Source organism: Cynocephalus volans, chromosome 10 (assembly GCF_027409185.1).
Source record: "Cynocephalus volans isolate mCynVol1 chromosome 10, mCynVol1.pri, whole genome shotgun sequence".
Lineage (NCBI taxonomy): Eukaryota > Metazoa > Chordata > Mammalia > Dermoptera > Cynocephalidae > Cynocephalus > Cynocephalus volans.
Genome location: NC_084469.1, coordinates 52,623,003 through 52,686,301, shown reverse-complemented (window position 1 = coordinate 52,686,301; position 63,299 = coordinate 52,623,003). Strand labels below are relative to the sequence as shown.

General features: G+C 50.3%; 5 protein-coding genes and 1 non-coding gene across 12 annotated transcripts; 3 read left to right on the top strand and 3 right to left on the bottom strand.

The window, feature by feature from the left end:
• Window positions 1-35: 35 nt before the first annotated feature.
• FOSB (FosB proto-oncogene, AP-1 transcription factor subunit) lies at window positions 36-4,997 on the top strand. 3 transcript variants are annotated; one of them, XM_063112261.1, is made up of 5 exons: window positions 36-709; window positions 2,580-2,900; window positions 3,153-3,260; window positions 4,336-4,491; window positions 4,632-4,712. In XM_063112261.1, exons 1-5 carry the CDS (start codon window positions 584-586, stop codon window positions 4,632-4,634), a joined length of 714 nt encoding a protein of 237 aa, XP_062968331.1. In that variant the 5' UTR covers window positions 36-583; the 3' UTR covers window positions 4,635-4,712. The 3 variants fall into 3 exon arrangements, with proteins under 3 accessions (XP_062968331.1, XP_062968329.1, XP_062968330.1); XM_063112259.1 differs by having other exon boundaries at window positions 4,336-4,997; XM_063112260.1 differs by lacking the exon at window positions 36-709 and adding an exon at window positions 2,357-2,423 and having other exon boundaries at window positions 4,336-4,997.
• A 4,212-nt stretch (window positions 4,998-9,209) lies between these two features.
• On the bottom strand, window positions 9,210-9,296 carry TRNASTOP-UCA (transfer RNA opal suppressor (anticodon UCA)). Its single transcript has one exon. It is a non-coding gene; the product is annotated as a tRNA-Sec (tRNA).
• Window positions 9,297-14,408: 5,112 nt separating this feature from the next.
• On the bottom strand, window positions 14,409-23,372 carry RTN2 (reticulon 2). Its single transcript, XM_063110685.1, is given in 13 exon segments — window positions 14,409-14,906; window positions 15,169-15,227; window positions 16,609-16,655; window positions 16,784-16,853; window positions 16,981-17,119; window positions 17,524-17,731; window positions 19,717-19,817; window positions 19,819-19,886; window positions 19,888-19,928; window positions 20,694-20,948; window positions 21,050-21,517; window positions 21,616-21,660; window positions 23,324-23,372. Coding segments are annotated over 13 exon segments (1,617 nt in total). The 5' UTR covers window positions 23,358-23,372; the 3' UTR covers window positions 14,409-14,824.
• Window positions 23,373-24,574: 1,202 nt separating this feature from the next.
• PPM1N (protein phosphatase, Mg2+/Mn2+ dependent 1N (putative)) lies at window positions 24,575-28,490 on the top strand. The gene is made up of 5 exons (XM_063110684.1): window positions 24,575-25,495; window positions 26,258-26,375; window positions 26,454-26,559; window positions 26,640-26,700; window positions 28,422-28,490. Exons 1-5 carry the CDS (start codon window positions 24,575-24,577, stop codon window positions 28,488-28,490), a joined length of 1,275 nt encoding a protein of 424 aa, XP_062966754.1.
• A 3,545-nt stretch (window positions 28,491-32,035) lies between these two features.
• Window positions 32,036-45,680, top strand: VASP (vasodilator stimulated phosphoprotein). Of its 5 annotated transcripts, none has more exons than XM_063110327.1 (13): window positions 32,036-32,356; window positions 39,436-39,607; window positions 39,697-39,862; window positions 41,479-41,563; window positions 42,069-42,118; window positions 42,242-42,483; window positions 42,633-42,730; window positions 43,380-43,431; window positions 43,597-43,630; window positions 43,836-43,881; window positions 44,025-44,115; window positions 44,671-44,728; window positions 44,851-45,680. In XM_063110327.1, the coding sequence occupies exons 1-13, from the start codon at window positions 32,352-32,354 to the stop codon at window positions 44,886-44,888; spliced, it is 1,137 nt and encodes a 378-aa protein (XP_062966397.1). In that variant the 5' UTR covers window positions 32,036-32,351; the 3' UTR covers window positions 44,889-45,680. The 5 variants fall into 5 exon arrangements, with proteins under 5 accessions (XP_062966397.1, XP_062966395.1, XP_062966396.1 ...); XM_063110325.1 differs by having other exon boundaries at window positions 43,594-43,630; XM_063110326.1 differs by having other exon boundaries at window positions 42,630-42,730.
• A 1,512-nt stretch (window positions 45,681-47,192) lies between these two features.
• On the bottom strand, window positions 47,193-50,082 carry LOC134387382 (optic atrophy 3 protein homolog). Its single transcript, XM_063109867.1, has 2 exons — window positions 50,076-50,082; window positions 47,193-47,884 (listed from the first exon to the last, which is right to left on the bottom strand). The coding sequence occupies exons 1-2, from the start codon at window positions 50,080-50,082 to the stop codon at window positions 47,484-47,486; spliced, it is 408 nt and encodes a 135-aa protein (XP_062965937.1). The 3' UTR covers window positions 47,193-47,483.
• Window positions 50,083-63,299: the final 13,217 nt, after the last annotated feature.

Below are 63,299 nucleotides of genomic sequence, written 5' to 3'. Positions count from 1 at the left end.
AAGACTGAGAGCTACGGCCACGGCGGGGACACGCGGAGCCAGGACTTGGGGACTTGATTGTTGTGGTTCTTCTTCTTCTTCTTGGGGGCTGTGAAATTTGTTTCTTTTCTTTTTTTTCCGGAGAGAAAGTTTTTGGAAGGATTCGTCTAGATACCTCTTCGTTTTATTTTGGGAAGACTGACTTACTTTTTTCGTCTTATTTGTTACTCCCCTCCCCAAGTGGGACCTGCCGGACGCGCGGAGGAGACATCACCCAAAGCGGATTCTGTACAGCGGAACAGCACTTTCCGCCTTTGGGGGAGCGAGGCCCCCTGCCCCGCCTCGCCGCTGGGTTCTACGGAGCCTGGACTTTCAGGAGGCACAGCGGCATCGGGTCGAGGATTGGACACCGCAGTGAGATTGCACAGAAACTTTGCTATTGTTGGAGTAGGAAGGTGCCCGCTCTCCGAGCTTCCCCGAACAGCACACTTTGGGGACGTGTTCGGCTCACCCCGGACTCGCATCTCACTTGCTCCACCCGGCCATAGCCTTGGCTTCCCGGCGACCTCAGCGTGGTCACAGGGGTCCCCCTGTGCCCAGGGAAATGTTTCAGGCTTTCCCCGGAGACTACGACTCCGGCTCCCGGTGCAGCTCCTCACCCTCCGCCGAGTCTCAGTATCTGTCTTCGGTGGACTCCTTCGGCAGTCCACCCACCGCCGCCGCCTCCCAGGTAAGTTCTAAATGGTAGGGGTGCTGCTTTGTACGTTTTACTTTTTAAGTCAAGGGTGGAGTGAGCAATCCCCAACCCCAAATACAGACGCGCCAAAACCCAGGATATGACATAGAATAGGCTTACCGCGCACTTTGCAAACTGCAAAGAGTCGGAAGATGTTTGCAATTGGTTGTGTGCGTGGAGCGTTGGTAGGGAACGCAGATAGGTAAACTTTGGGGCGGGGATGCGCTGCTCAGTGCAATGTGTGTGCGGTAGCAGGGCTGACCGAGAACTTTTAGCCGGCTCCCGGGACTGCCCCCGGCTCAGGTCCCAACCTGAAGCTAGAGCAGTTATGCAAGTAGGGAAAGTCCCGGGGAAGCTTCCAGTAGCCTCTCCCCTTTCCTCCTCCTTCAGAGCGCCGACTACGGCCCCAGGTCGCCCTCCACCTAGCGGGAATACGGGCCTCGAACCCTTGGCTGCACTGCCTCCGCCTCCTGCGCGGAGACGTAACGGGGGACCCGTGCGTAACGGCTGACGCGCCGGAATCCTCCGTCTGACGCGGGGCACGTACGGCGCCCCCTTCGTCCGCCCCGCCCCTGACGTCCCGGGAGCGTTCTATTTTGGAACGCCGGGGCCACGTTGCTAAGGGAGGGAGCAACCCGGCGTTCCGATTGGTCGCCGCGGCGCAGGCTTTGACCAATCAACTTTCCCTTCCTATTTGTAGGGTACAATTCCCTTCCTCCTCTCTGTCCCAGGAATCCGTGGTTCCTCAGATCTTGGGTCTCTTTTACGGGCCTCTAGAGGCCGAGCGAGGGGATTCCTGTTACGACAAGAGAGACTCTCTGTGACCCATTGGGTCCGCGAGTACCTTGCTGGGATCTGGTCTCTCGGCTCTCAAGAGCAAGGGGTGTCTGTTTGTATGCCGGGGTTTCTTCGGGAGACATGGTGGCAGTCACCCTCTTCTCGAGGCACACACAGATACATTTCCACTCCCTCTGCTCCGGACGCCCGCTGTGTCCGAAGACAGGACTAGAACCACTACCCGGAGGGGAAGCAGCCAGATGGTCTCCAGAAGCCCCGCCCCCTCTGGGTTCCCAGGACGCTGATTGGCCGGCGAGCCAGCCCTTCCCTCACCACGCCCCCTGGGAGAGTAGTTAAGCCTTCAGAGCAGTTCCAGCATTCCATTGGCGGGTTGGGGGAGATGAGCGCTGCCTGGGCTTGGGGGCTCAAGTCCTACACCATTCCCCCTTCGCGACAATCTGAGGGAGCCCGAGTGGTCATTTTTCTCTATCTGTCCGTTCACCCCAAGCTGTCACGTGTCAGTCTCACTCCGGGTAGAGACATTTACTTAAAATGATGTTCTAAAACTCCAAGGCCCGTCCCCCAACACTCTTTTAACTGGGACCCCCGCCCCTGCATGGGCTCGCACAGAGGGGTGTGTGTATGTGTAGAGGAAGGCTTGGCCTAAGGCCTCTCCCTCTCCCTCCCTTTGCCTCTGGGGTGGGGGTGGGGTGTTGTGGCTGTGTGTGTGGCTGTGGCTCCTTCCCGGGGGTTCTGTCACCCGGCTATGTCCAGCCTCCTCCCCACCCCCCACACCTAAGAGTCACCAACCCGGGGTGTGATTCACCACCCGCTGGAACTGTGCAACCTTTCCCCGAGGAAGAAGGAGGAGGTAGAAGCCAGTTGAGCAGAAATCCTCTCATTAACCACTGCGTCACGGTGTAGTGGAAGGGTGGGTGTTGTGGCTTTTTGCCTGTGACACACACATCCACACCCGCTCGCCCTGTGCTAACTCACAGGGTCGGTGTGTGTTATGTGTGTTGGGTGTGTGTGTGTCGGTGTCTTTGTTTGTGTGTCTACGCCTGTGTGTGTATGTGTCACCCCGTAGGAGTGCGCCGGTCTCGGGGAAATGCCCGGTTCCTTCGTGCCCACGGTCACCGCGATCACAACCAGCCAGGACCTCCAGTGGCTTGTGCAACCCACCCTCATCTCTTCCATGGCCCAGTCCCAGGGGCAGCCACTGGCCTCCCAGCCCCCAGCCATCGACCCCTACGATATGCCAGGAACCAGCTACTCCACACCAGGCATGAGTAGCTACAGCAGTGGCGGAGCTAGTGGCAGTGGCGGGCCTTCCACCAGCGGAACCACCAGTGGACCTGGGCCTGCCCGCCCAGCCAGAGCCCGGCCTAGGAGACCCCGAGAGGAGACGGTGAGTAAGGAGCATCAGAACTTGGCCTGGGGGGGTGGGGAGGAAGCAAGAGAGGTAGAACTTTCTTGCTATTGGGATGGAGGTCTAGTAAGGCCTCCATGCTGTAGCAACCCTATCATCCTTGCTACAGTCAGCAAGGACTAGAGGGTCCTTTTTTGGCTCCTGGGGGTTCTGGGGGAAGAAGAGGTTGGAGATGAATGGAGGAGGTGCACTGTATCCCCAAATCTCATGGCCTCTCTCTTTCCCATTCAGCTTACCCCAGAGGAAGAAGAGAAACGAAGGGTTCGCCGGGAACGGAACAAGCTAGCAGCAGCTAAGTGCAGGAACCGTCGGAGGGAGCTGACTGACAGACTCCAGGCGGTGAGAATGCTCCCTGGGGTGGGATGATGGTATGCCAAGAGGGGCTGTCTCCCCAGTCCCTGTCTCTCTTCCACCTGTGTCCTTATCCTGGCATGAGAACCAGAGGTTCCATATGTGGAACTAGATACAGGTATGGCCAAACAGGGTAGCCTGTGCACACATGCAGACCCCCACATAGTTATGTCCACTGCTGGTCACCCCCTTCCCTGATTTTTTTTTTTTTTACTTTTGTTTTGGTGGCTGGCTGGTACAGGGATTAAATGTGGACCTGGTGTTATCAGCACTACACTAACCAACTGAGCTAACCAGCCAGCCCCTTCCCTGATTAATGACCCCATGCACCACTCTCCTGGCCTTCACGACATCCTGTGGAGACAAGTGGGGGACTTTTGTAGAGGGGAGCCCCAGTCATTTCTCCCATTTGGTCTTGGGCAAGTGGTAACCCATTTTTGCCTCAATTTCTCCATCTTTTCAACCCCTCATCAAGTCTCCCTTCTACCTTTAATATTCTGGAGAGTGTGAAGCTAAGCTATTTTATCCTACATCACTTTCCTCCTCCTGCCCCAGCCACCCACAGTTCTCCAGAATTTGGGCTGATGGCACCCACCAAAGACCACTTCTTTTCTATGTCCTACCTCAGTCTGAGAGGTCTCTACTTTCTGCCTGCAGTGTGACCTGTTGCCTCTGGTATCAGGAAACCAGGGAAATTCTCTACTTTCCTGCTCTACTTGGTCTTTTCCCTGGGAGGTAGAGGGGGAGGAGTCACAGTGGGGAACACATTAAAAACACATAACAATTGTTACCTCTGAGTGCCTCCTGCTCACCAGAGACTTCCATGTGCACCTGGTTCCTTTGCAACCATCCATTGGACAGATGGGGAAACTGAGGGTTTTGCTTTCTAGGTATTCTGGATCTTGTCCCAAGTCCCATAGCATATCAGGACTCTACCTCCGGGGGTGTTTCCGCTCAGCTGGGAGCTGCCTTCCAGTCCTGGGCCTCGGCAGGAAGTCTAGGGGAGGCATGACCCACCTTTTATAGTCACTGATGGCTTTTTCTCCTTCCTCCCGGACCTCAGGAGACAGATCAGTTGGAGGAAGAAAAGGCAGAGCTGGAGTCGGAGATCGCCGAGCTCCAAAAGGAAAAGGAACGTCTGGAGTTTGTGCTGGTGGCCCACAAACCGGGCTGCAAGATCCCCTACGAAGAGGGGCCCGGGCCAGGCCCGTTGGCGGAGGTGAGAGATTTGCCGGGGTCAGCATCCGCTAAGGAAGATGGTTTCAGCTGGCTGCTGCCGCCCCCGCCACCACCGCCCCTGCCCTTCCAGACCAGCCAAGACGCACCCCCCAACCTGACAGCTTCTCTCTTTACACACAGTGAAGTTCAAGTCCTCGGCGACCCCTTCCCCGTTGTTAACCCTTCGTACACTTCCTCGTTTGTCCTCACCTGCCCGGAGGTCTCCGCGTTCGCCGGCGCCCAACGCACCAGCGGCAGTGACCAGCCTTCCGACCCCCTGAACTCGCCCTCCCTTCTTGCTCTGTGAACTCTTTAGACACACAAAACAAACAAACACACAAGGGAGAGAGATTTGGAAGAGGAGGAGGAGAGAGGGGAAGAAACAAAGTGGGTGTGTGGCCTCTCTGGCTCTTCTGTCTGACCCTCTGCCGCCACTGCCATCGGACAGAAGGACCTTCTTGTGTTTTGTGCAACCTCTTGTTTCTGTGCCCCGGCGAGGCCGGAGAGCTGGTGACTTTGGGGGCAGGGGTGGGAGGGGATGGACACCCCCAGCTTCCTGTTGGTCCTCTCACCTCAACCCAACCTCTGGGGGTGGGGAGGTGGGAGGTGACGCCCACCTTTGGGCAGTTCTGTGTGAGGCTAGAGGGAAAGCGTGTGGGCGGTGGGCTGTGGGGCGGGCTATGGGGTGGGCTGGAGTTCTCTGCAGAGAGGTCCAACAAGGAAATGCCACCCGTCCCCCCACTGTCCCCCACGCCCACCCTTCAGGAGTATGACTAGGCTGGTTCCCCCTGCACTCCCGACCTTAGTTTATTTATCTCACATTTCCATGGGATTAGATTCTCTGGGCAGAATTGAGCCCCCTTAGGGGGAAGCTGATGTCCCCTATGATAATCTCCTTCCCCCCGCCCAGACTTATTCTGAAATGTGAATTTCCTTCCCTGGTTGTCCAGCCACTCCCTCCCAGAAAAAGTAGCTCTGATTTGAATCTCTCACCTCCTAAGGATCCCTCCAGTTCAGCCCCCAGCCCTCCCTTCGGATTACAGTATTATTCCCAGCCTCCCCCGCCCCACCTTCCAGCCTCCCCTCCTGGCCTTCCTCGTTGGGCCTTTCTGATTTCAGGCGGCAGGGGGCGCTGTGACGCTTGTCCTGCTGGAGTGTTTTATACTGTGAAATGAGTTGGTCGGACGGTGGGGTGGAGCCGGGTGGCACAGAACCCTTCCCCAGGAATTGTGTCCCCACTCCCCAAACCCTTTCCTTGGTCTGCCCTTCCACCTCCTCACCTGCCTTCTTCCTCCCCTCAACAGTGAGTTAGACTCGAGGGAGTGACGAATCCAGAGGGGGGTGACAATTACCCATCCGCGTGGCCTCTCTCTCTCTCCTCAGGACCCCCAGCCCCAAACCTGGGCCTTTTTTCTTTAAGGCTCGTCACCCTCCCCCAGCCTAGGACGCCAACTTCTCCCTCCCCTTGTCACCCTACGTCCTCTCTAGAAAGGGAACGAGGAGGGTCGACATTTTTCTGGAGAAGATTGAAGGGCTGAGGCTTTGTCCCTCCCAACTCCCAATATTTTTGGACTGACAAACTCGAAGGGGCTGAGTTCCCACGATCCCACCTTCCCATCTCCCAACCCCAGCCCCGAATCTCCCACCCCACCTTTCCTTGTGCTTCTCCTCATGAGAATTTTATCATGAGGCAAATTTATATTTTTTAATATCAGGGGTGGGCCACGCCGCCCTCTGTGCTGCATGGAAAACATTCCACGTGCCCTGTCCTGCGTCTCCTGCCCTGAACCCAGACCCCTCCCGTAGCTATTTATCCCTTCCTGGTTTCCGAAAGGCACTTATATCTATTATGTATAAATAAATATATTATATATGGGTGTGTGTGCGCGCGTGTGAGTATGTGAGTGCTTCTGCAACCTCAGCCTAGGTCACGTTGGCTCTAAAAGCGTGCTGTTGAATTGGAAACATTGCTTCTGGAAGCTTTGAATCAGCCTCTCTCTGGCTGTCTCTGTTCTGATCGTCTCAGCCCCTCTGGTTGTTTCTGACAGTCTCTGGCTGTCTCTTTCCTGAATGTCTCTCTCCGTCTGTCTTTTCTCTGCCTGTTTTTATCTGACCTTTTCCACCTGTCCCCTTTCTGGCTGTCTCTGATCCTCCAGCTGTCTTCTGACTCTGGGCTTGTTGGGGACATGAGATTTTATTTTTGTGAGTGAGCCTGAGAGATCATAGATTTTTACAATCTGTATCTTTGAGAATTCTGGGTGTAAGTGTGAGTCCATGAGCAGGGCCTGCCCCTGCCAACCACAATTTATTGAATCCCCAACACCCCCCACCCCCCACCCTATGCTGTATTTGTGGTTCTCTTTTTGTATTTTGCACCTAACCCCGGGGGGGAAGGGGGACTGGGGTAGACTGGCACTGGGTCGCTCCCTTCCCCCCTTGGTTCTGCACTGTCGCCAATAAAAAGCCTTTTAAAATGCATCCACCAGGCTGCAGTGTCTGTTTTCTCCCAGCACCATTACCTGGCTTCCTTTCAGGAGTGAGATTAGATTGCTGGTGGAACTACACACACACACACACACACACACACACACACACACACACACACACAGGAACTCCTACTAGTGAATCAACCTACAGTAGGATGGGAAGAAGCTAGACAGTCAGGAGGACTTTCCGTACACATAGCCACTTCTTCCTAATAGAAAAAAAGTGAGGGGGCGCACCATTAGCCGTTAGGTGTACTATGGAGGATTACTGGTGATGGGGAAACTGGTGCTGGACCTTGCATACTCAGTGGATTGAGCAGAAGTTAGACCTTCATAAACGGTACTTAAGAGTGGGTTAAGAATCTGCCCAACAAACTACTAAAGACCACTTAAGTAGTAAGCACTGAGTTTACAGGGTTATATGAACTGCAGAAACTGGGATTACTTTACACTAAAGATGTGCTTCCTTTGGTTTTTCTTGTGACCATTTCTTTTGGGCTATAGACATATTGGAACTCACCCAAGACTGACCAAAAATATTGCCACTTTAATCTGTTCAAAGATCCAGCGAAGTCATCCCTGTTGTGAAATCCAAGCCCTCTCTTATTTGCATAGCAGCAGGCACTCTGGGAATTGAAGTGATGGTCCAGAGGTCACTCAGATGTCTTTAGTAAATGAATAAGCAAGAGAAGCTGTCATGGGGAAATCGATTAATTTATTAATTAATTCAAAATGTGCTAAGCATCTACCTTGTGCCCAGCTCTGCGCTGGGCAGTGTTGGGGACACTGTGGGGACTGAGCCTCAGGCACTGGACAGGGTTGGGAGAGCCCAGCAAGTGTCCCCAACCTGTACTGGGAGTCATGAAAGACTTCCTGGAGGAGAAGACAGCTTGAGACCTAGAGGAAGAATAGAGTACAGAAGGGAATAGAAGGCAGAGGATAGCAAGTGCAAGAAGATAGCAAGTGCAAAGACCCGTTGGTGGAGAAAGGGATTGATACATTTACTTTAAGAGGTAGAGGTGCATGGTGACTGGAGCAAAAGGTGTGGAGAGAAAGGTTAGCAGAGACAGATTCTGCAGGCGATTAAATTTCCTTGAGGGCACTGGAGAGCCATGGCAGGTTTGGGGCACAAGAGAGGCAGGGGTAGGTTTACGCTCTAGTAAGAACGCTCTAGCCACCAGACTGAGGTTGGTTGGGAGGGAGAGGAGCAAGACTGGGGCAGGAGATGAGGGAGGAGGCTGGGGTGAAGACTCAAGGGTGTGAAGAGGGGCCTGGAACAGGGTTAGGGCTATGGGATAGAGAAGAGGAGAAAGATTCAAGAGATATTTAGGAGGTAGAACAGAGGGGACTTGGTGAGTAGCTAGCTTGGGGAGGACGATACAAGGCAGCAGTACATAGCGTGGGCCGGGTGCTCTGAGATCCCTGGGACTGGAGGAATACCAAAGGTGGATGACGTTGGACAAGATACTTCATCTCCGTGACCCTCAGATTCCTCATCTGCAGAATCGGGTAGTTGTGAGGAGTCAGTGAGCTGAGCATGCCAGGGCTAAGTGCGGAGTGAGGATGCAGTTATTACCGTCCTCATCCGCCATTATTGGGGCCATCCTGATCCCCAACCTGGAATATCCCCCGCTTCTGCTAGCTTATCCCCTCTCATCCTTTAAGAGTCTGCTTGACTGTTACCCTGATACCCCACCGGGTCAGGTCTCCTTATTAGGTGGCCTCGTATGTTCTGTACTACTTTTGCTTCCCAGCAGTTATCACCTCCGTAGTCGTTAATTAAATGTGTAATCACATAATGGTTTAAGGTTTGTCTTCCCCACCAGGGCCAGGATTGTCATCACTGTCCAGTGAGGGGACCGGCTCCGAGCAACCATTCAGCAAATACTTGTTGAATGAGTAAATGAAAGAATGAACAAATGAGTAAATATTAAACTGATTAATAAGTGCATGCGTGATTAAAGAAATGAGTGAGCAGATGACTTTATGAGTAAGCAAATGAAGGGAAGAAGTCAAGATAATTCCCAAACTGTAAATATCCTAGAGTTGTGTAGATGAGTTTTTCTTCATCTTTCTGAGTTGTGTTTTAATATTCCCGGGGGGGAAATGTAACTACAGGCACATACCTGCATGCACGGACGAAAAATTGCGACGTAGAGGACTGCAGCGACCTCACCAGGTGCAGGCCGGAGGAGCGTCTGGTAAGGTTTTCGGATGAAAACGTAAAAGCCGCCGCCCGAAAGGTGGAATTGAACCACTCTGTCGCTAGACAGCTACAGGTTTGAAGCCTGCACCCCAGGCCACTGAGGATCATCCGGGCGAAGTCTTTCCTCCTTGAGATGCTATATAAAGCTCATAAATCCTTAACTTTTAGACTTATGGTGAGTTGCGGAGATTGTAGCTCGGAAGGCTGTGAGATAGTTAATGTCAATTGTTGTAAATTTTCCCATCTCTTTCTTACGATAGATATCTTACAAAATGTGTCTCTGCCCTATATAACATGAATCATCCTCGCTCGGGACACTGTTCATTTAAATGGCGCTGAGCATTCTGGGAAGGAGCGCCTACGGACCTGGCTACCTGTTAAAGGGCGAAGAGACCCTTTTTCCAAAGTGAAAAGTCAGTTTTTTAAGAGGAGATACTCAGAGTTCAGCATTCAGAAGTCCCTTCCTGGAAAAATACGAATTCTACTCCTGCGGAGGAGTGGGTTTCTGTCAGAGTCTGATTTATCCCGGCCCCGGAGGCTCTGGGCAGGCATCTATAAGGCTGGAGCGACACCTGCTGTTATTCTGTGGAACTGCGGGGACCTACGGAGTCCTGTGTTCATTCAATGTTTATCGAACGTCCACTGAGTCCCAGGCACTGTCCTACATGCTGGGGATGAAAAACATCCTGTCCCCATCGAGTTTAGATATTAGACACCATCAATTTCTGCAACTGCGTTTTATGATTGGGGAAACCGAAGCTCAGAAAGGGATAGTGCCATACCCCAGTTCACACAGTCCATCCAACCTGTGCCGTCGTAATTATTGTTACAAGAAGGGTAATCGTTTTATAACCTAAGTTAGGGATCTCTTGATAACAATGTTTTCCCGCATGAAACTCTTCCATGACTTCCATCTTAGAGTAAAAGTCAAAGTTCTCACCCCAGTTTGCAAATCTCTATAATAGCACCTTTCACACCTCTGACGCTGTCTCCTAGTCACTTCCCTCATATACTTGGCTTCGGGCATACGGGTGTCTTGCTGCACACATCAGCATGTTACCTCCTACACATCAGGCATGTTACCTCCTAAGGACCTTTGCATTTGGTGATCCTGCAGCCTGGATCTCCTTTCCTCCACATGTTCACATGGCTCACTGCCTCCCTTCACTCTGGCCTCTGTTCAAACATCGCCACTCAGTGAGGCCTTCCCGAATGACTCAATTTAAAATAGAAAGCCCTGTCACTGTATCCACTTACCCTGCTGGACTTTTCTCCATCATCCTCATCACCACCTGCCATATTCTACGTCTATTTGCTTATTGTCTGTCTGCTCCCACTAGAATATCAGCTCCACGAAGACCTAGACCCTGGGCTTCCCAGCACAGAGGATGTCATCTTGAAGACAGAGCGGGTCACCAAGAACATTCAGGAATTCTTACGGGTGGCCCAGGAGTTCAAGCATGACAGATTTGTGACCTGCTCAGAGAAGATCCATGTGGTTGTGACCAAGATGCCTCTCTCTTCTCAAAGAGGCCAGCCTTGGAGCTCATGCAAAGTTAACTGCAACTGCTCAACGTCCGCCCTTACCAGCTGCAGAGCAAGTGCTAGAAGACCGTGCCCTTGGAGCCCGGTACCCCCGTGTACTTCTAGCTGCTAACTCAGCAGGTGATCCAGTGCATCTATGATATTCCCAATACTGCCAAGCAGCTGGTCACCATCACTGCCTGAGAAAAGAAGCAGTGACCCCTCTCCCTATACCCTCACCCTGCACCCTGGGATCTTATAGGCCATGGGGCTGGGCCACCCCAGACACTAATCCTCACCCCAACAGAGCCACTGGCACAAGTGCCCTTAGTGCTGTCTCTCTCCCCTGGCAGCCAGGAGCCACGGTACCCACCCCCCTTGAGCCCCGAGGGATGGGGAGGTAGGGTGGCAGGAGCTTCTGTCTCCCACATTCCATGTACCTCCCCCTGTACATAGCAACCCCTCCCTTCTAGTGTGCAGGGGCCTGCAAGCCATCCCCCCCAGTTGGGCTGGCCAGTTAGCTCAGATGGATTCCTCTACCAGCCAGTGGCCAAAAAAAAAAAAAAAAAAAAAGGCATCACTCCCAGCCCCTTGCCCACTGGGGCACCTTCAGCAAAGGGTCAGTCAGGACACTCCAAGTAGGGAAACTCCCCCTACATGCGCCCCACCCCCATGAGCCAGCTCAGCCTTATGTGGGGGTGCTGAGTGGGAGCATCCCCCTCCTTTGTACTTAATCTCTGTGGATGTCCCCACCCTGTAGCCACCAGCCCTCTTGCTGCTCTTTCCTTTAATGGCAAAAGGCCCCTGCCTGGGGCACAGACCCCAACCAGTGTGCCGGGGTCCCCAGCAGCAAACACTGTTATAACTTGTTTTCTCTCTCTTCTCCCCACCTCTTAATTTTAACTTTGTGGTAACTGAGTGTCCCTGCGGGCCTGCATGTGAGTGTGCAGGCAGCAATGACGTTCCAGAGGCCTGGTCCATCTGGAGTTTTGAAGGGTGAGGGGACCAGAGCAGTGGGAACAGCGTTGGGGGTCAGCCTCCCTCCCCCACCTGGGGCCCTGGACTGCTGAGGAAACCAGCTGTCATCCTGCCTGCTGCTTCTCCTCATCGCTGCCCCACTTCTCTATGAACTTGAAACGAGAACCACTTCCCTCCATCTGTCCTCCCTTCCCTCGTGCAGGGCTAACGTGTGCCACCTGGGGTGAGGACTGAGCACCTGAGCTTGGGGGCTGGTTCCCCAGGGTCCCCAACTCAGCTGGTGGCTGTGGAGCTGAGAGTTCCCTCCCAGTAACCTCTGCAAGGCCAGCACCCCCCCCCCCCCCTCACTTCATGCACCTGCTATGGCCCCAACCTCTGAAGGCCTGGGAGCCTAGCTGCAGCCTGGGAAGGCTGGAGAGGCAGACCACAGCACCTATGTACTGGCCCTTCTCCCCGTTCCACCTCTCCCCCAGGGGGCCAGGCCCTACCTGTGTGGTGGTGTGTGGGCTGACTGACAGGTCATGTGTCAGGTACATTTGTATCAAAAATAAATAAGTGACCATGAAAAAAAAAAAAAGAGTATCAGCTCCATGAACCTGGACCCATGATCTCAACCAGTCCCTCTTCCCCAACTCTTTGATAGAGACAAATGGGTACTTGGTCTCATAAAAAGTGTGAATAAAGGCATCTACAGAAAAATTTGCTATTTTTTTTATTATATTTCCTTCTTTTTCATTCATGTGGTAAAACCTATATATTAGGATTGCCATTTTAAGCTTTTTTCTTTTCTTTTTTTTTTTGCCGCTGGCTGGTATGGGGATTGGAACCTGTGACCTTGGTGTTATTTAAGCATTTTTAAGCATACAATTGTGTGGAATGAATTACATTCACAATGCTGTGTGACCACAACCTCTATTTATTTCCAAAACTTTTTTTTTTTTTTTTTAAAGATGACCGGTAAGGGGATCTTAACCCTTGACTTGGTGTTGTCAGCACCACGCTCTCCCAAGTGAGCCACGGGCTGGTTCTATTTCCAAAACTTTTTCATCATCCTAAACATAGACTCTATACTCATTAAGGAATAACTTCTCATTTCCTCCTCCCCCACCCCACCCCCTGTCTCTGGTAACCTCTAATCTACTTCTGTCTCTGAAATTTTTTAAATTTATTTTTTCTGATTTGACCCATGACATTATATATATATTTATGAAGTACAATATGATATTCGGGTACATTTATACAGTGTGCAATGATCAAATCAGGGTATTTAGCATATCACATCACCTCGAACATTTGTCACCTCTTTGTGTTGGGAACATTCCACATCCTCTCAACTAGCTATTTGTGCCTTTTTTTTTTTTTTTTTTTTAAAGATGACCAGTAAGGGAATCTTAACCCTTGACTTGGTGTTGTCAGCACCAGGCTCTTCCAAATGAGCTAATCGGCCATCCCTATATGGGATCTGAACCCATGGCCCTGTTGTTATCAGCACCACACTCTCCCAAGTGAGCCACGGGGCTGGCCTTTTTTTTTTTTAATTTGCAAATTAAAATTATTGTTCCTGCTTGGCAAATCCATATTCAAGATAAGTCCCCTAAGCCCTCTCTGTTTTAATTAGCTGCTGCTAGGCACCCCCTGTATACAAATTCTGCAGCTGTAACTACTACTTGGAACATCATTATCTATCTCTGAAAATGTGACATGTGTCACTAGGTGCAAGTGAGATTTTAAGTGGTACACCAACAAACATTTTAAATGTTTATTTTTTATGTTTATTTTTACTGTTACCTTCTGTTTCTGGCGAGCAATACTGGCGTCCTTTCAAAGTGGTGAAGCAACATTTCTTTTTAAAAGACGTTTGCTTTGTTTTTTTTTAATAAACCAATTTAAAGAAAAATATTAGGTAAGTAGCAGAAGGGGTGATATAACGATCATGAAGGTTGCGAGGGAATGACTGAGATTTGGGAAACGTCAGAACTAACAATAGCGGCTTCTGTTTACTAAGCATTTATTATATGCCAAACTTCATGCCAAGAGCTTTACATGTGGGTATAGTTATGGTGACAGTTTTCCATTTCAGTAAACTGAGGCTTTGAGAGGTGAAGTCACTTGCTCAAGGTCCCACAGCCAAAAGGTAGTGAAGGCAGGATTTAAACACAGGCCTGTGGATCTTTGTCTCCAGTCTCCCCTCTACCTCCTCCTCCTCCTCAGTTAACAGCTTTGGAAACTGAGGCCCAGAGAGGCCGTGAGGTCCTGTACGTGGTCCCAAGGCAATTGGGGTGGATAGAAGTGGGCAGATGGGAGACATTTGGGAGGTAGTATACACATAGCTTCATGATTGATTAGATGTGGGAAGTGAGGAAGAAGGAGCCCAAGGTCATACCCGGGTGTCTGGCCTGGTGACAACGTGGGCAGTGGGGACGTCTCTGGATTGGAAATCAGATGGAATGAGGAAAAGTTTCGGATATGTTTGGCGGGGGAGGGAGTGGGGCACGGGGCAGTTTTCCAGAAGTCCCTGGATACGTGGGTCTAGGGCTCAGGTGAGATAGCTGCTCAGTGGGCAGTGTCCTCTCAGCGTCTTCCCCTCCATCATTTCATACTCTAAACACATGGTAGAGGGGTCTTCCGCAGAGATGGGGAAAGTTCTCCTGGAGTATCATTTAAGCCCTTTTCAGTGCAGGAAGGTGAAAGCTGGAGGGCGCCGGAAGCACAGGAGGCCTTGGGTTTTCCACAAGAGTCTTTATTACAGTGTAAATCCAAGCTCAGGCCTCCCCTGGGCCCCATGCAAAGCCCAGGCGTTGGGGCTAGTGGCGTCCAGGAGACACCACCCGCTCACGGCGCCTCCAGCGGCGGGGTCACGGAAGTGCAGGGCGGTGCCCTGCCTAATCAACTACAAGTCCTAGAAGGCCCTGCGGCCAAGGTGCCTCGCCTTTCCGGGACTCCTAGAGCAGTGCCTCTTGGGAAATGTAGTCCTGTCCGCTCAGGCAATTGGCGCAGATTCCCTGGTATGAGCGATCCTGACACCCACCGGGGAATGACGGGCTGAGGCGGGGAGAGGATGGGGAGAGATGGGAGATGGGAGAAGGGCCAGAGGGCTGCAAGGGGTGGGGGCAGGCGTTCCGCAGGCAGAGACACCCCTCTCATTCGGCTTTGGCTTTAGATCCAGACACTGCAGCTGCTGCGGAGGCAAGGGCTCCTGTCCCTGGGATCTTAGCTCGGATCCTGAGGGAGAAACGGGTGGGGTCACAAGGTGGGGCAAGAGACCGGGTGGGCATCTGGGAGCTACGAGGAAAGCTGGATGGGGGAACTAGCTAAGAGCCCAAGTCCCTACCCTCCACATAATGGCCTGTGTTGGTATTGTCTCTCACCCTTCTCAGAGAAGAAGAAATTCAGTCCCAGGGGATTTGGGGACAGGAAGCATAGAAAGAAAAAGTTCCCAAGCTCCTCCTCCCCCCTCCCATCCATCTCCACTTTGTGCCCTTACTTAGCTTTGATGTGGCTCAGTTGACTGTTCACCAACCCCACATACTGGTCGATCTGGGCCTGGAGAGACCAAGAAGGGGTAAAAGAGGGATCGCAGGGGGTTCTTTGCCTTGGTTGGGGGGAGAAGCTCACCACCCCACCTTCAACTCTAAACCTAATAACATACCCTTGGAAGTTAGTGGTTCAAGTTGTAGGGTCAGTCTGTTGGGTCCCCCTGTGTGTGGGGAGTGATGTCAGGTAGACAACATGAGTGAGGGCTGGCCCGTGGCTCACTTGGGAGAGTGTGGTGCTGATAACACCAAGGCCACAGGTTTGGATCCCTATATCGGGATGGCCGGTTAGCTCACTTGGGAGAGCGTGGTGCTGACAACACCAAGTCAAGGGTTAAGATCCCTTTACCGGTCATCTTTAATAAAAAAGAAAAAAAAAAAAAAAGACAACATGAGTGTATGCCAGAGTGTCTTTGTCTTGGGCACAAAGGTTAATCTTTGAGTGAGTTTGTGTGTGTGCATGTGCGTGTGTCTGAGGCAGGGTGAGAGTAGAGGGTATTGGTGTTGGTCCACAAGTCCCTGAGTGGGTTAATTTAAATACTACTTTATTCTCTCTTTTTTCTTTTTCTTTTTTTTAAATACTAGTTTAATTTATAGTGTTAGTTGACTTTGTGAGTCTCGATGATTTGGCCTGTGAGGGAGGTAATTAGGACTATATCTCTGGCAGGGAGTGTATCATTTGACTCTCAGCTGGCTGCAGAGGGAGTGTCAGTCCATCTGCCTGTCTCTGGATAGGCTGGATGTCAATCGGTCCTGGTTATGTCAGTGTTCTGGGCAACAGCCATCCCACCAATTGTCAGGCATAAAAGTCAGTCCCTGGCTGTTTCAGGGAGTAAGGGCATCAGTCAGTCTGCCTGTCTGTCTTTGGATGTTTGTCAGGCCTAGATTATGTGTAGGGGTAGATGGCATCAGTCTCTCTGTCTCCAACTGGAATATATGTCTGCCAGTCTCTGGTGGTATCACCTTGAGGTGATCCACGAGGAAAGGGGAAGAAGGCACTCATCTGTCTGCCCGTTTCTGGCTGGGCTGAGTGTTGTTCAGCCTCAACCTGTATCAGAGAGAGAAGGCATCAGTCGGGCCGTCTCTCTCCGGCTAAGACATGCCAGTCAGACCTCAGATCCATCATCAGTAGGAGTATTAGTTAGTCTACCTGCCATGGGTTGGGGCATGTCAGTCAGGTCCTGGCTTTGTCAGGGGACACCATCCAAAATGCCTGTCTCTGCCTGTTGAAACATATTAGTTAGACTCTAGATCTATGGAGGAAGGGCAGCAGCCAGAACACCTGTGTCTGGCTGGGATATCTGTCAATGGGACCCTGGTTCTAGAAGGGAGGCAGTCAGACCAGCCATGTTTGGCTAGGGTACTGGCAAGTGAGGGCTTGTCACACTCACCTGGTGCTGCCGATACAGCAGGGGGACAGTGAATAAACTGATCACTCCTGCAGGAACAGAGATGTGGGTCAGGGTTCTCCCAGGCAATTAACAGTTCCATCTGGAGCCCTGGCCCCCACCAAACACCAACAAGCCACCCCCACCGACCTTGCCCTCCACAGCCTTCCCAGCTTACCCAGAATGAGAAGAGTCAAACCATTGAAGATTGCACCCACGAAGGTCAAGATGTAGAACAGGAGGGCCAGCTGAGGATGAGGGTCAGGGTCAGCATAGCCTGCAGGCTGTGAACTCACCCAGCAATGGCCCTCCCACCCCCCAGGAACACAGGGGTGAATGTGGGAAATACAGGAGGGGGTGGGGGCTTCAGGGCACCTTGAGGGAATCCACGAGGTCTTCTACCAGGAAGAAATGCCGCAGCTGGGTGGCCGTAGAGATCACATAGGAGGCAATCTGCTGGGACAAACGTTCTGTCTGCTCGCGAGTCAGGGTCAGGTCCACATCCAGGTAGGCCCTGAAGGGAGAAAGAGGTATGGGGCTACTCAGTGGGTGGATGGAGCTCAATCCAGTGTGTGTGGGGGGGAGATGGCTGAAACAAGGGCAGGAAATGAGGGTAGAGGAAAAGACCAGAGTTAGGATTGAGCAACAATTCAAGGGAATCACATATGAGAGCTGGGATCAAGAGAAGGGATCAAGAATTAAGGGTACAGGTTCGAATCAGAGATTAGCCTTGGGGGTCAGAGGTCAGAACCTGGTTTAAAGTCAGAGTCAGGGACATGTTAGAGGATCAGGACGCAAAAGGAGCAGGATGGGCTAAGGCCAGGGTGAGTTAGTGCCTGATTTGAGGTTACAGGTTATGACTTAGGGTCAGTGCTGGGGTCTGGACAGAGGTTAGGGTCAGGGGTCAGGGGTTCTCACTGGAAGGGGTTGGCTCCATCCCCCCGGTGCACGGCCTGCAGCACTTTGCGGTAAACCCTGAGAGAGATGGTGCCACAGAGCAGCAACAGTGCCACATGGGCGGCCACAGACACGATGCTAAAGTGCAGGAGGCAGAGGAGGGAGACCATGAGGCCTGTGAAGACCACTCCTGATGTCCTTGTGTCCTTCCAGTACAGCAGGTCCGCCACTGTGGAGGAGGGGAAGGCATCAGGCTGGGGCTTGGACCTGACCTGGCTGACACCTTAACATTCCCTTTCCTCTCCCGTGGTTGAACCATGACTTCACAACACATCTGTTTGAGTCTTAACCTGATTTCCAATTCTTAGCATCTTCTTTTTCTCCATGCTTGCTTGCCTTCTTCTCCCCTGGAAAACCCAAGTTAACCATCTAGCAAGTTCCCTTACTCTTACTCCTGCCCATATAATTATGTGCGGACACACAAATATATATCCATGCTTCTTGGGTGTTATTTATGAAAAATGAAATTATAGCGCTGGCTGGTTAGCTCATTTGCTTAGAATATGGACCAAGGTCCAGGGTTCAATCCCTATACTAACCAGCTGCCAAAATATATATATATATATATAATATATATGAGAGTACTTCAAAAAGTTCATGGAAAAATAGAACTAAAAAAATAATACGAATCTTTCCATGAACTTTTTGAAGACTCCTCGTGTGTGTGTGTGTGTGTGTGTGTGTGTGTATACATATACATTATGTGTATGTATATGTATATGTATACACACACACACACTCTTCCGCATTATGCATATCTCACTCCACTTTTCCTCCTAGAATTCCCTTCTATTCTTAGTTAACTGGAATAACTCAATTCTTCCTTTTTTAAGCACCACATGATATTCAGTAGAGTGGCTGTGCCATCGTTCATTTTATTGACCCATGCACCTATTACTGGGTCATTCGTTTTGCTTCCTAACCCCTTCCTCCAAAACAGTGCTGGGAGCGACATCCTTCTACAGATGTCCTTACCTCCTGGAGGTCCTATTTCTGAGATAGAATCCCAGGGGTGGAATTGCTGGGTAGACTGGTTATGCTTTTTGGTTTTTTTTTTTAGTGTCATAAATTTGTCAGATTGCTCACTAGTAAGTCTATAACAATTCTTTATTTCCATGAGCAACACGAAAGTGATCTTTTCCGAATATCCTGCCCAGCAATGGCTGTTATGGTTCTTTTAAATTTTTGCCAACCTGACCCGTGTAGAGTGATCTCTCCAAGATAACCTTACCAACACATTGTGTAAGTCCTAACCGTATTAACAACACCATCCTCCTTCTTAAGCCCTAACTCAAATTTCTGACCCCTTTCTGAGACCCTAAACTCACCTCCCAAGCCCAACCTGAGCCCTGACCAGTGACCTCCGGACACCAGCGTTTCATCTCATCTAAACTTTAATAATCCTCTAGGGCCGGCCCGTGGCTCACTCGGGAGAGTGCGGTGCTGACAACACCAAGGCCACGGGTTCGGATCCTACGTAGGGATGGCCGGTTAGCTCCCTAGCTGAGCACGATGCTAACAACACCAAGCCAAGGGTTAAGATCCCCTTACCGCCCATCTTTAAAAAATAAATAAAATAAAATAAAAAAATAAACTTTAATAATCCTCTCCTTTGAGCCCTGAACCAGGAGCTCAGTACTCTCCTATTTCCTTTCAGACCCTCTCAAACTGATCCACCACGGTCCCCCTTAGAGTCTGACCCCCATCACTTCTATATACCCCTATACACATCCTCCCATTTGCCACTAAACAGGGCAGCCCCACCCCCTCCCCAAGGCAGGCGGCGCCAGTGGGTGGGGGAGGGGCCGGGTCGCCTGAGGCGGGGGCTAAGTTTAGGCACGCTGGGGGGAGGGGGCCTCGCCCGCAGCTGTGCTGGCTCATCCAGCCCCGGAGTGACAGTGCCGCCAGGGCCTGAGGCTGGGGGAGGGGGCCTCTCTGCTCCTGGGCCCCAGAGCTTTGGCTAGGAGGAGAAGGGACCCCATGCTTCCTCCACCCCTCCCTAAACGCCCCCTCAGTCCCCTTAGCCCCAGCCTGCAGCGCTGGGGAATGTAAGACCAATAGGAAACATCCCCCAGATTTGAGAGGCATCAAAGCGAAACTGAACTCCTTTCTGCCATCCCCCCAGCACCAGTCCAGCCCGCCCCACAAGCCCACCTTTACTCCCCATCTTGGCTCCAAGTGAGAGGCTGAGGACACCGCTGCTTCTAGGGGATTTTGTCCACTTCAGTAGAACCCGGAGAAGAGAGTACGGGGGCCGGGCCCCTTTGTACCCAGCCAATGGCTGTCCATAGAGGTGGGGACAATTCCAAAATTGGAACTCTCTTTGTAAACAGCCAAAAGCACTGATGTCTATAGCCAACTCATTCCTAGAGGCGGAGCATATTTTAAAGTAAAGCTGCGCCAATAGGTGTGGTCAGGGAAGCGAAGAGTTTTAAAAGGCGTAGAGTTTACTTGTAAATGTGCCAGGCCACATCCCGAGAGAGCCTTACGTTTTCAGGGATTTGGTCCTGTCCAGAACCACCCTCTAGGGGGAGCACTCCAGAAGAGGGAGGATTAATTTTTGGCAATCGGCAGATCCTAATGCTTGAAGGAGGGCTAACTTCTCAAGTGGGCGGGGAACTGCATATAAAGAGACGATAGTAATTTCAGATTACAGGGAAGTTTTTTATAGGGCGAGGCTTATAATGTCTAGCCAGTAGCAATACCTCCCTTCTCTAATACCTCCTCCCTTCTCTACTATCCTCTGTTCCTTTGCTAGGTCGGTCCCTTTTTTTTTTTTTAAGATGACTGGTAAGGGGATCTTAACCTTTGATTTGGTGTTATCAGCACCACGCTCTCCCAAGTGAGCCACGGGCCGGCCCGGAGGATTGGAATTTAAAGGGACCAACCTAGGGCCGGCCCGTGGCTCACTTGGGACAGTGTGGTGCTGATAACACCAAGGCCACGGGTTCGGATCCCTATGTAGGGATGGCCGGTTAGCTCATTTGGGAGAGCGTGGTGATGACACCAGCAACTGAAGTCAAGGGTTAAGATCCCCTTACCAGTTGGTTAAATGAATGTATGAATGAATGAATAAACAAATCAGTCAATCAATCAATCAATCAATTCCACTCCTCCCTTCACAAACTCACCTAAAAGGTGTGGCTCCAATGTAAGTTCTGATTGGTCCGTGCTATCGAGGCACTGTCCCGTGATTGGCACCCGCTCCAGCAGCCCCCAGGGTTCTTCTTCCTCGTCGAGCCTGGGCTGATCACGCCCAGAGTTCGAATCTTGGTATCGGGCTGGGGACGGGGTACTGGCCTGGGAGGTTCCAGAGCCCGGGCTGGGCTGGGGAGTCAAGACCTTGGGTGGCGAGGACTGAGCAAGTCGAAGTTGTAGGTCCAATTCTGGCGTGGTAGAGAGAGAAAGCCGTGAGCTTCCTCCTTGGAGGTGTCCTGAGAAGAGACCACCCACCCCTCATGGCTTTGGTCCTGGTACCACATCTCACCTTCCCCAGCCTCTCCTGCCTCTGATGCGTCGGGCTCCTCGTCTTCCAGAGGGGTGGAACTGCTGGTGGCGGAATCCTCTCCGGATCCCGCTCCCCGGGCCGCCCAGCCCAGCTGGTCCAGCCGGAGCCTCAGGTCCTCGAGGGGCCGCTCAGCCTGAGGGGCAGTGTCAGGGTCACTGCGGCGTCCCGGCTCTGGGGATTGGCTCAGGCTGGGGATGCTCTCCAAGCTGTCGCCCAGGCCGGGCTGAGGGGGTTGGTCTCGTGGTTCCGAGACTGAGCGGCCTTGGGGCCGGGGGCGGCGGGCAGCTGAATCCCTGCGCCCCCCGGAGCCCACTACACCATCGAAGGCGATGTAGGAGAAGGTCAGCTCCCGGGGGGTGCCCCAGTCCTGCGACGTGGTCTCCTCGTCGTCCTCTGAGAATTCCCGGGCTGTGTGCAGCTCCCGAAAATCTGAGTCGTCGTTCCCTCCTGCAGTGGGTAAAGGAGGGCCCTGAGCTTCTCTGAGCCTGACACCCAGCCCTGACCTCCCTTCAAGTCCCACCGTCACATCCTCCCCCACCACTTACCTTCTGTGGAATCAGGGGTAGAGGAGGCTGTAGAAGGAGCTTCTTCTGTGAGAGGGAAAGAATCGAAGACTCTTAGAAGCTTAGACTGTCCGAATCACAGAACTGTGCCAGTCCTAGAATCTTGGATGGTCCGAATTAAGGAATCTTAGAATATGTGAATCACAATACCTTTAGAACATGCTACACACAGACTGTAAAACCTTAGCATCACTGTCATCAGGAGCTCAGAGTCTTAGAAGTTCAAACCAGGAATCTTAATCTTAGAGCCTTCAAATTAGGACTCTCAGGAGGTTCCAATTCATTTATTCGTTCAACAACCATTTATTGAACAACTACTATGTGCCAGGCACTATTCTACACTCTGTGATACAGCTGTGAACAAAACAGACTAAATCCCTGCCCTTGTAGAGCTTGCACTCTATGAGAGAGATAGACAATAAGTAAGTAAATATATAATGTTGGGTGCTGATATGTGTGTGGAGAAAAATAAAGCAGATTAAGGGAAGAGAAAGTGAAGGGGTGCTGTTTCAGACAGGTTGATCAGGAAGGCTTTTCTGATAAGATGACATTTGAGCAGAAAACTGAATGAAGTGAGTAAGCCATGTGCATGTCTAGGGAAGAGTCCTCCAGGCAGAGGGGAAAGCCAGTGCAAAGGCCCTGAGGCAGGTACTATGCTTGGCATGGTTTAAGAACAGAGAGGTGTGAAGATGTGACTGGAGCAGAATGACTGAGGGGGAAAGCGGTGGGAGATGAGAAGAGAGGTAAGGTGGGCAGACCAGCAGGGCTCGCCTTGTACTTCGAAATACAAGTACAAAGGGAGATCTTAGAATATCGGGATAATACTCTAAAATGCTGAAATCACAAATTCTTAGAATTTTGGCATCTGGACACCCTAGACATTAAAGTGGCTAGATCTGAGATTGCTGAAATCCCCAGCTGTCAGAACCACCCTGTGTGGGACAGAGAATGGTAGACATGGACTGCTAGAGCTGTGAGCTCAGAAATTGTGAGGATCAGACCGGTCGTTTTCAAGTGGGAATTCAGCCCTCAGAGCTAGCTTGGGGATTTGCACACAGTAGATGCTCAATACTGCTTGGAAATTGAAATCGGACACCCCTCGCCCCCACCTGGTTTCCACGGCTTGGAGTGGAGTGGCTCTTCCCCAAGGTTATCACTAATCAGTGGTAAATCTCATTAAGGACCCAGGAGTCCCGGTCTCAACTCAGGGATGGCTGTTTTCTGGGGACAGGGGGGTGGACAATTTGGGCGAGGTCGGGGCTGCCTCTTGGGCAGAAAACGGGGATGAAACGTGAAGACGAGTGAGAGGGAGTCAGAACCCTCTTCTCTACCCTGGCTCTACCCCTCCATTCAGCCCCTTCCCTGCCAGCTGCAGCCAGCACCAGGGCCAGGGGACAGCTCCCCGCGGACATCCTCTTTCTCGGGCGGGGCCGGGCGGCACATCACAGCTCCTAGCGCGACCCCCGCCATCTCTCTCAGTGCCCCGCACCTCTACCCTGTTTCACCCGGTCCTCTGGGTCCGGATGCCCCCGTCGCCACCACAGCGCGGGGGGAGGGGAGCGCTTCCTTTGTCTCCTTCGCCTCCTCCCCCGATCCCGGCTCTCCCGCGGCCCAGCGCGGAGGGGATACCGAGGAGGACCCCACCAGGGCCTCTGGGCCCCACACCAGACTAGAGCCTCCCTCTACTCACTGCAGTGGGCGAAGACCGGCAGGACCTGCCCCATGGCCCCCCTCGGGCCTGCATCAGGACCCCCGCCCACTCCGGCCGCGCCGCCCTGGGCCCGGGGCCGCGGGAGCTCATCTCCGCCGCGCCCACGACGCTGCCGCCATCCTCGCCGCCTCCTCCTCCCGGGCTGCTCCAGCAGCAGCCGCCGCCGCCCTCTGCTCGGCTCGGCGGGGGCGGGCGGGGCCGAGCCGGGAAGGCACTGCAGCGCGGGGCCAGGGGCGGGGCCAGAGGACAGGCGGGGCGGGGCCCGAGGGAGGCGAGGGGCGGGGCATTTAACTAGGGGGCGGAGCTAGGAGGGCAGGCGACTGGCCGAGATCAGGTGGAAAGCTCTCAGGAGGGCGGGGTCTAGACGAAAAGGGGCGCAGCCTCGAGGAGAACTGGGGAGGAGCCTACAGTAGGGTGAGGGGCTCGGGAGGAAATGGTGAAGGAGCCTAGGAGAGGGTGGGGGCGGAGCTAGAGTTGGCATGGAGGAGGTGGAAGAAAGATTCTAATGCTCAGAGGTAGGGTCCGGGCCTAGATTTGCAGAGGGAGTGGGAAAGAGGGCGGGAAGAAACTTCTGAGGCAAAGTGAGAAGCCCAGACATGGGTGGGGCTTAAGCCAATACAGAATTATTCAAATAATTGGGAGGGGTCGAAGCCTACAGGCGATGCCAGGATTGCGAAAATAAGAAGGGTCTGAGGCTGTGGGCATGAGTGGCTGGGCGTGACCTGGGAGAGAAGGCAACTGAATCCGGGGGCGGGGGCCAGAGTGGTGAGTAAAGTGGTGAAAGGCTCTGAGGCGGGGGGCTGACCACTGAAGTGCGCGGAGCTTGGACTGAGCAGGGCTGGGACCTGAATCCAAGAGCGTTGTGCTGTGATGCAGTCTCTCGAGTTAATTTCTCTGTAACAACAACTACTTCTTGTGACTCCTCAGTTTCCTCTTCTGTCAGTTGGCGATGACGGTGTATAATAGTGTGCGACCCATGGCAAATGCTATGTAATAGTTTGTTACTATTGCCATTTTTCCTGACCCAGATCCCAAACTCCGCTTTGAAGGTGCGGGAGAGAAGAGAGCCCGGAGTGCCATTCCTTCTAGTGACCCGATTTGAGTGCAGGTCAAGGGACAGGGAGGAGATTTAGGTGGTTTAAAATCTCACCGCAGAGGGGATTAACGGACAGAAGGCGGGGCGGGGGAGGGGTAGGTTCAGAGGGTGGAGGCTTTCCCCAGGGCCGAAGGATGGCGGCCCTCGCTCGCCTGCTGGAGCGTCTCCTCTGGCCCGCTCGCAAGGAAGAGGAGGCGGAGGAGGAGGAAGAGGAGGCAGGACGCAGGGCTGTCGACGGGCCTCAACCTCTCCTCGCAACGCCGCGATGCGTCCAGCGGCCGCACGGGGGTGTGGCGGCGTCGCGGGGCCTGCGCTTCGGGGCTAGCGCCGCGCAGGGCTGGCGAGCGCGCATGGAGGACGCGCACTGCGCTTGGCTAGAATTACCTGGGCTGCCCGCGGGCTGGGCTTTCTTCGCCGTCCTCGACGGCCACGGCGGGGCGAGAGCGGCACGCTTCGGCGCGCGCCACCTGCCAGGCCACGTGCTCGAGGCGCTGGGCCCCGATCCTTGCGAGCCAGAGGGTGTGCGCGGGGCGCTGCGCCGAGCCTTCTTGAGCGCCGACGAGCGCCTGCGCGCACTCTGGCCCCGCGGCGAACCCGGCGGCTCCACGGCTGTGGCGTTGCTGGTTTCTCCGCACTTTCTGTACCTGGCGCACTGCGGGGACTCCCGCGCGGTGCTGAGCCGCGCCGGCGCCGTGGCCTTCAGCACCGAGGACCACCGGCCCCTCCGGCCCCGGGAACGCGAGCGCATCCAAGACGCTGGCGGCACCATCTGCCGCCGGCGCGTCGAGGGCTCCCTGGCTGTGTCCCGAGCACTGGGTGACTTTGCCTACAAGGAGGCTCCGGGGAGACCCCCCGAGCTGCAGCTCGTTTCCGCGGAGCCTGAGGTGGCCGCACTGGCACGCCGGGCTGAGGACGAGTTCATGCTCCTGGCCTCTGATGGAGTGTGGGACGCGATGTCTGGTGCTGCCCTAGTAGGCCTGGTGGCATCGCGCCTCCGCTTGGGCCTGGCCCCAGAGCTTCTCTGCGCGCAGCTGTTGGACACGTGTCTGTGCAAGGTCGTGGGGGCGGAGCGTGGAATCCTTGAGGCTTGGTGCAGTAAAGGAGAAGAACCTCAGGGTTTGGGGGAGGAAGTGTTTTGATGGAGAGGCAAGAATACAGCTAGAGAAGAAGGGGGTGGGGCTCAACCAAAGGGCATTTGCTGGAATGGGCAAGGTCAAAATACCGAGAAGGCGGAGCCTGAGGAAAGTTTTAGGCACAATGGGAAAGTAGCAGCTTTCGATAGGTTAGTGGGAAAGATTTAAGAGAAAGGGCGTGTTCTTTTGGAATGGGGCGGTTCTAGGACGCAGGGGCAGGGCCTAACGTGTGCTTAGTGCTAGAAGATGGAAGAGCAGCTAGGCAGCAGAGTGGGCGGTACTTCAGAGAATGGGCGTGGTTCTCTTTAATAGGGTGGGTTTAGAACTGGGAGGGGGCGTGGTCTAGGGATTGGTCCAAGTGGGAGAGGACTGGCAAATGGGAAGACTTGAGAGAAATGGACATAACCAGATTTAGGAGGGGGATCAATACTGGGACTGTTGAGCTCTGCCTTCAACTCCCTCCAACCGGGCTCCCTTTTCTTTTTTTTTTTTTTTTTGTTAAAAGATGACCGGTAAGGGGATCTTAACCCTTGACTTGGTGTGGTCAGCACCACGCTCACCCAGTGAGCAAACCGGCCATCCGTATATGGGATCCGAACCCGGGGCCTTGGTGTTATCAGCACCGCACTCTCCCGAGTGAGCCACGGGCCGGCCCACGGGCTCCCTTTTCTCCACCTTCTCCAGGGCAGCCTGGACAACATGACCTGCATCCTGGTCTGCTTCGCAGGGGCCCCCAGGCCTTGTGAGGAGGCGATTAGGAGGGAGCTAGCGCTGGACGCAGCCCTGGGCCGCAAAGTCGCTGGTGAGAAGGCACCCCAAGGCCAGCGGGAGGGCTGATCGCCAAGCCGGGGATCTCCCATAACTTTTGCCTCCTTTTCAGAACTGTGTGCCTCCGCTCAGGAGCCCCCCAGCCTAAATACAGTTTTCAGGACTCTGGCCTCAGAGGACATCCCGCATTTACCTCCTGGGGGAGGGCTGGACTGCAAGTGAGTTGGGGTGGGACGGGGGGTGCGGGAGGGGTGGTAGGAAGAGGGTTCCCTCCTGAGGGCATTCCTCCGCTTTCCAGGGCCACTGTCATCGCTGAAGCTTATTCTCACCTCTGCCAGGCCTCAGAAGTGTGTTGGGAGGTAAGGACCCTGTGTTCTTGAATGATTCTTTTAGGAGCACATATTAGTCCGTTTTGTGTTGCTATAACAGAACAACCTGAAAAACTGGGTAATTTATAAAGAAGAGAGGTTTATTTGGCTTACGATTCTGGGACAGCTGCATCTGGGACGGGCCTCAGGCTGCTTCTACTCATGGCGGAAAGTGGCAGGCAGCCGGTGGGTACAAGCAGATCACATGGCAGATCACATGGCGAGAGGAAGCAAGGGAGAGAAGCAAGAGAGAGAGAGAAAGTGCCAGGGTATTTTTAAGCAACGTGCTCTCGCGGGAACTGAGAGAGCGAGAACTCACTCATTAATCCCCCCACCCCCAGGAGAGCATTAATCAATTCATGAGGGATCCGCCCCCATGACTCAATCAGTTTCCCACACTGCCATATTAAAGATCAAATTTCCACATGAGTTTTGGAGGGGACAACACATCCAAACTCCATCAGAGCATGTAGCCCAGTGCCCCTACCCCGCTTAGTGGTGGGGAAGTTGAAGGCAGTGAGTATAAGGGACTTGCCCAATATGTTAATACATTCTCACTCCTGGCCCTAAAGCATTGTACTAGGCATGATAGGGGGATGAGATGCAGAAGAGAAGAGATTGTGCTTCCCTTCCAAGAAATGTAGCCCCTGCAATGCTCTTTAAACTCATCATCACAAATACCCAATCCTCCATCCAGGAAGAAGGTGGAAATTTTCAGAGAACGTTAATGACCAAATCGAAGGCCTGAATGCACAGTAGAGACCATCAGGACATCTCTGAGATGATGAGAGGCTGTAATTGAGCCCAGATATCAGAGGAGAATTTGGAGATGTCCAAAGAGGAAGTGGGTGGACTAAGGCATTGGGTAGGAGTGAGGAAGGAAATGTGATGGAGGAAGTTAATGCCAGAGCCCCAGGGCCTTTGCATGGCAGAAAAGGGAGTTTGGTTATTATCATGTGGATGAGAGACGATTGTTGATAATTTCTCAGCAACTGAAGGAGGTATTTGTCAGGATTCTTTTGAGTTGTGAGTCACAGCAACCCAGTTCAACCTGGCAAAGCAAAAGAGGGATTTACTGGGCCATGTAATTGAAGAGTTCAGGATCTTAAGACATGGCTGCATCCAGTTGTCAGATGATGTCATCAGGAACTGTCTCAGTTTTATCAGGGTACTTCAAAAAGTTCATGGAAAGATTTGTATGATCTTTCAATTCTATTTTCTCTGAGTTGGTTTTATTCCCCTGCAGGGTTTCCTCACGAAGCAGCAGAGAGTTGCTGCTTCACGCTCATATCCCACCAGCCTACCATCCCCAGGGGAGAGAGCTTGCCAATTTCCCAGTAGTTACAATAGTGGTCCCAGGGCCAGTTCTCCATGGAGACACTGGGTCACATGCCTGGCCAGGCTGGGGTCACATGCCCAACCTTAGTGCTTGGGGTTGGGATCCACTCCACCCAAAACTGATGGATTGAGAGGTGGGATATGGTAGTCCCCCAGAGGAAAAGATGGGATGGGGCTGGCTGGTTAGTTCATTTGGTTAGAACGTGGTGCTAAGACCAAGGTCCAGGGTTTTTGATCCCTGTACTGGCCAGCAACCGGGAAAAAAAAAAAATAAAAAATAATTAAATAGGAGTGCTGCTTCCAGAAGACTGGGGAGTAGGTGCTGAGAGGCAAGAAGGGATTCCTATCACCCTCTCCCATGTTATGTGTTACAGAAGGGGCAGGACGTGGCTGGGAAGCCCAGCAGCACCCATTTGAACTCTGCCTTGGACTTGGAGGCCTGACAGCTGTCATCCTTTGGGGACCCTCTGCTCAACTGGGGTCCTAAGGGAACTAAAGAACTAAAGAAGGAAACTGTCCTCTTCCCCAGCTATGTGGAACAGTGGAAGGAAGACAAGCTGATGGAGGAACCCCAGAGTGCTTATTTCTCCTTCTCCTACTTCCCCTTCACAGAAAAGTCTTATGAGAGGGGAAATTCCACTACCATCCAGACCAAAAAAAACCCCAACGAAATGTTTTTGAAATATTTAGAGCTAAACAGATCCTGACAGGTCACAAGTTCAATAATCTTTTTTCTTATTTTTTATCTGTTTTCCAGGGGACATAGGGGAGTTATTATTAAATTTTAATTACATAAGTGATTCCAAATACATTTTCTTGTAAAAAACAAACAAACATTATTTGCCTAGCCATTTGGCAAATGTGTATTGGGCACCTGCTATGTGTCAGGTCCTGCCCACAGCCATGAACCAGACCAATCCACCCAGATTCTTGCCCCTGTGGGGCCAACCTTCTAAAGTTGGGGAGACAGCAAACAAGGGAACCAATAAATAAGGTCACCTCAGACATTGAACAGTGTTACCAGAAAAGTAAAACAGAAGGACATGATAAGAAAATGACTAGGGGAGCTACTTTTTTTATTTTAATTTTTAAGTTTTTAAAATATTAATTAAATTAGCATTTGAATGGTTAATAAGTTCATTTGGTCTGAAAGTCAAAGGGTACAACATGATCTACAGTGAAAAAGTCTTTCTCTATCCCCTGCCCTCCAGCCACTCCATTTTCCATCTGGGGGTAGCTGCTTTATTTTTTTAATTTTAATTTAATTTAATTTTATTTTTTTATAAGATGACTGGTAAGGGGATCTTAACCCTTGACTTGGTGTTGTCAGCACCACACTCATCCAGTGAGCTAACCAGCCATCCCTATATGGGATCTGAACCTGTGGCCTTGGTGTTATCAGCACCATACTCTCCCGAGTGAGTCACGGGCCAGCCCATGGGGGTAGCTGCTTTAAATGGGGGATCAGGGAAGGTCTCTGAGGAGGGGTCATTTGAGGAAAGACCAGCCATGCAAATACCCTGGAGAAGAGTGTCCCAAGGCAGAGGGAACAGCCAGTGCAAAGGCCTAGTAGCAGGACTGAATTTGCATTTTCAAGAGGAGGCCTGAGATCTCTGTGACCACCGAATTCCCTAAAATCCCACTAGCCATTCCACTGGTAATCACTGCAATGAGCTTGAAGTGGATTTTTCTAAACGTTTTACTCTGAATGTACACACATATAATGCTTCTTCGGTGTTTCTTTGATTTTTGCATACCCTATGTATCATTTAGCAACTTTTTTTTTTTTTCACTCAATAGTACATTGAAGACTTCTTCCATGTTATCTACACAACTTATTCTTTTTAATTGCTGCCTAGTGCTTCAGCCAAGGGATGTGCAAGGTTTCACTATGCTCCCCTCTCTTGACTTTTTTTTAACCTTTTACTCCTTTTCTTTTCTTTTTCTTTCTTTCTTTTTTAAAAAGATGACCGGTAAGGGGATCTTAACCCTTGGCTTGGTGCTGTCTGCACCATGCTCAGCCAGTGAGCTAACCTGCCATCCCTATATGGGGATCTGAACCCGTGGCCTTGGTGTTATCACTACCGCACTCTCCCGAGTGAGCCACTGGGCCAGCCCTTTACTCCTTTTCTTGATGGACATTTAAGCTATGTTCAGTTTCTTGGTCAGGCTCCTCATGTACATATACAAGAGTTCTCTAGTGGAGGGATCTTTCTACCTTGCTACTTGAGCTAAGAATAGTTTTTACATTTTTAAAGAGTTGCTGGTTAGCTCAGTTGGTTAGAGCATGGTGCTGATAACATGAAGTTCCAGGGTTCAATCCCTGTACCAGCCAGCCACCCCCTACCCTCAAATAAAACACTGTAAACAAAAAAACAAAAAAACCCATATATGTATATGAGAACCAAACCCTTTGTCTAATACGTCTTAAATATTTACTATTTACACCTTTATAGAAAACGTTTGCTGACTCTTGCTGTAGTTAGTGCGGGTGGCACCCAGAAATGCTTCCCCTACCATTTCACAGATGGGAAAGCTGAGACACAGAGAGGAGAAAGGACTTGCCCAAGAACACACAGAATTGGGTCTTATTCAGTTGGATCAGTATAGACTTGCTCTTCAGGGCCTAGCTGGGTTGGGTGAGGCCCAGAAATTAATTAAGTCTACCCTACGCCCACAAAGAACCCACAGCCTGAGGAGACACAGAGAGAAACCATTATACTTAGTTGGATCAGGGTTCATGGTCTCCCAGAGTGGAGTGGAGAAGGGGAGAGGGTTACTCACTTCTTCAAGGAATTAATGTCAGAGCTTGGCCTAGAAGGATGAGGCATTTCCCAAGTATACTGCAGGACAGCATCCTGGCAGAGGACTCGGCTTGGACAAAGGCTAGGAAGGTTGATTCTCTCACCTAGTGAGCTGGGCCCTGAGAATTGTTGGTTTTACACTCATGCCTTGGCTTTCGAGGTTCTGGGGGTCAGGCAAGAGGGCCATAGGGCAGATTTATTCGCTGCCTACAGACCTCAGTTTATCCATTTGTGCAAGTGATTTCCGAGGGCTAGGGCACCTCACCCAGGCCAGGTGGCGCTGTACGGGTGGGGTGTGGCCACATGGGTGACGTCATTTGAGGCGGGGCCTGCGGGACCCACTGCAGAAGCCTTGGAGGGTGTCTGGGCTGAGCCCAGAACCCAGGTGTGGGGACGGGGACCCCCGGGAGGGTCTTCCCACCTCTTTGCCCACCCGATTTCTGGGTTGATCCCGCCGTCCTCCGCGGGCGAAACTGAATCATAGCGGGGCGTGTGTGGGGAGGGGGTCGGGGACTTCATCCGCACAGGAACCCGGCGTCCCACCCCCACCCTTGCACTGTCCGCCAATTTCCATCTCCACCCCCACCCCCAACCCCCTCCGACCCTGCGGCTGTGAGTCAGCGGCCGGCCGCACCCCCAAGGGCCACTTCCTTCTCACCTTCCCCGGGCGGGCGGAGGGCAGTGAGAGGGAGGGCACCTCCCACCCTCCCCGTCCTGTGAGGGGGAAGCGGCTTTCCCCTCAGTAACCCCTCATACATAGGCAGAGAAGAGAGATGTTGGGCGGCCCGAAGCTGGGATTTAAGAGAGAAAATTTGAGAAACCACTTGTATAGCCAGAGAATTCTTCTGGCCCATCAAAATTGAGCAGGATATTAAGAAATGGGGAAGTCGATGGGAAGAGTAGGACGGGGGACATTGTGCTGTCAGTGAGATCACCCGAAGAATTCCCATAGTGGGAGAGAACTAGGGATCAAGGAAAATATCTTCCTCTCCACCAAGCTTGCCTCCTATTTTAGGAGTGAAGCCGAAAATGCACCCCTGTGGAATAACGTGGGGGAAAGAGCGAAATTGCGGAAGTCGAGAGTTTCGCGTTGCCCTTTTAAGCGCCCTCCATCCCTCGCTTGGAGATGTCCGCGGCCCCTTTAAGGCGCGGGGCATTGTGGGTGCGGGGAGTGGAATTTTGGAACGAAATGTAGCGAAGAGAAGTACAGTAGTAAGAGTAACGTTGTAGCCGCCGCCGGCCAAGGGGGCGCGCCGGGAGGGGACGCCGCACCCCCCTTTTGACTTAGGGACTCCCCCATCAAGCCACCAGAGGGAGGAGGCGCTCGAGGACCCGCCCCGGCCCGGTCCCCGTTTCCCCCCAGGAAGCCGGACTCTATGGGGCGGGACCCTGGGGGAGACTAAGCAGAACCTGGAGCCAGGCCCGAAGCTCTGAACCTCGAGCCAGGGGCGCCCCGGGAGCACCTACCCCGTGGGCGCGCCGACCGCACGTCGAGCAGCCATGAGGTGAGTCCCGAACTGCCCCCTGACCCTTCCTCGCCCGGCGCGGGCTCCCTGCCCCGCCTTTGTGCCCCTTCCCCCCAGCTCGCTCCGGGCTGGAATTTGGGGACAGGGCATTGGAAGCCTCAGCTTTGGGCCAGACCACCTTGAAGATTCCAAATATTGACCACCTCCCCATTACTCCCAAGGCTCGGAGTGGTGCCGGTAAGGTTCTCCTGGGAGCGCTCAGATTTGGGGGCGCTACTAGGACTCCCGAATTTTAAATACTTTCTCAGAGGACCTCCAAGTCGGCAGATACTTCCCGCAGGGATGCCAGGATTTAGGCAGGGCTCAGACTATCCCCAAACCTAAAAGTGCAGTCCGGGAGGGATTTGGGGGGGCCGGTTCGGGAGACCCAGGAATGTGGAAGAGAGACTGACACGCAGACCCTGGTTCGCAGGGTCCCGGTTTGCGTGACGCTGGAAAAAGACTCCCCAACTGGGACAGCACTCCTTAACTTCGGGGGTACTTAACCCCCTAAATCTGGGGGGTATACTTAGATCCCCCTGTGGAGGAGGTTAGTGTGAACAGACCCAAGTACCCAGACGCAGTCTCAAGGACTCCTTTCCTCAGTCGCGCCGCTCACACAATCTGCTGAAAACAGGCAGTGCCTAGGAGCGAGCGAGCGCTCGGTGCGGAGGGCGGCTCCCCGGCCCTGGGCCTGAAGGGCGGCCCCTCTCCCCCACCTGCGCGGCCCTGGGGAGAGAGGGGGCGCGCAGCTGGGGGAAGGGGGGTCTTTGTCTTCCTGACTCACCTGTCGAGACAGCTGGTGTCGGGGGCAGGCAAGGAGCGCTGGTGGGCCGGCTGCTTTCCCCACCACGGCCTATCCCCCTTTGCTCACCCCCCTCCACCTCCAGCCATGGGAGCCGTGGGATTGGAGAAGGGGGCGCTGGAAGCTTCAAGGTCATAGCCCTCTCTCACAGGGACCCAGGCTTCCCAGACAGTTCCAACTGTCTTCCCAAGAATTCAATCCTGGGGGTGGGGAACCCAAGGGACTCAGGGATTTTGTCTTACGCGGGCCTCCCCCGATCTCCTGGGCTCACCTGAGGGCGGGGCCAGTGCAGGCTGAAGGACCCGATAGGCACCTCCTCCCCAATCGCCCCTCCTCTACCCCTCCCCCCTATAATCTCTCCCTTGGGTCCAGAGCCTGACAATACTATCTCCCTTCCTCCACTCTCTCTGGGACTTCCTGCCCCAAAGCCCCCTGCCTGAGGGCAGGCTCCTGGGGACGGCTGGGGATTAACTCCCTGATGCCCACGTCCTCGCACTTCCCCCACGTTCCCTGGCCTCTGACATGGGGTGTCATTCCTTTTTATGACCATTAGGGAACCCCCTTCCCGCGTTTGTTTTTTCTGATGTGAAAGAGATGGTTGGAAAATTTGGAGCAAGGGGACACCCACAGACACCTTCAAGACTTCCTGCCTATCCTTTCCCCGTTATAGCAACATCCCTTCAGGATCTGCCTGGAGAGGGGGCAGTTTGTGGGAGCGAGCCTCTCTCCCATCACCGTCTTCCCCCGGGACTCTTCTCTCCCACTGCCCCCCAGCCCCGCCCCTCACCCTCACCCCTGGGCGTTTCCGGTTCCAGGCACCGTGGAAGGCGGATGGCGGATGTCCGAGTTAGTGCTGCCTCTCTCACTGTGCGACCGTAAAAGGGCAGGAGCCGTGTCTGGGCCGGCCTCCTGCCTTCCCTCCTCCCCCCACCAGCCCTGGAGGCCCTGGACCTCCCACAGGGCCCCTCTCTTGCTTTGGCCATGGCCAAACCTCCCGCGTCCTGGGAGGTGGGTGGAAATTGAGCCGATGCCAGTCCCACCAGAGGGTCACTCACACCTTCTGAGGGATCTCTCCTGCTGGTGGTCACCCCACTTCCTGGGCTATGCCCGTTCTTCTAGGACACCCAGGATTCAAAACGACCCGTGCCCCTATTATTCCCAGCTGGGGAAACTGAGGCTCAAAGAGAGAAAGGGATGGCCCAAGATCCCTGAGAAATTCTTACGTGGTGTTGGGGGAGGGGAAGAGGCTGGGATCCTTTAATTGTTGGCTGGTTTGACTGGGGACAGTCCTGGGGGCAATTGGAAGAGAGGATGTTAAGATGGAAAATTACAAGATATACTTATTTTTCTCCCAGTTTGGCAAATATTTTTGTTGAGTGTCTTCTGTGTCTGGGACTCGGAGCAGGGATTCTGGGAAGCGGGGCAGAGGTCTGGGGGCAGAAGGGATTCAAGGAAGAAGTTGGGTCTATTCTTTCCTCTTCCAATAATAGTACTTATTATTGTTCTTATTTCATTTGAAAGCAATGATAGGAAACCACTTATTCAAGCATCTACTTCGTGCCAGGCACTGTACTAGGTTCCTGATGCAATTTAATCCTCACAATTCTAAGAGATCGGCACTATTACAACCTTGTGTCTCCATCATATCTCCCCTCCTCCTCCCACCCCAGGCCCCAGTTTATATATGGGAGAACTGAAGCACGGAGAAGTTAAGCAAATTACCTATTAAAGTCAAACAGTTTGGAAGTGGCCAAGCTTGAATTTGAATCCAGGACTGTTTCCAAACTATTATGCTATTAAGAAAAAGGAAAATTAAAACTTTAGTATTTTTTTAAAAATTAAAGTACAAATGCTTTCACTTTAAAAACATGTAATATACTTCAGATAAAAAAGGCTGGCCAGTTAGCTCAGTTGGTTAGACTATGGTGTTGTAATACCAAGGTTCAGATCCCCTAACCAGCCAGCTGCCTAAAAATGAAAAAAACCCAACAGGGAAGCTCTACCATCCTGGTCACTTATGAGAAACTGAGGCCCACCAGGGAGGAGGGACTAGAGTGAGCCCACACAAGCCCCACAGACCCTAGATTTGGTTTCTTACCCAGGGTTGCTTCAAAGGAGATTTATAGATTGAGAAGTTATGTGTGTATATTACAGGTTTTATGGTATAAGGAGGCTATGAGGTAAGTTTGGGGCATGGGGGACAGTGAAGGGAAGAGCAAGACTCTTGTCTGGAAGGTATATGTAAACTGGAGTCACTGTGCTTGATTACCTCTGGTCATGGGAAGCTCTCTTCCTCCTGTTTTGACTCTCAGCTCTGAAGTGTGCCCAGTTCCAGGTCCTGAGCTTAGGGCTTTTTGTCCATTACCTCTCTTAATATTTACCACAAACCCAGTGAGTTATGGTTTCCAAGACTGGAAACTGAGGCTCAGAGAGTTGAAGCCCACATAGCAAAGAGATGACTTGAACCCTCTTTCATTCCCCACTAGAGTTTTCCAAAATGTAGGGACTTGTGAGATGGGTGAGTCCTAGGTTGTCTTGGGGTTAGGCTCTCTCATGTCAAATGGAGGGTGCAAGACCCCCAGAGACCACTGGAATCAGGTGGACCCAGTTTCAATCTCATCCCCCGCCCCCACTTCCTGGCTGTAGGATTTCCCATTACAGCTTTTGCTTATTTTTTGAACTTAAGTAATGAATTAGGTTTTTACAGGTAATGCCAGCCCATGATAAAAAAGAAAAGAAATAATGAAGCAGTTCAAAGGGTAAACAGTGTAAAATGTCCATTTCCTCCCTCGCCATTCCCCTCCTCAGAGGCAGCCAGAGTTAGCTCCTGAGTAGCAGCCTCTGCATATATCATCACTGTGTGTGCAAATATATTTATGTCCTCCCCACCTTTTTTTTTTTTTTTAAAGTTCACTTATTTTATTTATTTATTTATTTATTTATTGTCGTTTTTTTTTTTTCGTGACCGGCACTCAGCCAGTGAGTGCACCGGTCAGTCCTATATAGGATCCGAACCCGCGGCGGGAGCGTCGCCGCGCTCCCAGCGCAGCACTCTACCAAGTGCGCCACGGGCTCGGCCCCCCACCTTTTTTTTTTAAATCTCTGATACACTCTACTTTGTGCCTTGTGTTTTAAAAATGTTATCATAGCTGTTTCCTCATCTTTAAATGAGGTTAGGAACTTGGGCAGACTTGGGTTCAAATATGAGCCCCTCTGCTTACTTGCTGTGTGACCTGGGGCAGGTGTCTTTGCTTCTGTGATCTCAGTTTCTTATTTGTCAAAAGAGTAAGCATCAGAGTCCATCTCGTAAGTTCATAGAGAGGTTCACCATGGAAATTGGAGCCCAGCACCTAGAACAGTGTCTGGGACACAGTCTAACCAATAAATGTCAGCTGCCACTGTTAAGGGTTTGCCTTTTTTACAGATGTGTCTATTTAACAACTACTGAGTACCTACTGTGTGCTGGGCACCATTATAAGTTCTGGAGAAACAGCAATGAAATAAGGGACAAAAAAATCCCTGCCCCCGTGAACCTGACATTTTGGTAGGAGAGACAAACGATAAATAAATATTGTGTTAGGCAGGGATGGCTGCTGTGAAATATGCAATAGGGAATGAGAGGGAGAGAAGCTTTTCGAGATGAGGTGGTCAGGGAGGGCTTCGGTAACATTTAAGCAGAGAACTGAAGGAGGTGAGAATCCAGGCCTGAGGAAGAACAGTGCACAGGCCTGAGGCAGGAGTGTGTCTGGCATGTTGAAGAAGCAGTACTGAAGCTGTGGTACAGGGAGGAAAGAAATGAGATCAGAGAGCACACAGATCAGGCAGGCTGAGGAAAGAACTTGGCTTCTTCTATTCTGCAGGAGCCCTGAGCTTCCAAGAAGAGAAGGGACACCATCCGCCTTGTGTTCTAACAGGATCCTGCTATAATGGGGATACTGCAACCTGGAGAGGGGCAGGACCAGCCCAGGGTCCCCTGCAGCTGCCCAGCTCTCTGGCCAGGCAGAGCTTCAGCAGGGCAGGGCTGCCTGGGAGAACAAAGTGCAGCAGGGTGGGGCAGTGACAGCCCTGGGCACCTAGCCAGAGTCTGCCCTGGGTGTGGGTGGCAGGTATGGGTGAGGCCTTAACCCTGCCCTGCCAGGGGCTGCAGGAGCCACAAACAGCCCTGAAGCTGCATTTGTCTGGAAATGGCACCTAGTGTTTGGGTAGGGCACACACAGTCCCCAGTGGTTAAGAATGTGGACTTGGGAGCCAGATGGCCTGGGTTCAAATCCTCACTTTGCCATTTACTAGCTGTGTGACTATGGGCAAGTCACTCAACCTCTCTCGGCCTCCATTTGTAGTCCTCACCTGCAAAATGAGGATGAAATAGTGATCATGTTGAAGGATGGCAATGAGAAAGGTCTTAGGGTGCCTAACCCAGCTGAAGTGCCTGATAAGAGGGAGATGCCACAATTATGTAAACTTGGGGGTGCTAGGCTTAGTCCTAAGCCTGAGACCCGGAGCTGGGTCTGCTGAGGGATTTTCCCTGCCTTGACTTTCACAGCATCAGTGTCATGCCCCAGCCCCCAGTCCCCAGCATCAGTGTCATGCCCCAGCCCCCAGTCCCCAGCCCCAGTAGAGAAAAAGCCATTGGAGGCAGGGGGAGTGGGTATAATTTCTCTCCCCGGAAACCTCTGACCACCAACTTCCTCTTTTCAGGAAACAGTCTGGTGGGGGTGGGGCAGAGAGCTGTGCTTCCCCCTCCTCTGTGGGTGACCTTGGGCAAGTCACTTCCTGTCTGGGAGCCTGAGTTTCCTTATTGGGGGGGGAGGTAATTGAACCTCCCAGAAGTACTGGTGGGGGTTCCCAAGGGATGTAGCTTTCCAGGGCCCCAACAGTGCCTGTCCAGGGTGATGGTGAGGGATGCTGACAGTTACTGAGTGCTTAGTACGTGCCAAGCACTATACCGAGCAATCTAAGTGCCCAGACTGATTTATTCCTGTCCCCTGCCACTTGGGAGGTGGAGACTGTCTTTTCCCCAGTTTGTAGATGAGGAAGATGAGTTCTTGAGTGGGAAGGTCGCTTGCATAAGTCACGTGGAGTAGGTGGCTCAGCAGGGATTTGAACCCTGGTTTGTGGATGTCAGATCCTGAACTCTGAACCAATTTACTGATGCCTCCCCTCAAGGCTGAGTCACAGGCCTCCTTCTCCAGGAAGTCCTCCCTGACTCCCAAGGCTGGGGCAGGCACTCCCTCTGAAAACCCCTGGACCCTGGGCTCTTGGGTCCTAGCCCTGGGTCATCATTGGGGATGGGTCTATGTCCTACACCAGACTGTGAGCCCCAGGAGGGTGGTGCTGGGACTATCAGGAACAAAACTATGTGTTTGTTCCCACCCCAACCCAATATGGGCCTGACATAGAGCAGGGAGTGTCCACCAAATGGCTGTTAGTGCCCTGGGGAGCTGGATGGATGGGGTGGGCAGGAGGGACTCCCTCCGGGGGGAGAGCCAGGGGTCTGAGGTCAATCCCAACTTACTGCAGGCCTTACGTCCTTCCCTTCCCTAATCCTCAGCTTCTTCCTCTGATGTGAGCAGGCACACATGTGGCGTGGGGTGGGGGGTGGGAGAGGTCCAAGCACCCTGATAAACAGGGAAACTGAGGTCAGGCAGGGACTTGGTCTCCAGTGTAGCTCAGGGCTCCTGCCCTCCTTCTGCCAGGTTCTCCCACCTCCAGCCCTCACTGTATCTACCCATATCTCCCTCCCTGTCTGTCTTGGTCTCTTCCATCTCTGTCTTTCTGTCTGCCTGTCTCTCCATCTTTATCTCTTTCTCTGTCTGCCCCCTGCCTGTCCATCTCTTTTCCCCTATCCCACCCCACCCCTGCCTGTCTGTCTGTCTTCCAGTCCATCCCTCTCCCCTTTGTCAATCTGACTCTCCCTTTCTTACCTCTCTCTTCATGTCTGTCTCTTCCTCTTCCTGTTTCTTTCTCCCCATCTGTTTGTCTGTCTCTCTCTTTCCTCATCTGTATGTCCCAAATCCCCTGTTTCTGTATTTGCCTTTCTCTCCTGATCTGTTTTTTCTCTGTCCTGCCTGTTTGTTTTTCTCCCCTATTCTCTCTGTCTGTCTGGGTCTCCTTGAGGGTCTGTCTTCCACCCTCTCTCCCTATCTCCTTCTGCCTTCTCTGTGTGTCTTTCTCTCTTCCTCCCACACTCTGTGTTTGTCCCTTCGAATCTCCCAGAGAGACCCAGATGGAGAAGGTGACCAGCCCCTCTTCCTTTTCTTCCTCTTCTGCACAGTGAGACGGTCATCTGTTCCAGCTGGGCCACTGTGATGCTTTACGATGACAGCAACAAGCGATGGCTCCCTGCAGGCACGGGTCCCCAGGCCTTCAGCCGTGTCCAGATCTACCACAACCCCACAGCCAATTCCTTCCGGGTTGTGGGCCGGAAAATGCAGACCGACCAGCAGGTGAAGCCCCATCCTGACCCTCAGCTCTGTGAGCTGAGCCCCCCATCCCTGCTCCCCTCACTTCTCACCCCTCTTTCCCCTCATGCCAGGTGGTCATCAACTGTGCCATTGTCCGGGGTGTCAAGTATAACCAGGCCACCCCCAACTTCCATCAGTGGCGTGATGCCCGCCAAGTCTGGGGCCTCAACTTCAACACCAAGGAAGATGCAGCACAGTTTGCCGCTGGCATGGCCAGTGCCCTAGAGGCGTTGGAAGGTTAGAGACAGCGGTGGGCACAGGGTGGGCAGTGGGGACCACTTAACACTGCTGTGTGGCCTGAGGCTGCCACTTTACCACTCTGGGCCTCAGTTTACTCATCTGTAAAGTGGAGCCATCTCATTGCTACTGTCAGAAATTATGAGGATTTTGTGGGCTCCTGTGTGCGCCCATGTATAAAGTGCATAATTCCTGACAGTACAAGATGCTCCATGAATTTTGCACATGCACACTTCCATGTGACCACCTCCCACGTCAAGATATAGAAGCTCTTTGTGCCCTTTCCCCAGGTAACTGTTGTGCTAACATGTCATCACTAGTTCGTTTTTAGGCATTCATGTTAAAGTTCCTAGGTGGTATTTCTTAAACCTTAATGTGGAACAGGCTGGTTAGCGTGGTGTTGTTAACACCAAGGGTTTGGATCTCCTTACCAGCCAGCCACCAAGAAAAAAAAAAAAACCAAAAAACCCCTTAATGTGCACATGAATCACCTGGAATCTGGTGAAAGGGCAGACTCTGGTGCTGGGGGGGGTGGGTGAGGTGGGGCCAAGACCCTACATTTCTTTTTTTTTCTTTTCTTTTCTTTTTTTTTTTTTTTTTGTGACCGGTAAGGGGATCGTAACCCTTGGCTTGGTGTTGCCCGCACCACGCTCAGCCAGTGAGCGCACCAGCCATCCCTATATAGGATCTGAACCCGCAGCCTCGCTGCGCTCCCAATGCCACACTCTCCCGAGTGAGCCACGGGGTCGGCCCCAAGACCCTCCATTTCTTTTTTTTTTTTTTTTTTTTTTTTTTAAAAGATGACCGGTAAGGGGATCTTAACCCTTGACTTGGTGTGGTCAGCACCACGCTCACCCAGTGAGCGAACCAGCCATCCGTATATGGGATCCGAACCTGGGGCCTTGGTGTTATCAGCACCGCACTCTCCCGAGTGAGCCACGGGCCGGCCCCAAGACCCTCCATTTCTAACAAGCACCCTGGTGATGCCGAGGCTGCTGGTCCGCAGACAAGACTTTGAGTAGCAAGGCTTTAGCTGACTGCCATGCATCCAGGGTCCAGAATCACTGCTGTAGAACTGAAAATCATCAATGGCAGAGGTGTTTGCTTCATGGGGTAATTTCAGTGCTAGTGGGGAGGGGGCTTGAACATCACAGAGCATATAGTAGGCAGTTCAAGTACCAGGGAGCCAGAGGCCTGGGAATTGGTGAGGAAGAGGCTCTTAACCCTTCTGGGTTCTCAAGCAGGGGTCCAAGGGGCTGTAACAGTGGTTAAGAGCCTGGATGCTGGAGTCAGCCTGAATTCAAGTCTTCTTCCTACAAATTCCAACCTGCAGAACTTTGGGGCAAGTGACTGCCCTCTGGGCCTTAGCTTCCCCACATGTCACTTGGACATCATAACAGCTCCCACCTTATGGCAGCTCAGGCCAGGGGAGCTGGTGCTGCCCGTCTTCCCAGGGTGCCCCCACCTTGGCCTGGAGTGTCAGGCTCTCACAGGAAGAAGGAAATGAGCGCCTCTGGGCAGGAGGCCTGGGAGGCCTGGGCAAGCCAAGGGAAACTGCCAAGGGGCAGGGCATAGCTCTGGGCTGACTCATGACCCTGTCTACTCTCACCTTCTAGGAGGTGGGCCTCCTCCACCAGCAGCACCTCCCGCCTGGTCCGTCCAGAATGGCCCCTCCCCAGAGGAGGTGGAGCAGCAGAAAAGGTGGGGCCGGTCCCTGGATGGGGAACTTTACCACTGCCAGAGTTCTTATAGTTCAGAACCCCTCCAACTTTTCAGTTTCTGGAATGCTCCAACTCCCAAGGGACTAGAATTTGACAGATTTCTGCTATCTCCACCTCCTGGAGTTCCAGAAACTCCTGACACTCAGAGTTACAGAACCTCCTGGCCCCCAAATCCTGGTGCCCCAGACTCCCAGAGTCCAGAAATAGATTGTTGAAAGGATCTTGGGCATTTTGTAATTCAGGTGTTCTTGACAGTTTAATGACTAGAATGCTTGCATTTTGGTCTTTTCTGTCTCTGACCCACCCCCAATGACCCCCTACCCCCCTACCCCTCTGTTTCTTGAGCTCCTGGGGAAAGAAGGCTTGGGTGGAGGTTAGGAACTGGCCTCTCTGGAGACCTCTGAGAGAAGCTGGGAGGTTGCTGGCCCCTTCACTGGCCAACTTCCAGGCTTTGACTGATGATGGCTCCTTCACCCCCTTCACAGGCAGCAGTCCAGCCAGCCAGAGCACTTGGAGCGCCGGGTCTCCAATGCAGGTGATTACTCAAATGGCCCCAGGAATTGGGGGACCTACCTGGAGGAAGGGGTGGGCCAGCTGGACAATGAAGAATGAAGCTTCTCTCTCTCTCAGCAACCCCCTTTCTCTTTGTTTGTTTCAGGAGGCCCACCTGCTCCCCCAGCTGGAGGTCCACCCCCACCTCCAGGACCTCCTCCTCCTCCGGGTCCTCCCCCACCGCCAGGTCTGCCCCCGTTGGGGGTCTCGACTGCAGGGCATGGAGCAGGGGGAGGCCCACCTCCTGCACCCCCACTTCCCACAGCACAGGGACCCAGTGGTGGGGGGGCTGGGGCCCCCGGCCTGGCCGCAGCCATTGCTGGAGCCAAACTCAGGAAAGTCAGCAAGGTGAGGGGCTGGGATCGGCAGGTGTGGGGTAATGGGGCCCTGATGGAATAAAGGGGTGAGGCAAGAGTTGCCTGGAAGCATCATAGCGGGGCTGGGAGACCAGGAGTCCTGCCCATAAAGCCTCCTCCCCCTTTTAATATCTCCAGCAGGAGGAGGCCTCTGGGGGGCCCTTGGCCCCCAAAGCTGAGAGCAGTCGAGGCACAGGTGGGGGGCTCATGGAAGAGATGAATGCCATGCTGGCCCGGAGGTAAGCCTAAGCCTGGACACCCAAATCTCTTGGGGATTCCAGCTCAGTGGGCCCTGGTGAGGGGGAAGGCCCTGATTCCCATTTTGTTTTGTTTCTTTTGGTGAAAGTTTCCCCTTTGATAGCCAGTTTGGGATGTAATGCTGGGGATTATAGTTTCCTCAGAACCTGTATTGCTGAGGTTTGCAGCCACCTCGGTAGCCTGTAGAAAGTTATCAAGCCCAGAATTCAGGGCTGGCCGGTTAGCTCTGTTAGAGCACAGTGTTACAACACCAAGGTCGAGGCTTCAGATCCCCATACTGGCCAGCCGCCTGAAAATAAATGAATGAATAAATGAATAAATAGAGCCCAGAATTCTAGAACCTTAGGAGATCTTTTCTCAGAATTCTGGAAACTCATTCCTAGAATCCCAGCATTCTAAGATAGAATCCTTTCACCCATAGAATTTTATGATTCCAAATGTGAGAATGTAGAACCCCCACCCCAATTCTAGAACAGCAATCTCTTTAACTTCTAAAAGTAGTTTCCTTAGTCTTCATGAATTCCAGAACTCTATACCCTACAGTTCATATTTCTAGAACTCTGGGGGGGGCGGGGACAAGGAAGACTGTTGAGTGCCTGAGGCATCTGTTTTTGTCTTTCCCTCCTTCAGAAGGAAAGCCACACAAGTTGGGGAGAAGTCCCCCAAGGATGATTCTGCCACTGTAAGTTAGGGGCTCTTCTTGTCCTATACAACTTAGGCTGTACCATCAGGGTAGGAATATTGGGGAGGGGGTTATGATGGGACTGGGCTGAGTTGAACCTGGAAGGGGAAATGACCAGAGGTGTGGCAAGGGCTGGCTCATGACAGTTTTATTTCCCACCAGCAGGAGGAGCCAGAGGCCAGAGTCCCAGCCCAGAGTGGTAAGTGAGAGCCACAGGAATTAAAAATCCTAGGATGACCTGTTCTCTCATAGAAAGTACCCTCATGGGAGAGTCTGTAAATAATGTTGGGGATTGTAGTCTCCTAAGATAGGTCTTTGAATGGCGGCTGATGAGGCTGGGGGAGAAAGATTGATTGGGGGAAGTTCTTGTTCCTGATCTTTCTGATTTGTTGCCTGTCCCCCAGAATCTGTGCGGAGACCCTGGGAGAAGAACAGCACAACCTTGCCAAGGTGGGCCATCAACACTGAGGCCCCATCCTCCAAAAGAGTTAGACTTGCCCAGTTTATAGGGAGGAACACAGTGTGACACTGGAATGGGAAGCATGTCCTATTGCTAACCTCTTTTCTGTCCCTAACCACATCAAATCTCTCAGGATGAAGTCATCTTCTTCGGTGACCAGTTCTGAGGCCCACCCCTCTACGCCCAGCTCCAGTGATGAGTCAGACATGGAGAGGGTGAAGCAGGTAGCTTGGGGAGGATGCTGGGGGTGAGGTTGGGAGCCAGAAAGGGGCCACAGGAAGAGAAGAGATCTGGATCCAGACCCCTAACACTGATGGGCTGTGTGATTCTAGAAAAGGCCTCAGAAGCCTCAGTTTTCCAGTCTGAGAAATGGTGAGATTGGATCAGGTCAGGGATGATGCAGACACCGCTCCCCCTTGTCCAGTGCCTGTGACCGACTTTACTAATCTGTCACCACACTCATTCCTGATGAGTACCCAGAATCCTTTTCAGCACACTGACCCCAGCCATCCATTACCAATTGGAGTTGGCAGGAGACTGGAATGTATTTGCCAACCCTGGTACTGGATGTTCTCCAATACTTTTCTTCTGGCTCCAGGGATCCAGAAATCTCCCCTAGAATCCTCCAGTCACTCTGTGACTTTTCAGCGATGTCATGGTGTGCAGGTGGAGGTGGGTCTCAAACCTGCTTCCTCTGGCTCTTCAGTCAGTAAGAAAGGGGGCATTCATTTCTGCAAGTCCAGGTACCCCTCCACATTGGTTATACCCATTATTTTCAGGAACTTCTGGAAGAGGTGAGGAAGGAATTGCAGAAAATGAAAGAGGAAATAATTGAAGGTGAAGTAGTTTCAAAACATTTATTTATTTTGGAGGCATCATATCCCTTGGAAAGAGCCCCGTTTTGGAAGGGAAGGGGGGAAAGACTCTGGCCCTGACCTCTGCGCCTTGTTTCCTTCCAGCCTTTGTCCAGGAGCTGAGGAAGCGGGGTTCTCCCTGACCACGGGGACCCAGAAGACTGTTTCTCCTTTCCGCACACCCCGCCTGTCACCCTGCTTTTCCTGCCTCAACTTGACATGGAATTGGCTGAAGACTACACAGGAATGCATCTTCCCCACTCCCCGTCCCACTTGGAGAATTCCAAGGGGGTGTGGCCTTCCTAGCACCATGTCCACACCCATACTGGCTGCTGATTGGCTGGGGAAGCCCCCACCCTTTGCTTCCTTTGGTTCTTCCCCTTTGCCATCCCCTTGGGGCTGGTTCCTCTGCTGGGGATGTACCAGTCAACCCCACAGTAAGGAGGAAGGAAGGAGGGAATTTCACATTCCCTTGTTCTAGATTCACTTTAATGCTTAATGCCTTCAATTTTTTGTTTTTTTAAGGGGAAAAAAATATATATATATATTTGAGTTTTGGGGGGAAAGGGAAACTTTTTCTCTTTGATTTTGATATAATGGGCTGTGGGAGTTTTTAAATGCTGTACCCCAGGCTTTCCTGATTTGGGGCAGCTATTTAGAGGGGGGGATGTCCCACCAGGTGGGGGTGCCTCTTCCCACCCCAGAGACTCTTTCCCTCTGGCTCCTTCCCCTTTTCTATGAGGAATTAAGATGCTGTAACTTTTTAGAACCTCGGTTTTTTGGTTTTTTATTTGGGTAGGTTTGGGGGTCCAGCCCATTTTTACTCCCTGGAAAAAATAAGACGAGGCAGAAAGCAAAAGGGGAGGAAACCTCTCCTTTACCTTTAGCTTCTTGAAAATGGGCCCCTGTGTAATAAATCTGCCAGTTTTTGTAAATGCTAAGATCTCTGGAGTGATTTGAGGGGCTGTTCTGATGAGGATGGGGGCAAGCGCCATCCTTGGTGCCCCTCCCTGGAAGACCTGGTTGTTTCCCTGAAAACCCCTCCCTCCCTCCCTCCTCCTCATACCCCCGCCCAGTAATCCACCTGCCCCTCATCTTCCTCCTTCCTGCCTGGCACTCCCTGTACCTGCTCCAGTTCCCTGAGCCCCCTGCAGCCAGGATGATCTGTCTGCTTGGCCTTCTTCCCCCTGCCCCCTACCAGGCTGCTTCCTCCCTCCTTCCCACCCTGCCCCACCCTAGAGAAGGCCAGTGGCAGTCCCTCATTGACTGTGTGGCCTTCAGTAAATCCCTTGCCTTACTCTGGGCCTCAATTTTCCCATTTGGAAAAGGGCTCGTAGGATGTCTCTGCCCCCTCTGCACAGCTTCTTTCCTAATTTTAATGACACTTGTACCCATTTTGCAGATGCATATCAAGAAGACACATTCTTCCTTTTTTTTTTTTTTTTTTTTTGGCAGCTGGCCAGTACAGTCACACATTCTTAAGACGACTTCCCGACTTCCTTACCACAGAGCTCCTTTAATTATAAAACATTTAAAGTCTGAAAAAATAGAATTCAGAAGTCACAGAACTCATACACACCCTCTTCTGTGGTTCACTGCATTGGCAGGGGGTGGGTGTGGTAGGTAATACAGCCTGGTAGAATATTCCATTTGTATAAGGGTGGGGAAACCCAGGGCTGAGGGGCAGGTAGTTCCACTGGAGGAGGCCTTTGCATGAAAAAGGATGGAGAGGGCCCTGGGGGACCAGTCTGAAGGCAGGAAAGAAGTCCCTGAGTACTCAGAGTAGATATGGATGGAAGATGGGGGATGTGACAGTGACTCATGTATCAGGGGGACAGATGGGTCCCTATGAGAGGCTATTAAAGGTTGGGGAGAAGACGGTGGGAAAGAACAGTAGTAGGTACAGGACTTGGGACAAGTAAACAGTGCACTGAGACAAAGTCAGAATAGATTAGCCCTAGATGGGACCAATTTTTCATCCCCAAAAGGCCACATCCTGCTGGAAGGACCATGGAAGGTCGGCCTGGGAGTCACTGCCCAGGAAGACCTGGCACAGCGGCGCCAGTGGATTGTGTCATAGACGAAAGGCAGAGGGGTGTTCTGTTGGGACGATCCACTTAGGGAGGGGCGGCTCCCAGGCGAAGGTACAAATGGGGGATTAAAGCCGCGGGGTGAGCCACTGGAGTTAATGCAGTCAAAGATCCATCTCCCCCGCCCCCCCCCCCCAGAGTGAGGTAGATGGAAGTGTCGGGAAGTCCACTGGGACTTTCAGCATTTTCTTTACAATGTTCTGTACCAATGAAGAGGCAGGGAGTGTTCCGTTGCCGTGGATGAGTGTCCCAGGGGAAAAGCCCACTCCTCAGGTAAATGGGGGTGTGAGAGGCAGAATGACAGTCTAGCTAAATCCATGTGCGTAAGGTGGTGTCCAATAAAAGACGCTGCCTTTCTCTACAAAGTACTAAGTCAATGTGCTAGCGGGGGCGAGGGAGGGAGAGGTCCCTGCTGGAACATTCTGCCAGTGGGAGGGGGAGTCCCAATGGGAGGTACTACTGGGCAGGTTAATAGGGAGGTGACCAAATGCCCGGTTGGATCAGCCCCAGTCCAAGATCCCTTCTGTCCCCAAAAGGACCGGGTAGTGTCAGTTGGGCCGGTTCAGGATGGGATAGTGAAGAGAGTAGGTCATATCGGAGACGTCGCAGCTCAAACAGTCACGTCCAAGACCAGGCCTCTGCGGCCTCCTATTCCTCGGACACGGGCGTTGCCTGGGGCTCGGGCTGCGGGTTCCGGGCGCAGAGCTGAAAGCGCACTTCTTGCAGCTGCTCCCGCAGCTCCTCCAGGGCGCCCTGCGACGGCGCCGCCTGCACCTGCGCCTGCAGCGCCTCCAGCGCCAGCGCCAGGTGGCCCACTTCGTCCCGCATCGCGTCCCAGGAGGCGCGCCGCTCGGTTTCCTTGCGGCGCTGCTGCGCCTGGTGGCGCCGGTACTCCAGCATCAAGCAGCTGCAGGCTGTGACGAAGATGATGGCTTCGCCCAGCAGCTCCGCGCCCAACTCGGCGGCCGCCCCCTCATTCATTGGCTTGACGGCTTCTGCATTGAAGCCCAAGATGCGCATCTTGGTCCTCATCTCCACCCAGTGGTACACTGCGGGGGAAGAGAGGGGTCAGGGATCTTTTGCAGGGGAGCTCTCTGCAAGCCCCACTCCTCAGCGCCTCGACGTCCCTGTTGGAGCAATGCGGTTGTGGCAACCAGAGTTTCCGGGGTTGGGGAGGAGGCGTTTTAAAGAAGATAAGCGCCGGGTCTCACACCTGGAATGCTAAGTTATCCAGCCTGGGGTGACCCCGAGGGCATCTTTTAAAAGCCTCTGTCAAGGTCAAGGGTTCAGATCCCCGTACTGGCCAGCCACCAAAAATTAAAAAAATAAATAAAAGCCTCCGAGCAGCCAGCGATGAGAAATGCTGCCCTGGGGTTGGGGGCAGCTCCCCTGGTTGGGTCGCAAGGATCTCCTAGAGCGCTAAGTCCATGGCCAGTGTAAAGCTTGCTCCTCTGCTCCTGCCATAACCCACCTGTGCGCTAGCCGTTCCTGCCCTCTCCCCTGAAGGTGAGGTGACAGTTCTGAACTCCTGAAGTGTACTTTGGGATGAACTCAGGTGTTGAGCGAGGTGTCTGCTGTAGGGAGAACTTCCTTACCTAATCACCTATGCATGTGAACACGGATTGTCAGCCTTTGCCTCCTTACAGACACAACGTAAGTGTAGAGCTGGTGCTGAACTGTAACTCCAGCGACAATTAATATTCATCCAAGGACACACAAACTGGAGAAAGCAAGCCTACCCCAGCTCCTTAAGAGATGAATTTCTGAAAACATTTTCTTTTTCTTTTTTTTTAAAGATGACCGGTAAGGGGATCTTAACCCTTGACTTGGTGTTGTCAGTACCACGCTCTACCAAGTGAGCCACAGGCCGGCCCTTGAAAACCTTTTCTGTTTCGCTCCTGCCAACTATCCTCTGTAGCAGCCAGGCTGATCTTTTCAAATGATTAGCTTTTCTTCCTATTAGTTAGAAGAATAACATACGCACATGGGGAAATTATTTAGACCAGATAGAAGAGGACACATTGAAAAATGGAAGTCCACCTTCCCAGCTCCAGCTTCAGTCATACTCCCCAAAGATTAATCACTTTTGATCTTTTCTGCATTTATTCTATTATAACCCTATGATGCCAAATAACAAGCCTATGCCTCTATTTCATGATTTATTATATTGAGTGTTTAAAATATTGTGACCTGGTTTCCACTGTTACTCCCTACCCCACCCCTCCAGAACTGTATGGAATTTATCACAAAATATTTCCTTTCCTTCCCTCTCCCAATTTTTACAAGTGATTTTTATTTTATTTTTTACTGTTCATTGGTAACCTTTGCAATTCTTCTTTTCCTTTTCTTTTTCTTTTGCTAGCCAGTACAGGGATCAAACCCTGGACAGTGGTGTTATCAGCACAATGCTCTAACCAGTCGAGTCGACCAGCCAGTTATAATTCTAAGTAATGTCTACTGTCTCAACTTCCTGACACTTGCACTCGTCAGTATATTAACTGCCCTACCCTACCCTCTGCTCTCGTCCTCCACTTCACCTTCCCTGTTCTGTCTGTGTTATTTTCACATCATTAAGGTGTCTTTCTGAGATTATAATGTCTTCAGTGCTTTGTTCATAGGCTGAGTCTGAAAGTGAAAATATAGAGCATGTATAATATTAAGGTTATGTAAATACTAATCACTGTGGACCAATAATGAAGATGTAATTTTATTTCACTAAACCAGTGCTGTGTGACGCATTAACATTAAATGGCAGCTCTAAACACTGTTTTGCATCATGCCACATTTTCGTTTTCTCATATTACAACCTTGGTTTTCCTGTATGCAACTTTTAGTTTTTTCTAGAGTAGTGTTTCTCAAACTGCCAGTGTGACTCACAAATGCCTGGCTCACCAATGGACCAAGATCATCCAGCGTTTTGCTCCTATTCCATTTATTAAATAGTTAGTGGTAGACACACGGTCTGTTCCCTGGGCTGCTGCAGGACTGTCCTCCCACAGTGTCTTCACACTGCCCTCCTTCACACCACTCCTCTTCTTTGTCGAATTCCATTCTAGTTTTGCTGAAGTATATCCCTAAGTACCTTTTGTAGAAAGGGGTTTTGTAGGTAGGTGTTTTGAATCCTTGCGTATTTGAAATATCTTTTTCCACCCTCACTCTAGACTAGATGATAGTTTCTAGGCCCAGAGTGACTGGTTCAAAATCATATTCTTCAGCAGTTTGGAGGCCTGGTACCATTACCTGTCATGGCAGAAGGGCTTTTTGTCACCCCTGTGCCACTGACATTGCATCAAGATGGGTCTGACTTTCTCTCATTTCCCTTACTTTATACTCTTCTATCTTCTATCTGAACCCTGTTTCTCTCTTTAGTCCCAGGAATTTTTCTTGTCTGTGCAGTGAAGGATTACCCCTGTGCAAACAGAGGTCTGGCTTTTGCCCTTGGCTCCTGAGAGATAATTTTTAAATCCTTGGGATGTCCTACCTGGTTAGACTATCTTTGTTTACCTGAGGCCTTGGGCCACATCAAAGAGTTTATGCTAACAGTGTGATTTATGGCAGGGCCTTCAGGCCATGTGGCATCAGCTCAACCTCTAGAGGGGCTAGACACTAAGTTCAGCCACATGGGCAGTCAAACTTCTCTGCATGACCGAACCCTATTAAAAACCCTGAACACTAAGGCCTGGGTGAGCTTCCCTGGTTGGCAATACTCCATGCCAGCTCTAGGTTACTTGTCGTTGCTGGGAGAAGTTAGAGCTGTCCATGATTCTGCTGGGAGAGGACAACTGGAAGCTGATACTTGAAACTCTTCTGGACTCTGCCCCCTGACCTTCTTCCCTTGGCTGATTTTAATCTGTATCTTTTCACTGTAATAAAACCGTAACTATGAGTATAACAGATTTCATTGAGTTCTGTGAGTTCTTCTAGCAAATTGTCAAACCTGACGGTGGTCTTGGAGACCCTCATACTTGCAGTTGGCATCAGAAGTGAGGGTGGTCTTGGCAAACCCCTAACTTTGTATGTCTTATCCATTTCCTCCTCTCCACTTTCTCTTTCTACCCTTCTGGAACACTCCTCAGTTCTCAGTGCTACCCGGCACTGATCCTTGGTGTCTCAGCTTTCCTTTCCTGTTTTTTCATTAATCCTTTTTGTTCCACATGCTGGGAACTTCCATTAACTTTTCCTTTCAGAACTTCTATTTTTTTTTTTTTCCAATTTTCATGGTCTTTCTTTACAAAAAATTTGATTGTAAAATATCCAAACATACAGACAACGTTAGAGTGTCCACTCAGCTTTATCAAATCTATATCTTGATAAGTAGATTAATTGCACACTCTAAGAATGTGGCCGTATCATATTAACTGGCAGTTGCACTTGAGGTTGTGGAGCAAGGAACAGGTGGGCAGACCCCACCTACCCAATGCCAAAATTGAGGCAGGACTGACACTGGGGACTGACTTCCAGGAAGTGCCTTTCTCAGGGGCCTTCTGCTCCTTCCCTTCCCTCCCTCCAGCCCTTGCCCTGATCCACGCCTCTCCTCCCCTACCAGCTCCTGCTCCAGCCTCCTCCCTGGTCGTCCTGCCCCACTCTTGCTCCCTCCAGTCCAGCCCCCATGAGGCAGCCAGAGGGATCTTTCTAAAGCACAAATATGACCTCACCTTCCCCTGCTCAGAACATGCCATGGCTCATAGTGGCTCTCAGGGGAAAAGCCCATAATCTTTAGCCTAAAAATTTAAAATTTTTATGCCCCTGAACATCTCTCCAGGGTGATCTTTGGAAAGAATCTCTTCTCCCACCAGCCACTACGACCTCTGTCACTTTCATACAGACTGTCTGTAGTTAATTTTTAAATGACCAGCAGACACCTTGTGATACAGATATGTGTTGGTTCCTTTTACTCTATACCATTGGGGCAGGTATTTAAACATCATCAGGACCCTAACCTTGACTTGGAGACTTGGAGACTTGCAGGAGGAGTCAGTTCACTGGGAAGTCCACACTCCAGGGCAGGCCAGGCCAAGCTTCTGTCAGTTCAGTGCAAAGTGCTGATGAAGTGTGTGAATTTAATCTAGTCTCTGGTGGGAGGGGCCCTCCTGGTGGCCCCAGTGAGCAGGGTCAATGAAAACCCTGGGACTGGTTTCACAAGGTTCAACAAGTGCCTCAGTCCTGGGCAGGCTTCAGCCTTCTCCCTGGAAGAAGGCCCCATAGTCACCATCAAACAGCAAGCAGGTCATCTCCTCTGACCTTGGCCTGGAGATAAATCAGACTCAATTGGTGTGACTTTTAGAATCAGTTTGTCAATTTGTGCATTTATAAACACACACACACACACACACACACACACACACACACACACACACACTTACCTTTTGGCATTATAATTGGGATTGGCTTGAATCTATAAATTGCCTACATGTGTAAATAAATCTTGTCTTTTCTCCTGTTGATCCGTCTATTGTCTGTTAATTTGCAGGTCCCCAACTACTCAGATAGAGGAAATATTTTTCTCCCAACACAATTCATGAGCACGCTTTCTTTCTTTATTTAGGTCTTTAGCAATTTATTCCAATAATGTTTTGTAGTGGGGGCTGGCTGGTTAGCTCAGTTGGTTAGAGCATGTGCTGGTAACACCAAGGTCCAGGGTCTGCTCCCTGTACCATCCAGCTGAAACAAGAAAAGTTTTGTAGTTTACAGAGTAGAGGTCTCACATACATTTAGTTCAGTATATTCCTATGTATTAGATATCTGTGATATTATTTTTATGGCATAATTTTAACATTTCATTTTGTATTTGTTGCTGATACTAATGATATGAATAAATTGATTTCTGTATCCAGTGACCTTGATAAATTAATTCTTATTCTTATTAGTCCTTATAATTTGTCTGTAAATTCTTTTAATTGTACATATACAATTTTGTTATTTGCAAATAAGAATTGTTTTTTGTTTTTTGTTTTTTTTCCTTCCTCCCCAACTCTTTTGCCTGTTATTCCTTGGCTCTTTTGCAATAGGGAAAAATATTTGCTGTAGGATTTTATCAAATTAAGAAAGTCCCCTCTATTCCTAGTTTCCTGACTTTTATCAGGAGTTGGTGTCTAATTTTCATTAAATTCTTTACTGCCCCTATCTAAATGATAATCAGTTTTTTTTCTTCTTTTTAGTCCTGTAAATATGGTGAATTACATGGGCTAATTTTTTAAAATGTTAAGCCTCACTTGGATTTCTGAAATAATGTTATTTTCTCTTTTATAAATTGTTGGATTTGATTTGCTTCATTTGTAAAGGATATTTGTGTCTCCTTTCCTGAGAGAGTTAGACTCATTTGCTGTTCTTGCAAAGTCCTTGTCAGGTTTGGGTGTCATGGTGACTAGCTTCATAATGCACTTTGGGGTGTTTTACTAATGTTTGTAATCTCTTCAGGAAAGGTTTGTAGTGGATTGGAATCAACTATATTGTAAAAATATCAATTTTCCCTGAATTTATCCACAGATTTGATGCAATTCCAATCAAAGTCTAAGTAGATTCCTTTGTGGAAATTAACAGGCTAATTTTTAAATACACAGAAATGCAAAGGGCCAAGAAGAGTAATATAGGAGAAAAACAAAGCTAGAGAACTTACACTATCAGATATAAAGCTATCATAAGGCTATAATCATTATGTGCAAATACCACAGGAATGAATGAATAGCCACCAGAATGGCTGAAATGAAAAAGCCAGACATCCTGAGTGCTGGCAAGGATGTGATGCCACCGTGCTTGGAGGAGGTAATTGAGGACACCACTTGGAAAACTGGTTGGCAGTGACTACTAAAGCTAACCATTCCAACACCACGTGACCCAGCAATTCCACTCCTGGGTGTACACCCACTGAAACATATTTTAAACATATGTTCTCCTATCCCTGAGCATTCACAGCAGCACAGTGCATGAAAGACTCAAAACAGCCTAAATGCCCACCAATGGTAGGACTGGTTGAAAACAATGCGTGCAATGGACACACAACAGCACGGAGAATCAACAAACCACACTATATGCCGCAACCTGGATAAATCTCACAAACGTGATGTTGAATGAAAGAAGCCAGAGTAGAGTAGAAATTTGTGATTTCACTTATATAAAGTCCCCAAACAGGCAAACTTAATCCACGGGATTAGAAGTCAGGATGGTGATCACCCTTTGGTGACATAGTGACCAGAAGGGGGGCACGACGGGGTTTCTGGGGGGCTGGTTATGTCCTGTGTCCTGTTCATACTGTGAGAGTTTATTGAGCTGTATACTGGTGATGCGTACATTTTGCCTTAGGTATGTTATCTTTTAATTAAAAGTTTTCATTCGGGCCGGCCCGTGGCTCACTCGGGAGAGTGTGGTGCTGAGAACACCAAGGCCCCGGGTTCGGATCCCATATAGGGATGGCCGGTTCGCTCACTGGCTGAGCATGGTGCTCACAACACCAAGTCAAGGGTTAAGATCCCCTTACCGGTCATCTTTTTTAAAAAAAAAAAAAAAAAAAAAAAGTTTTCATTCAACCAAATGAGCAGAAGTTGCCCAGACACCTTCCAGATCTCTTCCATGTGAATTTCCCTTGCAACAACAGGTGAGACTAAAGAGAAATGCCACTTTCCAGGGCAAAGTCTCCCCACCAGGCTTTCTCCCCCTTGCTTTTCAGTAGCCACACTTGGCCTTGGCCACCTGTGAAAGGAGCCTGAGACTTTGAACTTCAAGAAGCCATGACTGTTCTCACCAGACCTTCTGCCTGAAGCTTATTTAACCTCTTTGCTGTTGGGAAATAACAGTCAGCAGAGAGACTGCCTGGGACTGAGGACTCTCTCCGGTCCTCCCAACAAGAACAGTGGCCTAATGATGTCCCTCGGGCTGTGGGAAAAGTGGAGTGAGCAATTCTGTGAAGGAATTCTGAACTTTCTACTCCAACTCTCCAAGTAGTCACTGAGGGTCAGTTAGAAGGTAAAATGGGGGCTGGCTGCTTAGCTCAGCTGGTTAGAGCGTGGTGCTCATAGCACCAACAGCCAGGGTTCTGTTCCTGTACCGGCCAGCTGCCAAAACAAAAATGTAGGAAGGCAAAATGGATTCTCCAGGACTGAGAAAGTCCAGCCTTCACTTCACATAATATATTATGTGGTTTTTACCCCAGTTTTTTTTTAAAGATCTTAACCCTTGACTTGGTGTTGTCAGCACCACGCTCTCCCAAGTGAGCTAACCGGCCATCCCTATATAGGGATCCGAACCCGTGGCCTTGGTGTTATCAGCACCGCACTCACCTGAGCGAGCCACGGGCCGGCCCATACCACATTTTTTTTTAATTCAAATTTCATATGTCAATTAAGACCATAAATCTAAATAATCTCTTAGAAGTAAGGGCTAAAATGGAAAACTAAAATTGAGGAGGGTTTTGTGTCACACTATAAATTTAGCTATGGTTGCCAAACACAGTAGTTAAAACGAAGCAATAAAGGGTGAAATCACTCGTTTTTGCTTCTCTAACAGTGTCTTATACCCACAAGCATGCTTTTGCCGACTGACTAACAATTCTGAAATATTTCCCTGCTAATAAATGACATGATTTGCAAAGGAAAAAAAGCAAGGAATGAGCTTTATATAGTTCAACACTCAACAATCCCCCAAACATAATGTGGAGTGAAAAACACAAGCTTCAAAAGATATATACAAGATATGTACGCAAAAGATACATGTGAGAAAAAAACAAGAGTATGCATTGACTATGGACACATACACAGGAAAAGTACGATGGTCTTCAAAAAGTTCATGGAAAGATAGGAAATCTCACATAGAAAGAATGATTCTCAGCAATTCCAGGAGAGGGCTGCCAGAGGAGGGAGGGAGAATAAGGCGAAGCTTAACTTTACCTTTATCTCTTAAAAAAGGGGAAAAAATCAAAGCAAAGAGGGCAAAATGTTAATGTCCATTAATTCTAAGTGGTGGGTATGTGGGTGTTTGCTATTGTTTTACGTATGTCTGCAATATTTCACAATTAAAAGTAAAATATTATTTTTAAAAGAATAAAAATTATATATTTTTGCCATTTGGAAAAAAAAATATATATATATATATATATATATATATATATATATATATATATAAAGATGACCGGTAAGGGGATCTTAACCCTTGACTTGGTGTTGTCAGCACCACGCTCAGCCAGTGAGCGAACTGGCCATCCCTATACGGGATCCGAACCCATGGCCTTGGTGTTATCAGCACCACACTCTCCCAAGTGAGCCACGGGCTGGCCCCAGAAAAATATATATTTTGATGAATCCACAGTGACAGAAAGTAGATCAGTGGTTCCCCAAGGGCAAGGGTGAAGGGAGGGATAGTCTGCAAAGGAACACAAGGAAATTTGGGGGTGATGGGAATATTCTATATCTTGACTGTGCTGATGGTTACATGGTATATACCTGTGATAAAACCCATCCAATTATACATTTTAAGTAAGTTCAATTTATTGCATGTAAATCACACCTCAAAAAAAGTTGTCAAAAAACAGAATTTTGTACCATTAAGAAAGTGAGAGGACAATGCACAAACTGGGAGAAAATATTCGCAAAACATACACAGCAGGCCCTCAGTATCAGTGAGTTCTGCATCCTTGGATCCAACCAACTTCAGATCAAAAATATTCAGGGAAAAAAAATTACAGAAAACAACAATAAAAACAATACAAATAAAAATACAGTACAACTGTTTACATAGCGTTTACGTTGTATTAGGTATTGTAAGTAATCTAGAGATCGTTTAAAGTATATGGGAGGATACACATAAGCTATACGTAAATACTTCACCATTTTATTTTATTTTTATTTTATTTTATTTTTGGGGGCAGCTGGACAGTATGACTTCACCATTTTATATAAGGGACTTGAGCATCCATAGATTTTAGTATCCGGGGAAGTCCTAGAACCAATCCCTCATGAATATGACAGACTCAACTGTACCTGATAAAGGATTTGTATCCAGAATATGTAAAGATCTTTTAAAACTCAATAATGGAAGAGAAACAACCTAATTAAAATGGACAAAAGGTTTAAATAGCATTTCACAAAATAGACACATGACTGACCAGGAAGCACATGAAAAGATGCTCAACATATTGGGTATTAGAGAAATGAAAATTAAAATCGCAATGAGATACCATTTCACACCCAGTAGAATGACTACAGTTAAAACAGCAAATAACCCCAAAAGCTTTCGAAGTTGCAGAACAACAGAAACTCTAATGTACCAATAGTGGAAAAATAAAATGGTACAGCCACTTTGGAAAATAGTTTGGCAGTTTCTGAAAAAGTTAAAGACATATTTACCATAAAACCCCAAAATTCCACTCCTAGGTATATACCCGAAATACACACATCCACACAAAGGCTTGTGCACAAAGGTCCACAGCAGCATTATTCACAATAGCCCCAAAGTGGAAACAACCCAAATATCCATTAATTGGTGAATGGATAAACTAAATGTGGTATACTCATACTGTGGAATATTATTCAGCCATAAAAAGGAATGAAATATTCATGAAACAACATAGGTGAACCTTGAAAACATGCTACACGAAAGAAGCCAGATGGAAAAGACCACATATTGCATAACTCCATTTATATGAAATGTACAGAATAGGGAAATCTATACAGACAGAAAGTAGATTTGTGGTTTCCAGGGGCTGGGGGAATGGGTGACATGAGAGACCTTTTTGGGATAATGGTAATGTTCTCTTTTTTTGTTTGTTTTGTTTTGGTAGCTGGCTGGTACAGGGATCGAACCCTGGACCTTGGTGTTATCAGCAACCACACTCTAACCAACTGAGCTACAATCAACCATCCCATAATGGAAATGTTCTAAAATTGGACTGTGGTGATGGTTGTACAACCATGTCAATTTACTAAAAATAATCAAATTGTGCACTTAAAATGGGTGAATTTTATGGTGTGTAGATTATACCTTGATAAAGCTGTTTAAGCAAACAAAATGGAACACCAGAGTTGCAGAGTCTCTCTCACTGAAATTGGCAAATGCTGTCATGAGCAGGGGTCACAGGCTGATTGATGACAGAGGCTCTGTGCTGAGCCCCAATTCATCCCACCAGATAGCAGCAACCTCCAGAATAAATGCTTGTATTTCTGGGGGTTTTGGTTTTCCAAAATTTAAACCCTTCTCTTGGTTTGGGGAGGTGCTATTGCTGTGAGTCTATTAGCCAGGAAGAGCATGTAACAGAAACTGGAGAAGTCCGCTGCTTCCCCAAATAGGGATTATTTTCTCCTATGTCAAGAAGGCCCAAGGTTAGCAGCCAGGACTGTTGTGGTGGCCTCATGATGTCACCAGGGACCCAGACTCCTTCTCTTTCATCCTTACCTTCTTTATTATGGGGCTTTTAGGCACATGCCCTAAAGATGCCTGCTGTCCCTATGGACATCACATCCTCCTTCCAGGCAAGAGGCAGGGGCAGGGGTGGTCAGAGGAAGTGTGCATCTGGTTTTTCCCTTTTCATGAGGAAGCCACCAACTTTCAGGAAAACTCCGCAAGGTGGATTTCCATTCACACATCACATGGGAATCCTGCACCGCACGGGAGTCTCGGAAGTCAAGTGTTCTTGGCTGGTGCTACGGTTTGAATGACTGTCCCTCCAAAACTCATGTTGAAATTGAATTGCCATTGTAATGATATTAAGAGGTGGGATTTTAAAGAGGTGATTAGGCCATGAGGATTGCGCCCTCATGAATGGATTAATGCTGTTCATGGGAGTGGGTTCCTTATAAAAGAACTACTTTGGCCCCTCTTCCTCTCTCTCACCCTCTCTTTGCCCTTACACCATGTGATGCCTGCCACCAGGTTATGACGCAGCAAGAAGGCCCTCACCAGATGCTGGCAACTTGGTATTAGACTTCTCAGCCTCCAAAACTGTGAGCCAATACATTTCTGTTCATTATAAATCGTCCGGTCTGTGTATTCTGTTATAGCAGCACAAGATGGACTATGACAGCTGGACACATAGTCATATCTAATCAAATTGGGGCCCTGCTGATGGAGAAAATGGGGAGGATGGTGACTGGGTAAGGAATGGGAGTATCTGCTCAAGCGAGTGCTTCTGGGGGGACCTCCCCTCTCTCCATAGCCACTAAACAGGTTCTTTGCTGCCCTCCTGCCCACAACCAGCTCTCAGGACTGTGATTATCTTGCTCCCTCTGTGGATCTGAAACCTTGAGTAAGGCTTCAAGGATGCAAGGAGAGCCTAGGATTCCTTTTGGAGGGTGGAGTAGGTCCAGGGTAGATGTGGGGGTGGTACCCATGAGCAGGCAGCCGTCTGACCTCAGAAGTCCACCAGTGCCTCATGCTCACCACAACCTGGTATAGACTCCTCGCTGCCCTGGGGAGTGGCTGCCCAGCCAGCATTACATGCCCCTTGCAGTTAGATGTGGCCAAGGTGTTGAGTTTTAGCAAAGGGAAGCCAGCCAAAGTGAAGCACACCACCTCCAGCCCTGGCCTATAAAACCTGTGCCGTGGTTTTCGTGCTCTTTACCCTGCCTCTGGCTGGAGTGGAGACAACTCCCAGGGTAGCCCTGAAATACACATGCTGAAGATAGTGGGCTGTATCAGCTTGGGTCCCTGAATGGCTGCGTGGAAGAGGAGGACTGCCTTGCTGACCTGGTTCCCTGATAGTACTGTTTTTTTTTTTTTTAAAAAAGATGACCAGTAAGGGAATCTTAACCCTTGACTTGGTGTTGTCAGCACCACCCTCTCCCAAGTGAGCCACGGGCTGGCCCTTTAGAACTGTTAATATGAGCAAGAAAAATAAACTCCTGTTCCACTGGCACCATTACACATTTTGAGTTTCTTGGTTACAGCATTGGCTTCCCTATCCATAGACTTCCCAAGCTCTTCGGTAAGTGACCTGATATCCTTCACATATATATATATATATATATATATATATATATATATATATATATATATATATTTTTTTTTTTTTTTTTTTTTTTTTTTCCCCCTTTTTCTTCAGTTAGCCCAGTAGTTTCTGTGGCTGGCAATGCAGAATTCTTCAGGAATGGTGGCAAAATGCAACATATAGCAACTGAGTATTTACCGTATGCTAAGCACCTTCCTAAGTGTTTTGTACGGTTGTTGTTGTGTGTTGTGTGTGTGTAGCTGGTCGGTACAGAGATCAAAACTCTTGACCTTGGTGTTATAACACCACGCTCTAGGGCCAGCCCATGACTTACTTGGGAGAGCGTGGTGCTGACAACACCAAGCCAAGAGTTAAGATCCCCTTACCAGTCATCCTTTTTATTAAAAAAAAAAAAAAAAAAAAAGAGGGAGAGTGTGGTGTTGATAACAGCATGCTCTAACCAACTGAACTAACCAGCCAGCCTTGTATGTATTAACAGACTCCTTTTCATAACTTTACTAAGGATATTCTGTTATCGGGCACAACTTGTTCAAGCTCACCCAACCAGAATAAGGCAGATCTAGGGCTTGACTCCAGGCATTTTGGGATCAGAGGCCACGCTCTTCACATGATGCTCCACTGCCCTCCAGATGGACACTCTAGCCTAGAAAAGACTGCAAGTAACACACATGTTCATCCAACACTATTCACAACAGCCAAAAGGCAAAATAACCCAAGTGTCCATCAGGAGATGAGTGCACAAATAAGATGTGATCTATCCATACAATGTAATATGATTCAGTCATAAAAAGGAATGAAGTACTGATACATGCTACAATGTGAATGAGACTCAAAATGACAGAAGCCAGACATGAAAGGACAAATATTGTGTGATTCCACCTATATGAAATATCCAGAATAGGTAAATCCATAGAGACCAAAATCAGATTGGTGGTTGCCAGGCACTGCAGGGCAGGGGATGGGTGCAGGAGATGGTTTAATGTGTGCCAAGTTTTCTTTTGGGTGATGAAAATGTTTTGGAACTAGATAGTGGGGATGGTTGCACAGCACTGTGAATGTACTACATGCTGCTGTATTGTTCACTAGAAAAGGGTTAATTTTATGTTATGTGAATTTCACATCAATAAAAAAATAAAGACTGCAAGACCACACAAGACTGCCACATGGCCTTGCAGGGGATCAGGGGCCGAGGCTCTGGAGTGAGCCCTTTCCCGGTCCCACGGCTGTCCCTGTGGGCAGGGTACCTTCAGCGCCAGCTGCTGCTCCTTCCACTGTCTAAGCTACACCACTGCAGGAAGCAAAGGGAAGACAGCTGTGGAGGAATTGGCCGACTTCCTCCATTGGCCATGCACCTGGGCCCTGGCCTTTGTGATCCATAGTGAGAGAAGCAGATCGGTGGGTGCCTGGGGGAGGGGAGAGTGGAAAGGGGCTGGAGGAGGGGCTCCAGGAACTTTGGGGGGCGATGAGATGTGTTCACTAGTTTCACTGTGAAGGTGGTTTCATGGGGGTCCACACATGTCAAAACATTAAAGTACACACTTCATATATGTGCATTATATTGCATGTTACTTATATCTCAGTAAAGCTGCTCTGCAAAATTGAGACAAAGCAGGATAGGAACCTACTTCAAAACAGAGAAAAAAGGATTGAAGGAGTTTGGGACAGGAAAAAGGGTATAGGGTGGATAGCACAGGGTTGGAAATTGCTTCATTTTATTATAAACTTTATAAAATGATTTCCATCTTTAAACCGAGAATAAAAATAAACCTGAAATTTAATTACACACACACACACACACACACACACACACACACAGATACAACACTTGTGGAAACCTGAGCATTATTATCTTGGAGCCTCCCCTCCTCGCCTGATTAGTCCCCGGATCTACTATACCCAGCCTCCGCCTGTCCCCCGCAGCAGCCCCCCAACCAGCTCCAGTCCAGCCCCGTCCTCTCCCATCAGGTCTCTGCCCCAAACCCTGTCCTTGCCCCTGGTCACGCTGCTTTCTGTGCAGCTTCTTAGTCCACGCTCCACACCAAAGAATAATGCTCAAAAACAAATGGCAAAGCCAAGACTCTCTCCTGCAAAAAACCCTAGAGAGGCCGCTGCTTGCTCTCAGTAGAAAGTTCTGACTCCTTAAAATGGCCACGAGGCCCACTGTGATCTACCCAATCACTGATCCTGTGGCAGTTTCCAACTGAACCTCAGTCAGGGCTCAGGACCCTGTGTTCTCTCGCTTCTGGGCCTTTGCATGTGCCATTCCCTTTGCCTGCAACACTCACTCCTCTCTACACTCATCCTGAATTTTCAGGTCCTGGTTCAGATGGCTCCTCATCTGGGAAGCTCTCCCTGACCACAGAGGCTTGGTCTGTTGCCCTCCGTATGGGCTCTCCTATCCCAGTCCTAACCACTCTGGGTTGCTACTATTTGGGGATGGGTCTGTCTTTCCTATGGACTGAGAGTACCATGAAAGCAGGGCCAGGACAGTCTTGGTCACTGTTGTGTCCTCAGCACCACCTAGCACAGGGCCCAGCACAGAAAAGTGCTTGGGGAATATTTGCTAAAAACATAAATAAATGAATAAATGACCCACTGACAAATTACAAAAGGGCAAAAGGCACTTTTACATTGGACAGACCTGGTGGTCACCACCTAAACCAATGGATCAAACCCAGCCCCACCAATAATGGGGAAAACTGACATCATGAGGTCCTGTGATGGGGTTGGCATGGGAAAGATACAACATCACCCTTATAGTTTTCTGCTGAAAATGTTTACTCTGAATCTAATCCCGAGTCCAGAGTATGGATCATACTACAGGGCAACTGAGCTGGAAGTTTTCAAACATTCAAAGTAATAAAAATCCCCAAAAGCTAGAAAGAACTGCCCTAGATTAAAAGAGACTAAAGAGATGTGACAACTAAATGTAATGTGTGGGCTGTGAGTGGATCCTGGATTGGGGGGAAAATCTACAAAAGACATTTTGGCACTGTTGGAGAAATTTAAAAATAGTTTCTTAGATGATAGCTTGAAATTATTAATTTTTTTTAGTCTATAATGATTTGGGATTATCTGGGAAAAGGTTCTTATTCTTAGAAGACACATGCTTAAGATTTTAAGGAGGAAGTGCCCTAATGTTTGTAAATTGCTTTTGAATGATTTAGCAAAGAAATTTGTGTGTGTATATATAGACATATAGATGTAAATTGTTATGGACTGAATGTTTGTGTCCCTCCAAAATGCAAATATTGAAGCCCTAAGCCCCATTGTGATAGTATTTGGAGGTGGGGCCTTTGGGAGGTAATTAGGTTTAGATGAGGTCAAGAGGGTGGGGCCCCCATGATGGGATTAGTGTCCTTATAAGAAGAGGAAGAGAGACCAGAACTCACTTGCTCTCTCGACCATGTGGGAACAGTGAGAAGGGAGCCATCCACATGCCAGGAAGACAGCCCTCACCTGTTGCTTTGCATTGCTTCACCCCCCACAGATTTGTCACCCCACTTCCCCTGGGTGACGGAGATGCAAAGGAT

Coding starts and splice junctions, on each gene's coding strand:
- FOSB (XM_063112259.1), top strand. CDS start 584: ATGTTTCAGGCTTTCCCCGGAGACTACGACTCCGGCTCCCGGTGCAGC. Junction 710..2,579: donor CCACCGCCGCCGCCTCCCAG/GTAAGTTCTAAA, acceptor GTCACCCCGTAG/GAGTGCGCCGGTCTCGGGGA. Junction 2,901..3,152: donor GGAGACCCCGAGAGGAGACG/GTGAGTAAGGAG, acceptor TTTCCCATTCAG/CTTACCCCAGAGGAAGAAGA.
- PPM1N (XM_063110684.1), top strand. CDS start 24,575: ATGGCGGCCCTCGCTCGCCTGCTGGAGCGTCTCCTCTGGCCCGCTCGC. Junction 26,376..26,453: donor CCTGGGCCGCAAAGTCGCTG/GTGAGAAGGCAC, acceptor CCTCCTTTTCAG/AACTGTGTGCCTCCGCTCAG. Junction 26,560..26,639: donor GGGGGAGGGCTGGACTGCAA/GTGAGTTGGGGT, acceptor TCCGCTTTCCAG/GGCCACTGTCATCGCTGAAG.
- VASP (XM_063110324.1), top strand. Junction 39,608..39,696: donor AAATGCAGACCGACCAGCAG/GTGAAGCCCCAT, acceptor CCCTCATGCCAG/GTGGTCATCAACTGTGCCAT. Junction 39,863..41,478: donor TGCCCTAGAGGCGTTGGAAG/GTTAGAGACAGC, acceptor CTCACCTTCTAG/GAGGTGGGCCTCCTCCACCA.